The sequence below is a fragment of the Rhinolophus sinicus genome, linkage group LG01 (assembly GCF_036562045.2).
Source record: "Rhinolophus sinicus isolate RSC01 linkage group LG01, ASM3656204v1, whole genome shotgun sequence".
NCBI lineage: Eukaryota > Metazoa > Chordata > Mammalia > Chiroptera > Rhinolophidae > Rhinolophus > Rhinolophus sinicus.
The window spans coordinates 139777842-139849930 of NC_133751.1; the positions used below are offsets into that span (position 1 = coordinate 139777842).

The window sequence follows — 72089 nt, forward strand, 5'->3', positions numbered from 1 at the left end:
TAGTCAGGGGATTTTGTCGTTGTGGGGACATGATAGAGTGCACTTACCTAGATGGGGTAGCCTGCTACACACCTGGGGTATATGGCATAGCCTACTGCTCCTAGGCTGCAAACCTGTACACAATGTTACTGTACAAACAAGCAAACAAGCACGAGATTACATGAAGCACAAGAGAAAATGATGTAATCAAGAAATAAACAAGAGATGTATGCGGCTGCTGCCTCATGTAACACAGCATACTGTTTTACAGCAAACTGTTTTTTATAAGTAGAAAGCGTACACTCTAAGATGATGATAAAAAGTATGGTGTAGTAAATACGTAAATTAGTAACACGGTCATTTATTATCATTATCAAATATTATGTAGTGTACATAATTGTATGTGCTATACTTTTATACAACTGGTAATGCAGTAGGTTTGTTTACAGCAGCATTACATAAGTAATGTATTATGCTATGACATCACTAGGAGATAGGAATTTTTCACCTATGATTATGGGACCATCATCATATAAGCGATTGGTCCTTGACCAAAACATCATTATGCAAGCCGACTAGAAAGGAGGGAAATGCTCATAGGCCAGCCGTTTGACTCCTTCCTCTCAGAAATGTGGGTGGATGTAAAGATATATTATTGTAAATTATACAAAAGGAAAAGCAAACACAAAGAAAGGAAAAGAAAAATGGAAAATCAAGACAAGTAGAAACTCAAGAAGAAAGGTACATAAAAGGCAATGAAATCATACTGATCCACAGCTCTTCAGAGAACAATATGTAGTCATAAAAATGTAAGCACATTGATTATAGAAAAGAATGTAAATGTGTAAGTACATATGATATAATTTTGGAATTGAAACAGGTGAGCTGAAAGGAATAGTATGGATGATAAAATTTTTATCCTATAAAGTCAAAAACTACTCTTCATATTGATAGGATAAAGAATAAAGGAATTAATATGTCATTTTAAGTTGTAATGAACTGATTTTTGAACTAAAATTTGTGGTAAAACTCAACTGAGAGGACTGATTAGGTGGGAGACAGAAGGAAAAGTAGTAAAAATAAGTCAGATCTTCATATGTCATAATAGTATGTAAAAAGACAAATGCCACACTAGGAAAATAGTTCCAATATATATAGTATACAGAGAAATATAAGGGATATCCAGAAACTAATGAGAAAGAAGAAAATACCCACCAGATAGAGAAATGAGCAAAGAAAATGAACAAATAGTTTATCCAGAAGTTTTTTCAATAAATAACTAAAAATGGCCAAAGAAAGAGAAATCAAGCTCAATTTTATTCATAACTAAAGGCTTCAAAGGTAAGTCAATGAAATAACATTTTTAAAACCTGTCAAGTTGACAAAGACAAAAAGTAATGATAGTCAATGTTGCAGAAGATCTTGGGAAATAGAAAGTTTTCTAAATACTGGCAGGATTATAAATTCACATATACTTTCAAATAAACTTTTAATTTAATACAGTTTTAGATTTACAGAAGAATTGTGAAGATAGTGCAGAGTTCCTACACACCCCATACCTTTTCTCCTATTATTAAGTTATGTCAGTGTGGTTCATTTGTTACAATTTATAAGCATATTAACATTAGTATGATTATTACGTCCATCCTTTATTAAGATTTCCTTCATTTTTTACCTAATATCCTTTTTCTGTTAAGGATCTTACCCAGGAAATCACATTATATTTAGTCCTCATATCTCCTAGGATCCTTTTGGATGTGACTGTTTCTCAGACTTTCCTTGCTTTTGATGGCTTTAGGAGCTTTGATGAGCACTAATTAGGTGTTTTGTAGAATGTCCCTCAAATGGAATTTGATGTTTCTCTCATGATCAGACTGGCCATAGGAGGAAGACCACAGAAGTAAAATGCCATTTTCAACACATCATATATAGCAAGGGTATATACTAGGAACATAAGTTGTCACTATTTAAAAAATTTTTTTTGACATTTAATATTTTATACTAGTTTCACATGTACAGCATAGTGGTTAGACATTTATATAATTTATGCAGTGGTCCCCCAGATTAGTCTAGTACCCACCTGGCACTATACACAATTGTTGCAACATTATTAACTATATTCTCTATGCTGTACTTTACATCCTCTTGACTATTTTCTCACTACAAATTTGTACTGTCACTATTGATGCTGATGTGTCATGTTACTCCATTGTAAAATCACTCTCACCATTTCTATATTGTTCTCTTTGGAAAGAAGTCTCTATGTGCAGCTCATGCTTAAGGAATTGGGAGTTATGTTCCGCATCCTTGATAGAAAACCTACATATATTATTTCTAATTCTTTTGTCTTCTTTGTATTTTTGTATTCTTTTGAAGTTTTGCTTTTTTGAGAATGATGTATGCGTAGTTGGAAACATACAGTGTGTAGCCTTTTCAGATTGTCTTCTTTCACTTAATATGATGAATTTAAGATTCACCTATATCTTTTCGTGACTTGATAGCTCCTTTATTTTTTTATCTTTTGTACCACAGCTTGTTTATCCATCCACCTATTAAAAGACATCTTGGTTGTTTCCAGTTTTGGCCAATTAAAAATAAAATAAAGACACTATAAACATTCACATGCAGGTTTTTGTGTGGCCATAAATTCATGTTTTCAAATTAATTGGGTAAATGCAATTTTATCTCATGGTAAGACTATGTTTACTTTTGTAAGAAACTGACAAATTGTCTTCCAAAGTGGCTGTACCATTTTGTATTTCCACCAGCAATGAATGAGAGTTCCTGTGGTCTGCATCCTCACCAGCAGTTCGTTTTCCCAGCTGTTTTTTCCTTCCCCCTGGATTTCAGCCATTCTAATAGATATACAGTAGTATATAGAGGACAATTTGTTTCTGGTTCCCGAAATTCAAAATGTGAATACCATTTGACACATCTAGAGAAATGTATCCAGTAGATAAGCTTTGCAAGCATATATATTTAGAATTATGCTTATAAAGCAAGTCATAGCATTCTGTCCAGAGTAGGGTTCTATTTGCATAAAAAGATATATATGAATATGCATAGGACATCTCTGTAGGGGCATAAAAGAAACTATTACCAGTGATTTCCTCTGGAGCAAGAAATTGAAAGACTTTAAGTTGGAATTGCGATAAGGAGGGCAGCAGGAAAAAGAGGACAGTTACTTAGTACTTTATACTTTCCTACAGTATTTCAATTAAAAAATGATATGTTTTCTTTTTAGTTAACAAATTCAAGTACTTTGCATTGGCTCTAACTTCTAAAAATAAAAATTTCTTCCTATGACCTGAAAAATGTGGATTGAGATTATTTCAAACAAAATAACTCACCATTTACATTTTAAAAATTAAGTTGAATTGTGCTCAGAATTCAAATTCTGATTTTAATAAAATTCATGTTAAAATGATATATGAACAACATTCTTAAAACTTATAGCATCTTTCTAGCTTCTGAGACTCTCCCACCCTTTTCCAGGAGCTCCTTCCCGTATCTGTAGCAATCCCCAAGTCAGACTCCTCATTTTTAGAGTTTGGAAAGCATTTGCAAATTGTTGGATTAATGGCTTAACCTGAAGATAAGCTTAGATAAACCTGGCCCAGACTTCAGTATAAAGTACTTTATAAGAAAATAGTTTTGGGAAATCTCTTTAAAGAAACATAAAAAAAATGTGATCCATTAAGGAAACTTTACACCATCTCAATCAGTCCCCTATTTGGCAAACTGAAGTATTCATGTATTTTTAATGAAGGTTAAACGTACAAGGATTCACTGATTTCCGCTCTTCAGATGAGCTCAACATACTTAATTCTTGGTTTCCTGCACTAACTCTTCCATGCAGACCAATTATAAGAAAAACCAGCCAAAGAGGAGAGGTTAGGTCTCAGAAGAATTTCATTCGTTTCTTTAAAAAAAAAAAAAAAAAAAAATAGTATTTCTGTTAGTAGCAAAAATAGTAAAATAGAATAAGCATCTCGATATCTAACCCGCAGCCCTTACTGAGTGCTGGAAGTAGTTGACACATGTAGGGGGTTCAAATCATTCCAGCTAGAACCTGCTCACTGATTCCAACACAGCACACTCTGTATATGCTGCAGCACTCATAAAAAGTGGGACTTTGTAAGTGAAAGCAATGCTAAACATTGAAAAATAATACATACATTAATACACTTACATAAATAGCAACAACTAATTTTTCCTTCTTTTTGTCTTTTTTTTGTCACGAATTTTCTGAGAAATAATAGCTTTTCATGTGGCAAAAGCAACTAATAAAGCTGATGGAATGAAAATGTCACTGTTATAGGCTGAACTGTGTCCCCTCAAAATTCATATATTTTAACCCCACCTCCAGTACTTCAGAATGTGACTGTGTTGGGCAATAGGGCCTTTAAAAGGGTGATTAAGTTAAAATGAGGCCCTTAAGCTGGGCCTTAATCCTCTCTGACTAGTGCCCTTGTTTTTTCTTTTAGTGTTTTTTTTTAATTTATTTTTCAATTATAGTTGACATATAATATTAGTTTCAGGTGTACAGCATAGTAATTATTCATTTATATACCTTAGGAAATGATCACCCTGATAAATATAATCCTGTCTGACTAGCTCCCTTTTAGGAAGAGAAGATTGGGACATACAAATAGACATAAGAGGTATGTGCACACACACACATACAAAGGATTCCAAAAAAAATGTATACACATTTTAAGAAAGCAAAAAAGTGTATTAAAATTGTAATACCCAATATATTCTGATAACAAAAGATGAATACAAGTCACATTTGACTTCTGCAATTACAGGAGGTGCTCACAAGTGGTTACCATCAGCGTCCAGATACTTCTGATTACGGCGAACTACTGCTTGAGCAGCGTTGGCCAAAGTGTTAACATCTCTTAAAATGTGTATACAGTTTTTGGCACCCTCTGTATACATATAAAATTTTTTTTAAAACCATGTGAGGAGACAACATGAAGGTTCCATCTACGAGCCAAGGAGAGAGGCCAACCCTAATGGCACCTTGATCTTAGACTTCCAGCCTCCAGATCTGCGAGAAAATATTTTTCTTGTTTAAGCCCCTCAATCTGTGCTATTTTGTTATGGTAACTAGGGCAAACAAATGCATTCACACAGAGTTCAGGGTCCTTAGAAAGAATTCTAGATGAGGCTCAGAGGAGAGTATTTATTTGTTAAATACCTAAGAATGAAATGTATTTTAGAAGAGGATTTTCCAGGCAGTAACGGTGATAAGAAAGGGAGCCTGACTTGTCACCCAGGGCCATCTTGAGGAAAGAAGGAAGCAATTCATTGTGTATCGGGTGTGAGACCAGGGGCACCACAACTGGCAGACCCTTGTTTACTGGGCTTGCACCCTTGTGATCATGACAGCCATACACAGAGAAAGCTAAGCCCAGCCACCTCCACAGAGAATGCCAGAGCCAGTAATGGTAAGTTCCAAAACCAAGTTCCCAAACCCACAAATGTATAAATAACTCAGCAAAGGCCCCTTATCATGATACGTTCTAATTATAATTTCCAACATGAAGGCTCCACATAATTTCAATGTCTGAGGTTTATTACTCACAGAAAGCAACTGAGAGATAAGTAGCATGTTTTCCCATCCAGTCTGTTCCTAAGAAGCTTACAGTAGTTTTGGTATCTGACATTCTCAAGTTCAAAGTGAAAACCAGATAAAAATTTTCATTGTATTAAATAACCTCAATCATCACATAACCCTGGTAGATTTAAATATATCAATCCCTTTTGATTTTTTTTTCTTCCAACTACTAGAAACTTAATTGTCTATAGAATTAAACTAACAAGGGAACAAATTATTTAGAGATGAGGCTGTGGTAAAAAGGCTAAAAGAGGAGCCATGTGTGGGTTAAGCCATGAAGCAGGAGTACACACACAGCAGGATACACCGATTCTGTTAACTGCTGGGAAATGCAAGCACTGATGACTTGCCAATGTATCTGTAGTCCATCTCAGATGGGGGCCATGTCCCTCAGCCCCATCACAAAATACCTACAAATTTTGGTCAGTTTCAAAGATCTTGATAGAGTTTAGAGTAGAGAACCAGAGAAACATGGCGGTGAATTACTTTTGGAATAATAAGGGGTTTTACCTTAACTAAGGCACTTCTGTATTGCCATAAGTAGTGTGAATTGTCTGTATATAGACACACGTCCAGTGCCAGAGTAACCACAGACTAGAGTATCATTAGCGATTTGTGTAACATCAGAAAAGTTGTGGTTGTGGTGTGGGCTGGGAAACGATTCAGGAATCTCTGCCTGTCTGGGCAAAACCTGACTTTCTTAGGAATGCTACCTTAATAGAGCACTTACTACACAACCAAGGCCTCTGATAAGCACTTTCTGCACATTGTCTGATTTAATCATTGGATGGGAAAATACAGCTTTTCCAAGTTGCTCCGAGAACTTCGATAATTTTCCCAGAATGACCCATGTGGAATGCTGTGGATCCAGGCAAGGCACCAAGATCTATCTGCTCCAAATTGTTCTTTCTTCAGTATTTTGCTCTGTATAGTGTTGTCTTTCTACTGCAATCATTCGATGTGTGCAACAAAGAAACAAACAAAACCTCTGTTTTCCAGCATTGTTAAGAACACACATTCTAACTTAAATATATTTTGACAAGCATCTCCTAAATAGGATTTGCATACCTAAATTCAACCATCATTGGTTTATTCTCACTTATTCATTTTTATTTTTATGGTTAGTTTTCAGTTATTTATTTGGGAGATAAGAGCTTAGATAATGAAAAGTCGTAATTAACTCCCCCAACAAATGAAAAGTGTCTTCATTCAAGTAATATATGTCTTGATATGATCTAAATTTTCGCGAGAAGATGGCTTGGTTTGGAATTCTCCAGAACAAAACCTAAGATGAGGATTCAAGGGCAACTAATTAACTTGGAAAGTGTAGGAAGTACCAGCAAGGGAGTCAGGAACTGATAGCAAGAAAAGAAGGGGCCAGTCAAGGGTAAAGTGTTAAGTCATCTACCATGGTGAGTGAATGGAGTTTACTCGTTTAGAGAAATGCTCCAGTTTATCTCAATTTATCTCTACTGAAGGTCATGGGTGCTGGCATATTAATATAGCAACTCCTGAGAGTGGTAGATGGGAAGCTGCTCCTTAGGGAATGAATTCCATGGTGACTCCAGTCTGCCCTGTGCTTTCGTGCTGGAAGTGTCTTCTGCATTTCTGGGAGTGGGTGCACTGAGGCAGAGAGAAACAAAGGTTAGCAGTGGGAAGTTAGCTGGACGTTCTGAAGGATATGGGCAGGGCAGGGACAACTTCACTACTAAAGGAAATTACGTTTTCATGAGCTAATTATAGAGACCTATGTTTGACTCCCAGATAACTGTGAAAATAATAATCAGCTGAAATGTAGAAGGTTAAGTTAAAAATAAACTTTGGGTTTCTGAGGTGGGTGAAGGTAGGGGGAGGTACCATACCATTCCAGGGATATGGAGATAGAGGGGTTTTGCCGAACCAAAGCCATGGAAAATTAGTCTCTTCTTGACAAAGCCATAGAGCTTCCTCCAGAATGTAAATCCCCAAGCCCTTCACAAATACAAAAGGTCAGGTGCTTGAGTCTTAAGAGTTGAGAGGGAGGGAGGGAGGGAGGGAGGGAGGGAGGGAGGGAGGGAGGGAAGGAGAGAGAGAGGGAGACATATCAATGATAAAAGTATTAGAATTATTTATATGTGGGCTGTTAAAACACCAGACACACTGGTCAAGATGTCCACTAGCTAGTGGAACCAAGATTTAAAAAAAATTTAAAAAAATACATGTAAAAAAATATTAACTGTAATGCCAGCAGATAGACAAGAATAGCTTAGAGGAGTAGAAGGTTACTCACCTGTACTGAAGAGGTGCCAAAGAGAATGGAGTCAAGGACCGATGCATTGCAGTGTGAAAGGGAACTGATTGCCCTACTTCTTTCTGCACCCTCACTGTTTTCTCTGCTCATCGTCTCCAGCTGCTCTGCCTTCCTTGTTCTGGATCAAACATAGTAGTGATGCTCCCGCCTCAGGGCCTTGTCCTTGCTGTGCCCACTGCCTGGGTCTCTCTTCCCCTAGATCTTCCCAGTGCTCATTTTCTCACCTCCTGCAGATCTTTCATCAAATGGTAGCTTCTCCAGGGGCATTCCTTGACTTCCTTGTTTGACATTGTATCCTCTGGTAATCCCTGTTCCTCATCCCTGACTTACTTCCCTCAAAGCACTTAGTATCTTTTCATATATAATATGATATGATATATAATTAATATAACATGGTATGATATATAATATAATATAATATAATATAATATAATATAATATAATATAATATAATATAATGTAATGTAAGAATTTATTTTTAAGCGTCAATTTCCTCCTCACATAACTGAAGAATGTTTTGTTCAATGCAATATCCCCAGCAGTAAGCACATTGCCTGGCCTATAGCAGGCCCTCGGTAAATATTTGCTAAGTGAATGTTCTCATCAGCAAGGATTTGATTGTGAGCTTCTGAACAGTAGAGTGTTCTTAGTGAGAGGGAACTTGGGCCTAAATGGGATTCAGTTCATAAAACACAGGCAACAGGTTTTACGTCTTGGAGCAGACAGACTTTGATTTGAATTATATATAGCCTAAGGCAGAACAACCAATCTGAGCCTCTGTTTTCTCTTGTGTAGAATAGGTTTATTCATTTCACCCTTACTTTATAGGTTATTGTTATGGTTAACGAGATAACAAATGCACTGTCAATAATGGTCTGCTGGGGGGTCAAAAATTAGTGATCGTGATTCCGATTAATATTAATAATGGATCTGGCTGACAATCATTTGTTGATGTCACAATTTTGGTTTGTTGCAAACAAATCCTCTTGTTAGTTTTTGAAGTCCTGAGTTGCAGAGTTGATTGATTCCAGAAAGGCTGAGGGGTGCCAGTCATTGGGGAAAAGGCTCCTTACAGCATCCAACCAAGGACTACTATATAATGAATAAGCACCTTGATAGAGGCTTTAGACATAGGACCCTGGAGCAGGGTCTGTCCCTTATGCATGTTTTTGAATGTTTACAAAGCATGGTGCAGGGAAACCTTACCATTTCAGATCCGTTGTGAAGTTCCGATCATTGCACCACTCTGCTCCTTTCCCCACGCTGAGCAAGGGCGGCTTTCAGTCTCAGACCTAGGTGACTGCAGAAACATCGCCAGATGGAGGCTCAGTTTCCTAGCACTCTCTGACCTGGAAGTCATTCACTGGAGTGGCCAAATCTACTTCGGACTGAGGAGTAATTGTTTTGGTTTCTAAGCCCCGCTTGATTAGTGAACAAATAACCTGGCTTATTATCAATAACATCCTTAGGCAAGTAGGTGACGATGTCCGTAGGAATTTTAAAACTATGTTTGGTTGAAAACCCTGCCTTTGGAAAAGCAGTCGCAGTCCCACTGGTCTGAGTTACTTAGGCAGCCGAGGACACTGTGTACCACTGTACTAAAGTTGCCCTTTGACAAAATTGGCACTGGCAGCTGGCAGTCAAATTTGAAATGTTTCGGGCAGTTGAGCTACTTTGGAATCTGGCCCGCATACCAATACTTATCTTGATCTTGAGAAAACATTTCCCGATATTCAGGAACTTTTCCATTGTTCCTTGCAGTGTCCCCCAAAGGGCACATAAGGCTTTCCTTGACCTCTGACATCCATGTAACCTTCCCATAATAAGTGCTGGTGGTCAGAAGTAAGCTGCATTCACTGGGGACTGTGATTTGAACACTTGTTCCACAGACTTCTTGCTTTTCTAATATTTGGGGGTGTGGGGGGTGAAGAAAGGGCCTGAGAATTTCCCTGCACTGAGTGGAAGTTTTGTTCATGGAGTTCTGTCCTGCTCTGTCATCATAACGATGTCATCAACATAACGTTGTCTCTAATGCATTCCCGATGAAGAGCTAACTGCTACTGAAAGAGTTAAATTTTAGGTGAACCCAGGGTAATTGTGTAACCTGTGATACTTACCTTTCTCCTGCCAGCCAATTTATTCTTAAAGTTAAGCGTTCTTGAAGACACACACATGGTGTGATCTCATATAGTATTTAGCAGATTTGCCAGCTCTAAACAAGTCATTTTTCCCACAGTATGTTCTTGAACATTAAGTCTATGAGATGCCCCATGAAAAAGAAGGTTTGGTAAGGCCAAGTGACTTTAGAAATCTGTATAATCTCACCCCCTTTTGTAGGCTTGTCATATACATTGGAACATTAAATGACCTGAAAAGGGCTATCCAAAATAACCCTGTTTCACTTGGTTATATTGGCAGTTACTACATTTATTTCATCATGATTCTTTTTCTTTTGTTAAATCTAGTAACATTCTGCAGAACTAGAGGGTATTCGGGGAACCTCTGCTTAATTGATACTATTCAAAATACAAAAAACATAACTAAATGTTGTTCAGAGGTTAGAGTTCTCAAAACTACAGCCTTGTTTTTAGGTAATCTTCAGATGGAGTTGTTTTAAGCAGGGATCCGCAAAACTCTTCCGTACAAGGACATACAGTACATAGTTTAGGCTTTGTGGGACATGCAGTTTCTACTAAAACTACTCAACTATGGCTAAGTGTGAAATTAGCCCCAGACAATACCTAAATAAACGGGCGTGGTTATGTCCCAATAAAACTTTACAAAAACAGGTAGCAGCCTCAATCTGGGCCAGAGACTGCAGTTTCCAAACCCCTATTTTAGAGTGAGGCAACTACCTCTCATTCACAATTCAGATATCTGATACCCTGAGAGTACATGTAAAATAAAAAAGGGTGTGGGATTTTGTTGTACAGCCAAGCCTGGTTTATTTACCTTTTGGGAGACTGGAGTTTAGTTCACTTAGGTTGGCATCTAAAATTTTTCTCATGGTGTCACAACCAAGAGGAACTAGTATCCTCAGAGAAGGTCCAGAACTTACCTGCTCTTTGCAACTAAGAGAATGATATTTTGCTTTGATATTTTGCTTTAATTCTTCTCAAATTGGCAACTTGCCATTTTCTGGTAAAAAGGGAGATTTACCATCAGGGCTCCAAACTTCCTTTTGGAGATTAAGTAAAACAGGGAGGTGTTTAGGAAAGGAAATCTGCAACAAGTACTAGAAAATACCAAACCTGTGGTTATTTTAAGTCAAGCCCTACTGCAGAATCAACAGTCTCCATTATGCATAAGGGACCACCCACCCAAGGAGGATCCAAAGATAATAATCTCTGAGAAGGGGGACCACAAAAATGCCAAAGCTGAATTTCTGGCAGGACCTTGTTGTTCATGTTTAAAGAAGTGATTGTCCCTTAGATACCAAGGGCATTTCCCTAGCTTTATGCTGGCACGCTTTCTGTTTATTGATGCTTTATCTTGGTGTGACTCTGTTTTTAACCCCTCCCAGTGCAAGCATTTTGATTCTCCTGCACTATCAAGGGAAAGCTGTTAAAAGGGGGGGAAATGCTTTATGAAAAGCCTCTAGATGAACAGACTGATAGAATTTTAGTATTGGGAGGAACCTAAAAACACCGAATCTAACTACATTAAAATGATCAACGAGGCATTTTGCTCAAGACACCAAATGGTCAGAGGCGGTAGGAGACCCAGGTTTCCTGAGTCAGACGAAGGTGCTCAGAGCACAGAGTTTTCATACTTGGCATCCTAGACCTTGTGAAGGTTCTAGTAATCAGGTGTCTGGATGGGCTTCTTTTCTAGGCATGGATGCCGTACATATGTCCCAAGGCGGGGAGTATCATAGGCTGCAAGCACATTTGTTTGTACTCTGTTGTAAATTGTGTGCATCCTTTGAAAATAGTTAAGGCTTAGGTCCTCTGATGTACACATTTTCCAGAAACAGGGGCATTTTAGCTAAACCTAAACTGGGAAAGGAAATCTGGTTGTGACTGCAAAGCTGTAAGCCTCCAGCATCAGTCGATGTACATGATGGGGAGATGGTGCTGTCGGAAATTTGTAAAGAGTAAGATTTGAAAGCAGGTCCCTGGGGTAGAAACAGGAAATAGAGAGGTTTGTATTTGTCTTCTGCTTAGATCACAGAGAATAATGTTTGGGCTCTCTGTGGGAAGAGGCCAAGAGGATATTTTCACAAAAACTTTGATGAAACTTAGACTCCAGACCGTGCTAACTCAAGGTCTAGCATTGGGGAGACTGGCTTTCTTTCTTTTTACCTTTAGCATTATGAAAGTTCAAGGGAACCCTGTGCAATCTGGCGCCTTGATGGTTTTACAGGCCTCAGCGCCCCAAGGAAATGGCATGTAGACAGGAAAGCGTTTCCATGGAGACATTGGCATGTTTGAAGTGACCACTCAAGTAAGCTCAAGGCAGCAAGCATCTACAGCATAGGTCTGTCCCTGTGACATTACAAGAGACACCTTGGGGATGGAGATTTGGGAGGAGGCGAGCTCTAAGGCCGGACCTCAAATGGGGGTGATAAGCCAACCACACAGGGACATTAACATCCGTGGGTCCCAGTTTTTAGCTGAAGGTTATGGAAGTCTGGGAAAGTTTGTTTATACTTGGCAATATTAAGATTCAATTTCCCCTTAGGAATTTTAAAGTAGTTTTCCAAAATAGCAACTTTAACTTTCTTCAAGTCATGATTCATATACTGTTGTTCAGCAGCCACCAAGAAACACACTAAAACTAGAAAAATATCTCCATTTGACCAGTCTCAGGGAGGTATGTCTGCTCCCATGTGATTGTTTGCTCAGCATAACAAATATTCTGCGGTTGATGTTCCTGTCTTCATTTCCATTCTAAGTCCTTTTCCTCCCCAGACTTTGTTTTAAAAGCAACACTGTCGGTATGTGGGACTTATAGCACAGGAAGTTGATTCCAATGTAGAGAAATATTGTCTCGTCCGATCAGAGTAAGAACATTAAGTTCCTCAACTCCAACCATTCAGAACAACGTTCACTCTTAGTAGTACATGCAAATAGATGATATTGTATATTTTCCTCTTAATTGCAAATAGCAGGAGAATCTTGTTGAAAGATTCAACTTTGAAATGGACCTGCCGTTTAACAGTCAGGAAAATTTCTTTGCCAACTGAGTAATCATGCTTTGCCTGAGTGGTGAATCTGCTCCCACTAGATGTTTTGAGCTCCCACCCCCCTTCTTTTTCTTATCTAGCTCACTCTCCTTCCTACTAGGAATGACCCTTCCTCCAATACTTCATGAAGCCCTGTGGTGTATGCAAAGGGTATTATGGCTGCCCTTGGCCTTCCCTCCCAGATGGAGAATCTTCCCAGCTAAATCTCTCGTTCCATATTTACACCTATATGTCATATTTGTTATTTCATGCACATTCTGCCCTCAAGGTCATGTCAAGCTCCCAGAGCTGCATGCCATCGTGTGGCTGATTATGTTTCTATCATGTGACAAACCTGGGCGATGCAGCCCCAGTGACAGCATTCCAGCAGCTGGGATGAACTTTACATTTGAAGATCATTTTCAAAGATGGGGAGCGTAGGTGTGTCTGCAATGCTGCCACAGTTCTCATGCTCATAGACACCTGGGCTTTTCTCGGCCCTGAACCTTGACAGTAATAAAAATGCCACACATTCCAAGGCCTGTCATCTTTCCTTGGCTTTGGATTAAGGAATTGCTGCTCAAGATTAAGCAATTGGCCTCAACCTTTGGCTCCAGCCAAATGACGCAGGCACCCTTACCTCCCTGCTTTTGGTCACATTGCCACCCTAGCTGAAATGTGCTCCCCAACTTCTACATACTTACCCACACTCCCTCCTCCCTTCAAGCTCCAATTCCAGTTTGATTTCCTTTGTAAGTCCTTTCTCATACATGCCACCCACAGGGCTCTCACCTTCCTGAAACCTCACCGAACTTGCTATCTGTCTCGTGGAATTCTCCTTTTGCTTGATTACTTATTTATTTTCTACTCTTGTACTTCCATTTCGCCTTTCTGGTGGCTATTGTTTGTTTTCACAGCTAAGCTGTAAAAAAGTTGGTTTGTGTAACTCTTCTGGGTTTGGAACGTGCCTTAAGATCGCCTTCTGTCGATGAGAAGATTCAGTGTGACCTAAGACACAGAGTAGATGGTTAGAGAATCTGATGTGAACAGCAGCCACAGAATTTTATACCACTTGGCTGGAAGAGAAAGACTCCAGATGTTCCTTTTGTAAAAATTGTCCTGATTTCTTAGAATTAACTGCTACTTTAATATCATGTGATACAAATGAAATCAGTCATTTGATCATAATTCACAAATTAATTCTTCTAGCAAACAGTGTGCCAAGTATTATGTCATTACTGCCTTGCAAAGTTTTGATGACAGGTCCTAATAGATTTAACTTCCCAGTTTTCACTTCTTTTAATGATAGGCAAGTTGCTTGACTTTGCTAAAGCCCAGCTTCTGTCTCTCTCTCTCTCTCTCTCTCTCTCTGTGTGTGTGTATATATATATATATATATATATATATATATATATATATATATATATATACACATTAGATAATTTAAATAATATAATATAAATCACGGGGTTTTTTAAAAAGCATTTTACAAACAGCAAATATTTCTTGATTCCGTTTTCTCTACGAGGCTTTATGGAGATACAAAAATGAGAATTTCACAATCTGCAAATTTAAGGAAATCCCGCTTATGAAGTAAGACTTTTTCATCTTTGCTTCATTACATCATATTCTTATGTTTGCTTGTCAGTGCCTTCATTATAATCCACGTGAAATAATGCTATACCCTAATGCCACTCGTTCTTTACTTCGGGGAAAGCAGATAAATTCATTGATAACTGTTATCATTAAGCTTTGTGTTTTAAGAATGCATGGGCCTGGGGGGAATAGAAATTTGTATTCCTGTTTGTCTGGAAAACATAGCTATAGCCTAATAATTCCATTTTTAGGAGGTAGACACTAAGCAGATATAGTCACCAAAAGACACATACTAGAATGTTCATGGCAGCTTTATTTATAATATTCTAAACTGAAAATTATCCAAATGTCCATCAAGAGTAGAATGGATAAATAAATTGTGGCATACTGACACAGCAAAATATCACACAAAATTAAAGATAAAACAACTACATGAATACAAACAACATGGGTAAATCTCACAAACATAATGTTGAACAAAAGGAGGCAGACACAAATAGTCCATACTCTATGATTCCACTTCTTTAAAATTCAAATAAAGGCCAATCCACCGTGCTGTATATAAGACGTTAGTTATCCTTAGTGGGACAGGAGGTAGTGATTGAACGGGAAACAGAAAGGGCTTTCAGGGTGCTGGTTATATTCTGTTTCTTGGTTTAGGTACTGGATACAGAAGTGTGCTCAGTTGTACAAATTCACTGAGCAATCAATTTATAATGTAGGCACTTGCCTGTATGTATATCGTATTCCAATAATTTTATTTTTTAATCTTCAAGTATGTCCTGATTAGCGTTTGTTTTGGAAGCACCTGGCACTCATTGGCAGGACATTCTGCTCTCCCTCTCCTGCTGTCCTTCCCATGTTGGTGTCTCAGTCACAGCAATGACGCTTGCCTCACCTATGCTTACCTAAGACTCCTGACATGAGGAGATGGCCTGTCTGTCTCTCTCTGATTGCCACAGTGGATTATTTTGAATTCACTCCTTGGCCACTATTAGCATATGCTTCAGGATTGCTTGCTCTGTGCTTTGTCTTTTTTTTTTTTTCTCTTCTCCATCTGTTCATTTTAAAAAATGACCTCTTCTTCAATTGTTCCCATTTGTTTTTCATCCTTGACTATCATCAAGATGCCTCTTTTCCTTGGTTCTACTTGGGATTTTCTTTTCTTTAGATTGTAACCTTTTCATTCTCACTCACTTCTCTGTCACTCAAGAATGTTCTAGATATCTGCTTCCTGAATGACACCACCAGGTGCCAGATAAGGTCCATCCAGCAACTGAAAACTCTTGGCTGAAAGAGCATGTTACTTCTTCATCTAACTGTGTACACGAGGTGCTACTTTTTCATTTCTGTGCTTGGGTTTCTCTTTACCACACCTGGAGCCATTAGGTGTGGTCTGACCCATATCGAAATCCTGCTTAGAGCTGTATCCATATCGGGCATATGACAGCCCAACAGGCAGAGCTTCCTTCCCCCTGAAAAAGGGAAACAGGCAGACGGATACTTCTAGTGCCCCCTACATCAATCTGCTCCATCATTTATGCCCCTGCTCACACCCCAGATCTGTCTTGTTTTAGTCAGTTAATTAAAAACATGACAATTTCTCCATAATCCATCTAGTTGTTGTACCTCAACAAACAATTATATTTTCATATAACACATTAAAAAACCTCTTCCCATAATAATAGTAAGGATTATAACCCATTGAGTGAAGTAAGAAAATATGAAGCCACAGAGATTTTATATCTATATATAGATATAAAATTATATATTTATGTGTATAGATATATCTATATATATAGAGAGATCTATATACAAAGGGTGCCAAAATAATGTATACACATTGCAAGAAAGGAAAAAATTATTAAAATTGTGATAATATATACCAATAACAAAAGATGGATACAAGGTCACGTTTGACTACTGCAATTACAAGAGGTGCTCAAAGTGGTTACCATCAGCGTCCAGACACTTCTGATTACGGGAAACTACTGCTTGAGCAACATTGATCAAAATGTCCACTTGTGTACATTTTTTTGGCATCCCTGGTATATAAATATATATAGATATCTATGTCTGTCTGTCTGTCTGTCTCTCCATCCATCTTTCCTTTTTTGTTCCACATTTAGCCCTCCTTCTCAACTCCTGCTCATGCCTTTTCTACATTAGGAAGTTCTTAATCTCTGTCCATGACAGGTAGGACCATATTGACTACTTTTCTGTCTATAAAGTAGAAAAAATAAAACCTTAATGCCATCCAACTAACAAACTTTATATACTCATATATAATGTATAAATAAAGTATACATAATTATACATATATAACTGCCTTCAACTGGCTTTCTAAGTATACTTGTTCTTAACAACATAGATGGTACCCAATACATACTTTTTCTTTCTTTCATATTAAAGCAGGTTGGGCTCAGCAATGTACTATGAAATTTAGATGCATTTTCTAATTTTGAAACAATCTTACAAAAATGATGTAGTGTGGGTATATTTCAGAAATCCTTGTGTGATTCTTGTTGCAAGGCTGGGCTAGTTACCCTCTGAGGTAACTGAGAAGAACAGACATCTCTTCCCCAGAAGCTGATCTGAGACATGTGATCTAAGTATAACCAAACAAATGCTTCTGGCAGGAATTTGGCTTCTAAACCGTGAATCCCCCAAAGTACCAAGGACTGGTGGGAATTCATTGTAGTGACAGCATTTCATGTCCAGAGTTTGGGGGTAGCGGTGACCCTGGCAGGGCTCCTCCCAGGCAGTATCCTTGTCTGGATGTGTGTTCTCACATACCCAGTCTTTCTTACTTTCTTTTGTTTCCCAACATGGCTCCCAAGACTCTCATCTGATTCTGTGAACTATCTTCCTTCTAGTAAGTCAGGTTTTGGCCTCAGTTCCTGAATTTGGTGTGTGTTGATTGACAGGTCCACTAGATATTAATATTTCAGTGAGGGATCTTATTCTCACAGATATAAATTACCCAATATTCTGTATCAGGTACATGTCTAAGCCAGAATTTAAATTCCAGTTTACTGGTTTTAAAATCAGTTCTTTGATTTTATTATACAAAATCTTTTTTAAAAACATGTTTTATTTTATTAATATTGTCCCATCTGTGAGTCACTCATCAATATACTCAGCGGAGGAAGATCAGTGTTCTACAGCCAAAACCAAACAGCCCGTTTCTTTATTACCTCTCAGTAAACTGAACTGACTGCTTTTTGGACATATGTCATTGTGATTTCTTTTGCCCTGGTAGAAAAAAGTCATTCTCTTTGCTTTTCCTCCAAGTGACCTTGAAGTATGTTGCATGTTATGCTGGAGCCACACATGCTTCTGCAAGAGGATAAAAATGCTTCATGGTGGAAATTCTCTATTTTGCACGCCTACCTTATATTCTGACACTAACTTTTATGAGGATGGATTTTTTTTTTTCCCAATGTAGAAAATGAGTCATCCATATCAGACAAAAAGGAAAAGTGCCTGAAAATATGTTTGATCGAGAAACTGTGCTGTGTGTGTTTTTCTTTTTGTGTGAAATTTTGCGTAGGTGTTTCTGGCCCAAACATTTTTGACATTCTGATAACCTGTAGGATTGGAAATGCTGCTTCTGAAAGACATGCATTGTGGAACTGTGAAGAATGCCCTATTCAGGTCTTAAGTGGCACCATCTGCGTGTCTCTTAAAATGTGGGCTCCTTGAAAAGCTTTGTCCCTGAGACAAAACTTGGCTTCCCACAGGCTGCCTCACAGAGGTTATGTTGTGCGAGGTGTTTTCTTTTGTGCCCTCCCATGTAAACCTTTGAGAGGCTGACTTACAGAGGAGGCAAGTTCCATCTAGTTGCCAAAATCTTGGGAATAAGAATATACTGCCTGATAAAGCAGGCAAAATCCCAGCTGTGCAAGCAAGATTTCCAAATTAAAGTGGACAGGGCCCTTCGTTGTTTGCATATAAATAGGTCACAATAATCACCAACAGTCAGGGAGTGAGCCTACGTGGCCATCGATGAGAATTTTTAAAAAATCTATCTTGTCTTCCTTAGTTCTTTCAAGTAGGATGAGGGTAAGAGGAGATAAATGGAAAAGTTGAATGTCATTCTAGCAACTGTCCCAAATCATCCAAGGATGCTTCCACTAGTGTATTACTCAAAATAGTTTTCATTGGTAATTTAAGGCTTTTCAATAACAAGTATTTAAACCCATGTATCACAGCCAAATCTCCCAAAGGAATATAGTTAACTTTTATTTTAACAATAACTTCTGCATAGATATTAATAAAACTTAATTATAATTAATGCTCCTTTTTCTATTCTGTCTTAAAAACTACAATTTCTAATTAAAATAGTTTAGCAGCCCCTAAAACCTAAAGGGAACAGATAATACATTATATTTATTGTACCAATTCCAATTTGTTAATTTGAAAACTTGTAGGTATTCCCAGAACATACTTAATACCACCAACTTTCCTGAATGTAAACTCAGTAAACAGAGTCTAACCACCCTGAAGGAAGAGAGCAAGTCACTTTCAGCTTCTGACAATGAGATCCTCGTTAGAATTTACAAAATTATAAATCTTGGTTTTGTTATTGAGATAATCAATTTTCTCCTTTTGTCTTTGTTTTGGATTAAAAACACCTAGAATGACTCTTCCTTGATCAATCCCAAGAGCCTCAGGCCTCTCTGTTTACACACTGGGTTGGAAACCCCTCAGCGAGGCCTGCTCTCTCTCCAAGTTGGCCTGCCCTCCCAATTAGAGCCCTGAGCTCCCCAGACACATGGTGTCTGTTATTGTGCATGTCTTTTGAACCATTGCGCAGTGTTTAGTGTGGCACTTAGCATGCAGCAGGCTTGCCATGTGCCAATGACCAGCATTTCCACACTTCTCACACTGACTGACAAGTTGGAGAGTTGTCCTATCGCCTTTTTTGGCTCTTCTTGCTCAGTCTGGATATTTGCTTGACCAGTCAACCTTGAATTCACACTCCTTAAATCTCTATCAATAGATTTCCTAGATTATAAGCTTTGTCATTTTGGGCAAGGCACTAACAAGTACTCTAGATCTCAGTTTTCCTCTATATAATGAAAGAGTTGCACAGAATGATTTCTAAGCACTCTCCTGGATTAAAATTCTAGGATTTCATGACATCCATGGCTTACCAGTTAGCTATCTCAACCTGGATGTTTCATTGGCAGATTTCACTCAGTAAGTCCAAATGCCTTTTTCCTCCACATCTTATTCTTGTCCTCATTTCCTTGGATGGAGTTGAAATCTTTTTCCTCTTTGAATCCTCCCTCTTCTGTGTGTTCATTTCCGGTCAGATACACTCTCTTTCCTATTCCCATTCACACTGAGACTGATTTCAAGACTGTATGACTTCTTTCAATAGACTATTAATTTTCCAGTCTATGTTTCCATCTGAACCTACTATCTGAATTGCTGGGGGACTGTATCTCCCAGTGATTACAGTGTTTCCTTCTATGGGTTTCTATTATCTACATAGTGAAGGCGATAAATATTTGTGTCCATTATCCTTTGGAACAATATCCCAAACTACTTTACAGGTGTTTGCCTCCTTTTCCCAATATGTTTCCTGTGTCTCAGGTAAATGATAATACTCTGTGCTGTTCCGTAACACACATAAAACCTCCTTAGTCCAGGCCTTTACCTATGTCACCCACTCTAACTGAAGCCTCTGTCATCTCTGCTTCTTAACTTTTGTCTATCCTTTAACTCAATATCTCAATTGACATCTTTTCCACAAAAATGTCCTGGTTCTTGAACTCAGAGGTGATTGTGATTTCCTTTGCGCTGCCGCAGTGTTTTATACATTTCTGTCATTATCTTCCTTATGGGAATTTGTGAACTTATCTTTCTTACAAGTTTTAAATACCCTAAATTCTGTTATTGTGTCTTATTTATCTTTGTATCCTTTGAGAATTCTTTCTTAGTATTGTATGCATGGAAATTGAAGAAGAATTTGTTGAAGGAAATTGAATTTAAGTTTGAAAGATTGAAAGATTATTTGGTTGCAAGTTACAGATACACCCTTAAAATAGCTCAGGCAAATAAGAACTTTCTGAATAGGAATATGTCTAGACCCTAGGGACAGACATATCTCTCTGTTTCCAACCGTGTGTATGTTTCATTATTTGTTTCTCTCTCTTCTCTTTCCAGACCATCAGCTTCTGTGTTCAGTATAATGCAGCCAGAATGATGGCCTCCTTTTTCAAACCTCCCACAGAGACTAACTTCTCTAAGTTCCAAACTGAAGTCTCAGACAGAAATTTGATTAGCTTCCCAGTTCAGGTATCTAACCCGTAAACTGTGAACAGGGGAGATAGTCTTATTCGGCCAGCTGCCCCCTCCTTAAGGGTATCTGAAGAAAACTGTGAGACAGAGACAAGGCAGTGGATCAATGTGAGTTATCCAAGGGAGGGACAAGAGTAGCACACACCAGTCCAGTACTAAGAAATCTAAATTTGACCCTGTACATATATAGGCTTTCAGAAGTATTCTAACCTTCACGTAACCTGCAAAGAGACTACAGCACCTGTATCTTCTCTATGACTCATGGACCTTTCTGTCTTATTCTGCATGGTACCTTGTATCATTCTCCTCAGTTATTTGCTGTCTTTAAGTCTGATGAGAGAAGTACGTCTTCAAGAGACTTATGTGGCTATTTGTACATGGTACTGTCTGGAATCAAATAAAGAAATAGCAATTATGTTTTAGGGAGAACTATACTATCACAAGAACTGCCAACCTGAATTGTAAGAGACTGTGACTATTTGAGATTTCAAACAACTTTGCTGTCTGTCCCAACCTTCCGCAGGAAGCAGGCTGAGATAGCTACAGAGCCCCTGCTCCCCCTGCAAGACAGACTTTCCAATGCTGTCTTCCTATGTGGCCAAGAGTCATGAAAAAGTAAGACGCTCTCAGAGAATGGGGCCAAGGCCCCATGGCACCAACAGTCTGGCGAGCTCTTCCCGGGGACCGGACCCAGGGCTTAATTGTGGAACACTCCCTATGCCCCAGAGGAGAGCACTTGCAACGTTTGACCAGCACAGTTTCAGAACTGCTATAGGCCTGTGACTGCTGTGTTCCTCACATCACATGTGTCCCCTTTTTTCCTGGGATGATCTATTGTGGGGACCTTGTGGTTGATTCAACTAGTGTGGATGTGTGACAGGGGGCAGGTAACTGGTTTTACCTTCATAATCTCTGGCTCAAAAGGACTCCCGTCAGGCCCTGACATGGGGACTATTATAAAATTTTGGACATTGTGCCTGGGGCCACGACTGGATTAGAGTGGAGTAGATTTGCGAGTATTTTTCTTGGAGAAGCGGGGAGTGTATTTTATTCAAGAAAGGGACAGAAGCGCACACAACATTGTGACTAGAGGGCAGAATGTCTAAGTCACGTGAGGAACATTATTGTTCCTAATTGTTTGCTACCACTCCATATAAGAAGATCATTTCTCCCCATGTTTAGCTGTCAGGCTTGGCCATGTGACTTAAGTCATTGAAAGGAGAGTGGGATCAACATAATTCACTGCTGCACAAAAGTTTTAAATAGTATCTCATGGATCTACCATTGCTCTTTTTGCTCTGCCCTGGATCGGAACTTCTTCAATTTGGGTCCTGAAATGAAGACATCAAGAGTACAGCCGCTGTCAATCTGTGTATGACAAGTAACATGAGTGAAAAGTAGATGTTAGTTACTGTTAGCTATAGAGATTTGGGAATTTTTGTTATTTCAGCATAAAAGTTGATGGGTGCCACCTGGTTTATGAAGTAGCTTATAAAGTGGTTTATAAATGTAAAATCTCCTCTAGATTTGCCACTTTAAAGAATGGTAAGCAGTGATCGCTTCATAAGGTATATAAATATCTAATCACTATGTTGTGTTTCTGAAACTAGTATAATACTGTATGACAACTGTAATTGAAAAATAAATTTTAAATAATGAGTACTTAAGCTCTAAAAATCCTAAGAGATGAAGCAATAAAGTCACTCAGTTTTCAATTTCTTCCTCTTTCCTTCTTTGTTGCTTTCTTTCTCCCTCCCTTCTTCTTTTTTTCAAGCATTTGTACCATTGTTTTTTTCATTAAACGGATCTCATTAAGAAGTTCAGTATATCAATATCTAACAGTTGAACTGCTCTGGAAGTAGAGGAGAGTGGGGAAGTGAGGACTGAACATTTCTCCTTTGCTTCCTCCTGGACCCTTCCCACACTTGATGTGCTTGAGGTCCACCTTTTAAGTCCCTTCAGGGTAGAGTGTAAAGGGGGTTTAAGGTACAAGGAAGGAAAGTAATGGGCACACAGCGTCACAACATTTTTGTGAGCCAGACGGGAGGACATGAAGAGCAGTGGACTTCAGAAGAAGACAGACATGGGTTGGAATCTCTGCTCTGCTACCTATTAAATGTGACTTTGTATTGTCTGCACACCTCCACGTCTCTGTTTCTTCACCTGTAAAAAGGGGACACTGACACTGGCCTCAGACAGCTGTTGAGGATTCAGTGCAGCAGTGTATCTGCATGAAAGGTATTATTGTTATTTGTTCCTTGTTCTCCATCCTGTTTTCTTTCCAACATACAATGCTTTGCCAGAGTCTTGGAAATTTTATCAGAAAAATATGTTTCTGGGGGCTTATTCTTCATCTTTACTTCATAAGGGTGAACACTGCCTTGTCCACGGTCACATTCCTGGAACTGGAACCTGGCTCTCCTGTCCTCTATATGGATCCAACTGCTACCAAGTCTCCAAAGGTCTCTGGGCTTAGAGCTGGAGGAAACCTCACGGTAGTTACTGACAGCTCCTCCTTATGTTGGAGTGAGTAACTGATAGGTTTCATTTTTCGTCATTTCTCTGACATTCCAGGACTGAAATGTTTCCACTTAGCTCAGCAGAACGCAGCAAAGCATATAAGAAACTGAAGAAACTGTACTTTGGGGTTCAATCTGTAATTGACTTCGAAGTCCCATAAAATGCTAGTGTGAAAGAGCCAGTTCCCCGTTTTTCTGAAGATTTTTCCTGCCTAAATGACAGACAGTTGGTGCTATCAAATGAAGGAACTGATCCCAACCACTTAAATAACAGCCACCACATCTCTTCTCTAGGGAAAGAGAAACGGATGTGACTTTAATATCAAAGATTCCTCTAGAAGCAACAGGAGGGCCTGAGAAAGAAACCTGCCAAGAATAAGGCTTCTTACGATAATCATGTAACAGCAAGATTTGACTTCCAAGACAGGAAGCAACAACGTTTGGGTGTGACCAATTAGGTCTTACTTCGGCGTTTTCCAATTTGCTATTTTAGTCAAGCCCTTTTGGGTTGGGTTGAGATGTTTGCTCAGAATAACACCACTTAAATCATAAACTCTTCACAGGATACAGCCTCTGCCTGCTAGGTCTTAGGACTTTTCTCTCCATAGAATTTAGAGCAATACCTACTAAATCAGGAAAGCGCTGGGCTAAATACTCTCTTGAAGACCTTCCATGTCCAAGTTTGTTTGTTGTTGTAGAGAAGAAGATATCTAGGTCTTTCCTTCCGGTTTCATTTTAGCCCATTCAAATACTGAAGTGGGACTGAGACTGTGGCATGCAAGGGCTTGTTTCATTTTGAAAACTGGCTGAAGGCCTGATAACTGGTCAGTGATCTTCCCCTAGAACCAGAGATACTTCCCTGGCAGACACTGCCTTGGCACACCTGGGCTGGAGTGATGCATTTCACCTGTGACTCTTAGAGCAGAGAGCTAACAGTGGGCCTGGAGGTAAGCTGGTGCAGGGTGGGGTGCCCGTACTAGCTTAGGTCATGCAAGGAACCTGGGGGAGTAGCACGGTGAACCTCTCTTTTGCGGCCTTACTCGCATCTCCAGTGATGAATGGCTGCCTCCAGGTTATCTGTCTGCTCACATTTGACCTCTGTGGATAAGGAGACTTTGTTTAGCATTCCAAGCTGTGGCAAAGAGATGTGAATGGACAACCCCAAAGGAGAAGGGTTGCCAAGTTCCCCATTACAAGCAGGTGTCAGTGCTTCCAGAGAAAGTAATTATAAGTTTGGAAGTGTTCTGATATTCTTTTGTTTAACTTTGCTATTTAACTTACCCCAATAAGCCTTTGTCTTCTCTTTGGAAAAGAACAGGAAGATATTCATACCTCATTACTGGTTCAATGTGATAGTGTGCGTTAACTATTAGTTTCAATGATTGAAATGATCAGGGAAGGCTCAGCTTAACAGATTTTGGAAGGTACACCATAACAATTTATTTTTAGGTTTCCTTTCTCTATTTTGTAGTCTTTGCCTTTTTTCACTTTAGCACTATTTTATAATATATTGTATATGCTTTAAAAATATCCTTCTATGTAGCATAATTTGCTTTTATAAAATACTATAGTTCCACTGTCACAGTTCTAGTCTGAGTTGCATTAATACCCACAGTCCAGAGGATGTGCGAATTTTGGCTCCTTTACCTGAGGGTCCCTTTGTGTTGTTTCAAATGTTTTAGGAATGTATGTGCATTTTTTTTTTTTAAATGTCAGTTGTATGATACGTTAAATTAAAATAGTCTTCCTGGATAAATCCTGGGTTTCTGATTTTCCTTTTTAACAGCTAATGTGATTCTTGGGAATAAAGTTCATGAAAGAGTAGCTACATATATTGACATAAGAAATTAAGGTCTATTTATTAATTTCCTAAATTACTGGGTAGCCTGCCTTTGGCTAACAAAGGTAGTATAGTAGTGGAGTCTCCAAGTAAATTGGGGTTATGACAGAGAAGAACAAAGATTCACCTGGCAAATATGGTATATTTTCCTGGTGTTTCAAATGTATCCAAGGATATTTGGGGGCTACGTGAAGGAATTTACAACAGTATTTTATGTTTTTAAAAACGAGTATATTATGGAGCACAATATTTGATTGGTATGACTTAAATAAAAATGACTTCAAATGAATCTGAAACTTTGGCAGGCTTTTTGAAACTTCTGGTGTAGCCACTCACCCTCTTCCCACTGGGACACTTTGAAGATAAAGAGTAAAATCCACCATTGTGGGGGATTTCAATGACAGCATCAGGAGACATAACAGCAGCTGATCTTTTGAAATGTACAGTAAAACAGGTATTAATAGAAACAGTCAAATATTTTTTTTTCTATTACCCCTCATTTATTAGAAAAGCAAGTATCAGGTACCTAAATCAATAACACATTTTTTAAATGTAATTTTTAAAGTAAGCCTGGGTTCTGGTGAGATTCAATCCAGGGTCATCTGCCTTCGACACCTATAAGATTTCCCAAAGGTAACAGACTCCTACGGATGACTGCAGACGTGCAGAGGTTTCATTGAAACCAGAAGCCTCCCCTCTCCCTTCAACTGGTAGTCCTTCACCAAGTTTGCAGAGTCTACAAAGTAACTTGAAGTGAACCCCCTCTGTTTGGAAGAGATCGTTTTAAATGAAAATCTGCTGTCATTCCACTTTCTTTCACAGTTTCAGTCACCCACATAGAGCAAGTCAGCATATGTGCTATGGCTCTGTCTTTACCTTTCTAGCTCCCTTCCATCAGTGTCCCACATGTCCCCTTTATTCTAACTGTGCCGAGCCACTTGTAGAGTCTCGAATGTGCCCTGTACTTTCATGCCTCTGGGCCATTGCCTGTACTGTTCCCCACCCGGTGTATGTAACTTTCTCACTGATAAACTCACCTGAAATTGTCTTTTCTCTGAAGTTCTTTTTGATGCCATCCTCCCACCTCTAGCTACTAGTAGTAGGTCCTGCTAGCTCATCCCCATCATACCATGAAAATGACTATTTCACAAAAATAAATACTGTATTCTAAATACTTATTACCAAATAATGCCTATTCTGCTGAAAGTTTCTTAGGCATTGTTACATAGAGTTTACCTTTCTAACTTTAACAGTGAGCTCAGAGATTAGCATTGAACAAATATTGTTTTGATAAAAATTAAAATATGCTAATTATTTTAAATCTACACATATAAGGAAACAGAATTTCTTATTGTTAAAATATTAGGCAGACATCGTCTTTTGGAAGTAGACTAACGTAGGTTTTAATTTTACATTTTCTGAACACTAACTTTGTGACTTGAACAATTTACGTAACCTTTCTGAGTCCATTTTCTCACCTATAACATATTTTAAAATAATACACATTTCATAGACTTATAGTGAAGACAAATAACATTCTTAAAATCTAGCATAATATTTGCTGCGATGGTCGATAAGTATTAGTTTCTTTCCTTTTCCTCTCCAAAGGCTTGAATAAAATAAGTGTTTTTTTGTTTGTTTAATCCCTTGTCAACCAGAAAATTAAGTTAAATGGAAACCTGAACCCCCAATTCTCTGAACCTTGTGGTTAATTTTTATTGCTGTGTGTGTTCTGATAAACATTGGTATCTATGCCGATGTGGAGTTAGAGCTGCGAAGTCTCAGGCCAAGATTTTCCTTATGATGCACAGGAACATCCACTGTCCAGCAAACTTCCCATGTTTTTCCTAATCTGGCTCAGATCCAAGAGCTCACAAAATAGATACCATAATTAAGCCTGTCAGAAAATCTGTAATATTTCTGTATCTGTGTAGAAATGACTTTGTACAGCTGGCTTGGTTATTGTGATACACTGGGAAATTTCTTCACCCAACATGTTTCTGAGCCCACTTCCACCCATGGGGACAGGACAAGCCAGTCAGAGTGCAATCATATTAATCTTGACTATGTGGGAACACCAAGTCGTTCAGAAGTTGGAAATTCTCCACACCCCAGTACTTTATTTTCCTTATGGGTTAGCATAGGTTGTGTTTTGCTCTGTTTGATTTTTAAATAGAAAGATTTTATTTTTTGAAAGGGTATATGAACTTCCAAGGGTTCTGTGACCACGTTAGTTTTTTTGATGGGTTTGGAAACTTGTGGGAGAATTGCAAAGAACTAGGACCATTCAAATTGGGAGTTTTGGGCTCTGTCTTAGTTGGAAAACTTAACCCTTAGGTCATTGGGCATCCAAAAAACGTAACTTGGTGAGATTGTTTGGAGGTAATGGGTTTTTATTTGGAAAAAACACACTGGGAATATTTTTGCAAATGAGGCTTATGAACAACTAGATAAACTATAAACTATCCAAGAACTTGCAAAGCTAAGTTTTAACTAAAGGAAGTGAAGGCAATGGGAATAGGATGATGAGCAAAAAAACATGTATTGACTTGTTATTTTAGCCCAAATATTTTGACCCTGATGTCTGGGCGTCATGGCAATTCTGGATCAAAAACGATTGCTCACACTTTTCTTATAGATTAGTTATGAAGTGACTATTAACTGTCACCATTTTGCATCAAGGTGAGCTATTGTAAGGTTCTAGGTAGTGACAGAGGCGTGGTCCAAATGCCAGAAGCTTCAGTGTGCACTGAGGACTGAGTCAGAATGCAGGCTAAGCTGGGACTGCATTTCAAAAAGGTTTTTTTATGGAGAATACAAAATACAAGGGGACTTTTCCCCAGTTTGTGCATTTCTCAGCCAGAAATCAGAGAAGTGCAGCCCACTTGAATTATTCCTTAATGTAAAACCAAAGTGACATCTTGACCATATAATCTTGTTAGGCATAGTGAGTTTTATGTATTTACTTTTTTTTACAACAGTGATTTTTTTTTTTTTTTTTCTATAAGAAACTGAGGAGCACTTCCCATTGAGATAGCTTGGGAAAGTTTGTCTTTCCAATGATTATTTTTGAGTTAAATTCTATAATTAAATATTGGAAAGAGAAAGAAAGGGGTTTAAACCAGCCTGAAAACTTCTTGCGATTTGACAGCTGACTCTAGGAAAGATAACTTAGATCTGGTGCGTCTGGTAATACATGCTGTTGGTTTCACTTTATCAGACAATAGCATTTAGCTATTCAGTTTACATTTGTAGCTGCTTAATGTTCATAACATCATTGTAACTAAGCACTGAGTTGAGGCAAAAGAGGGCTGCTTCTATTACTTCCCTCCCTGTACCCTCTCCACTGACAGGGAAATTTCCTCTGTATTTATTTGTTTTGATTATAAAATTATAATACCTGCCCAGAATTAAACATTTAAATGCATTAAAAAATACAAAAGAAAAAAAAGCATTAAAATACAAAAACAAAATACCCTCCTTCCATCATCCATAGCCTTACTCACAAGAGGGAATAAATTTTACTCTTTCTGATCTTGTCGGTTTTACATATTCACAATACTGAATTACGTATTTGTAACTTGATTTCTTAATTTTTACATTTTAGACTTTATTTACTCCTGAATATGAACAATGAGGAATCTAGCCCTATTTCCATCTCCTCTTTCATTCTTCATGTGTTGTTAATTTTTAAAATTCTTCTAGGGGTTAACTTTACAACTGTTAAATGAAACACATAAATATGTTTCTTGACTCATCAATTTTAGACAGAATCCATTGACTTCACATTGTCTTAGATGAGGAAATAAATGCATGAGCGTTTTTTTCCTACTTCTCTTTGTCCACCTCTCCCTCCCAGCCTTGGTGGCTGCACCTTTGCTTTTCCGTTGCCAAAACTTATTTCATGCATTCTGCTCTGATACTGTAATGACGTTTTCTACTTTAATTGAAAATCAATAAGCAGTATTTACAATATGTTTGTATTGCAAGAACCAAATAGTGTGATTATGCTTCTAGAGAAAGAAATGTAATCCTGTGTTACTAAGCTCTTTACTTGATTGACAATATTTCAAGTTTCAAAGTCATTGCAGAGTTTCTTGCTCTATACTCCATAACTGGTGTAAAGTCATGCCAAATTTTATTTCACTTCATATTTGGGCCACACCTTTCTTGCACAATTCTTTTTATTTTTTCATGCAGGAGCTGGGAAAGAACAATTTGCTCTAGATATTCCACAGCTACTCCGTTCCCAAGTGTCCTATTTATAGCCGATTTCTGCTTCCTGGCTTCGGCTGCATCTGCTGGGCACCAGCAGGAGTGGTAGCTGCCCCTCTTGGTGTGACTGACTCTTGTGGATTTTGGGGGATACAGTCTTCTCTTTGGGGGTTTATTCATCAATGTGACACCATCTGCACTCTTTCTTCTAGGAACTTACCAAAATGTTTTATTTATTGATGAATCTTGTATTTGTTTGGATTCTCCAGAGAAACAAAACCAAGAGGATCTATCTATCTATCTATCTATCTATCTATCTATCTATCTATCTATCTATCTATCTATCTTTCTATCTATCTCTCTATCACTTTAATCTATCTTTATTTATTTATTATAGGATTGGCTCACATAATTATGGAGACTGAGAAGTCCCAAGATCTCCAGTTGGCAAGCTGGAGACCCAGAACAACCAATAATGACAACGCAAAACGTCAGGGAAAGAATTGAAAGTATATTCAATTAAGCATTAAATTCAGTGAGTACCTTTTGATGGACATATTGTGGGTAAATCTTAAGAATACGTTTTTTTATGGTAGTGCTAAGAAAAGTATGACGTAGTTTTTGTCATGTATTCCTCACATGCACTAAGGATGGCCATGGTAAAGGCCTGATCACCAGGAGAGCAGATGGGGTAAGTTCCCTTCTGAGTCCAAATGCAGGAGAAGACCTGTGTCCCAGCTCAAAGCCAGTCAGGCAGAGAGAGTGAGTTCTCCCTTCCTTAGCCTTCTGTTCTAGTCAGGCCTTCAGCACATTGGATGAGGACCACCCACTTTAGGAAGGACAATCTTCTTTACTCAGTCTAACAATTCGAATGTTAATCTCATCCAAAAACACACCCATAGACACACCCAGAATAATGTTTAGTCAATATCTGGGCACTGTGTGTCCCAGTCAAGTTGACATATAAAATTAACTATCACAGATCTCCTTCTCATTTTCAATTCCATTATATATATGAAATGGGAATATATATATATATATATATATATATATATATATATATATATATATATATGACATGGGAATATATATATATGACATGGGATTTTGGAGGAGAGATAAACACAGATCATTTTTTTGAGCCAGAATTATTGCTGGCTTTCTGGTGCTGGGATGGTAACTACCGAGATTATTTATTCTTCTAGGTAATGTCTGTCGGTGCTCATCCCACTTTCTCCTCTGTATTGAAGGAAGTTTCTAGAAATTGCATTCCCCAAACTGTCTTGCTGACTGGCTCCTATTAAGCTCTGCTGGTAGGAAACATTTCAGTGGACAGGAAATATTTCAGTGGGATTGCAAGGACAATGAAGGGGGAAATCTTTCTGCTTCTGATTCCAGACAGAAGGGTAGCCAAAAGGTGAAGGTGGCTGAGTGACTGTGACCTCCAGCTGTGTCTAGGGATCACAGCATAGTGGGAGGCAGTAGTGAGAATGACAGATAACTCTGCACTCCAGCGGCGTTGGCAGCGACCTTAGCAGCAAATCCATATCTCTGTATCGTGCTCCTTCCCCACCCCCTTTACTCCTCCACCCAACTAAAATTTTTCTAACTAGTATCTTGGACTAGATTCACTTCTATATGGAATTTTCAGAGTATTTCTGTTTTCCTGATTGGACTGCGACTGACATACTCACTAACATTATATTTCTTTTTTATTTTTTTAGAGGATGTGATATATCTTTGAACTACAGCATCAGCTCAAAGGGAAAATTAAAGGTAAGAGATGGCCACTAATTTTTATTTCATATTTACTGTTTTCTACTCGCATTAACTCTGAGGTAAATGCTATTATACCTGTTTTGTTTTAGCTGATAATACAGGCTTGCGTGTATTTATTTGACAAAAAATGCACAGTACACACTGACTCTAAATCAGATTCCACTCTTTTCATCTGAGAAAATCATATCGATGTTTGATACAAATCCTAATGAGTTCACGTGGCGTTTGAGTAGCTGGAAGTTCCCTTCATACTTAAACTTCCTTTATCAAATGAGAGGCAGTATAATCACTTTTTATTCTTAGACTGAAAAGATTGTTGGGCTTTGATTAAAATAGTCCAAAAGAGTACAGAGTTCAGCAGAGGTCTCCAATGCAGACAATTCAGGTGGTACATATGCTGGTTATTCTAATAGTTTTTAGACATTAATGTATGTTTATAGCATGGTTTCTATTTGGATGGTCAAAACACTAGACTGAAAAAAAGAAAACACCTTCTCAGAGGATTTTTCTCTTTCCATTAAAGGAAAGTATTAATGAAAAGGAGAAAGGGGATCCTCTGTCACTTTATCATACAGTAGTTCCACTATATGCAACTAAATTAGCGATGGAGGTTTCACCTGCTTGTAGGTTTCAGATAATAAAGATGAGCCTGACACCATTCTCATGTTGAGTTAAGATAACATGTCCTAACTAAATATCCTCTCACCAACAAGGGAGGAAGAGGATCAGCTTAGGAAAGGTTTATCCCTTGGAAAGATTTTTTTGGAAAAGTCTTTCCAGAAAATTACCAAGCATGTTACCCAGTTCCAGCATTTAACATGTGATTTATAGACTGCCACATTCCCTTTGGACTGTCATGTTCCAGCAAGGTTGTTCTTATGTTTTCTTACAAATGTGCAAAAGAATAACACATTTTAGACATTTGCGTTCATATCTATGCCTCTGTTTCCTTCTGCACAAAGCCACATAACCCAGATCTAAGACAAACTGACCTCAGCTCAGGGAAAGAATGGTTTTCTTAGGCACTGCCTGCTTACCTTTGCCATTTCTCTGCTCTTTGACAATTTTTGCCTCACAGGACTGCGAGAGCCGAAGGTAAGTAATTAGAAGTGTGCGTGAACACACGCTGATGTGTTCTGAGAGGAACACTAAGTCCTTGAGTCGTCACTCTTGGGGCTGACTGTGGAGCAACAGGACCTGCCATTTCCAAACACACAGGTTAGGTGTATACCAGCTACCATTCTGTGTGAGTTTTAATATGTCACCGTATGTGTCACTTAGAAGTAAAAGGAAAATTCTTCTCAGGTAAGGAATAAATTGCTGATGATGTGTTTGCATTATATGTGTGTGAGCAATAGCCACTCACCACTTAAGAGTTGTTTCCTATTGCCAAAAGCCTGCTTTCAAATCGTCACAGGCACCACGTGTGTCCTGCTGCATGCACTGATGGTTTACGTCTTGACAAAATAATATAGCAAGAGATTGTCAGTGTGACTTTAATTTTGCTTTCAATTATCCTTAGCAGATTCATAGAGGTACTAGTGTTAGAAATGGGAGTGTTTCTAAAAGTAAGTTTTGTTACTTTGGTAATATTAACCAAAAAAAATAGAAAAAAAAGGAGGAAATGTAAAGGCTATGTGAAGTAATGGAGCATTTGCCGGGTGTGTTTCTCCATCCTTTTAAATTGAATCAGGGACACTGAAGTTTGATACATCTGGATCAATGCACTTACCTGGTTCTTGTTGAGTTTTCTCTAAGATCAGAGTAATTGTTTGTTTGTTTGTTTTTAACTAAAGTTTATTGGGGTGACAATTGTTAGAAAAGTTACATAGATTTCAGGTGTAAAATTCTGTAATACATCATCTATATATTGTGTTCACTATCCAGAGTTAGTTCTCTTTCTATCACCTTATATTGAATCCCCTTTACCCTTATCTACCACCCTGCTCCCCACTTAACCTCTGGTAACCACTAAACTATGGTCTGTGTCTATGAGTTTTTGTTTCTTCATTTGTTTCTCTTGTTGTTTTGTTGTTTTCAGTTTTATATACCACATATCAGTGAAATCACATGGTTCTCAACTTTTACTGTCTGACTTATTTCGCTTAGCATAATTATCTCAAGATTCATCCATGCTGTTACAAATGGTACTATTTTATCTTTTGTTATCGCCGAATAGTATTCCATTGTGTGTATATACCACAACTTCTTTATCCATTCATCTATCAAAGGACACTTTGGTTGTTTCCATGTCTTGGCCATTGTAAATAAAGCTGCAATGAACATTGGAGCACATATATTTTTATGAATAAATGTTTTCAGATTTTGGGGGTAGATTCTGTGTTATCAAAGATGCCCCAATTGGATTCATGATAAACAATGAAACAACCAATCACAGGCTCCTGTTGTCTGCTGTCATTGCCATGTGCCTTTTGGCCTCGTGGTCACAAGATAGTGGCTGTGTCTCCAGCATCAGAAGGTAGAAAAGGAATTTTTAAAAAATCTTTTTCATGTAAGATTTTGCATTGTTTTTTGTGGTGGTTGTGGTTTTTTAGGAAGGGGAGACTTTCCCAGCAGATACCACTTATAGCCAATTGGACACAATTGTCTTAAATGGCTGCTGCCAGCTCAAACCTAGATGTGAAAATTGGATGTTGGCTTCCCTGCCTCTATAAAGAAGGCAGACAAGGAGGAAGATAAATAAGAATGGGCATTGAGTGAGTCACCCTACAGTATGCCCTACCAATGCTTGTTTAAAGTTTTCATCTGAAAAGTTTCTTGTTAAAAAAAAACAAAAACAAAAACATGGTATTGAGACACTAACATGGGGACAGAGCCAGGAGTGCAGTTTCCATGCTCTTGGCCTCACGTGGAAAGGTGCTGGCTCAGGTAATAAATGGCCATCAACTGTGATTGGATGGCCATCAGCTGTGGCTAATTGGCTGTGAGCTGTAACCAGTGAGCCAGGGAGGGATTTCTGGGTCATATAGTAATTACATTCTTAATTTGTGGAGGAACCTCTACACTGCCTTCCATAGTAGCTACACCAATTTGCATTCTCACCAACAGTGTATGAAGATTCCTTTTTCTCCACAGCCTCTCCAACACTTGTTACTATTTGTCTTGTTGATGATAGCCATTCTAACTGGGGTGAGGTGATATCTCATTATAGTTTTTATTTGCATTTCTCTGGTGATTAGTGATGTTGAGCATTTTTTCATATGTCTATTGTCCATTTGTATGTCCTCTTTGGAGAAATGTCTCTTCAGGTCCTCTGCCCATTTTTTAATTGGATTGTTTTTGTTATTCTTGTTGAATTGTATGAGTTCCTTATATATTTTGGATACTAGCCGCTTATCAGAGGCGTTGTTTGCAAAAATTTTCTCCCATTCAACTGGTTGCCTCTTTATTTTGTTGATGGTTTCTTTTGCTGTACAGAAGCTTTTTAGTTTGATATAGTCCCATTCATTTATTTTAGCTCTTACTTCCCTTGCCTTTGGAATCAAATTCACAAAATGCTCTTTGAACCCAAGGTCCGTAAGTTTAGTACCTATGTTTTCTTCTATGCAGTTTATTGTTTCAGGTCTTATGTTTAGGTCTTTGATCCATTTTGAGTTAATTTTGGTACACAGTGACAGATATAGCAGTCTAAGTTTAATTCTTTTGCATGTGGCTTTCCAATTCTCCCAGCATCATTCATTGAAGAGGCTGTCTTTTCTCCATTGTATGTTTTTGGCTTCTTTGTGAAAAATTGTCCATATTTATGTGGGTTTATTTCTGGGTCCTCAGTTCTATTCCATTGGTCTGTGTGTGTGTGTGTGTGTGTGTGTTTCTGCCAATACCATGCAGTTTTGATTATTGTTGCCCTGTAGTATAAGCTAAAAGTCAGGGAGTGTGATACCGCCAGCATTGTTCTTTTTTCTTAGGATTGCTCTGGCTATTTGGGGTCTTCTGTGGTTCCAAACAAATCTGATGATTTTTTGTTCTATTTCTTTAAAAAATGTCATCGAGATTTTGATGGGAGGCATAATAGTTTTGTTGTTGTTGTTGTTGTTTTACTTAACGGAAATCTTAATTTGCTAGGCAAAACTCTTATTTGAAAACATAATGTGCTTAGTTAATAGCCGTGTTTCACAGAACTCGCCCAGTTATGTTTAGTTAGACCTGTGTAAAATGTATTCCTTGAGAAGTATAGAATTCTTGCAAAAAATAGTGGGCATAGACAGCCATAAATAGCTGAAATACCTGAGAGATGGCATATGACAAGCAAAATGGTAGAGCTGGACAGTTCCTGAAAAATCACATTTTACAACACTTTCTTTTTGCAGATACAACAATTGAGGCCCAGCAAGGTTTGGTGGCAATTCAGTATCACCCAACTACTAGTAGCAGAGCTGCATCTAAAAGCTGTTTTTCAAAATTAGTGCCTTATTTAGCGTTAGTGTTTCTAAAGTTCTTGTTTGGCTGGAGGAAAAGTCTTTGAAACATGAGATGGAGAGGTGTAGGAACTGTGTGTGGAGGAATGTCAAGTGCAGAGTGATTGCTGGATACGGTCCAAGAATCATTCACGTTCCTGACCTTCCCCGGTTGCCCAAGGGAAAATACATATTTAGTTTCTGAAGATTTAAGGTAGTAAACAATATGTCTTAACATTCTTTGTATGATAAATAGAAGCTGTGAGGATGGCAAACAATTTCCTAACCCAGAATTAAGACATATGTTGTGATGTATGTGAGGATATTTAAGGGTATAATAGATGATACAACTGAAATCAGAACTTTCACTTTTCTATTGCTTAAATTACCCCAAAACAATTAATTATCCTCAGAGTAATAAAGGCATGTATGGGAATTTCCATCTAATACACACGCACGTCTTAGCATATTTCTCCTTTAATCTCATGACAATAGCCTCTTTAGCTACAGCTCATAGAAGCTGTCAGCTAGATGGTGTGAGAAAGCTGAAAGCATGAAGCAAACTCAAATAAGAGTCTGTGAAAGTAATGCCCAGTTAGGAAAGAGAGCACGTAAGAAAGTCGGAAGTTCAGAGGGACAGAAGGGCCCTGCATCAGGATGGGGCTCTGCGCCATTTGTGTGTGTGCTCGCGTGCATGTGTATGTTTGAATGGGCAGACTCTTCTCCATTTCAGTTGTGTGCTTATTTTCTTCAGTCACCATCAACAGAAGAGACATGCAGATCTTCAAACCTGTGGACTAGAGCTGAAATATTTCCACTCAAGTCTTTGAATTACTCAGATGAAATGCCTGGTTCTCAGATCTGCTTTCCATATGGACGGCAGGACAGGGAGATAGAAATGGATGCACTGGGGGGAAAAAACACACAGAAAGCAACCCTCTGTGTTTCCCTAAAGGTCATGGGAGTCGAGTTCATTGTAAATTAAGTGCCTGTAAGATGGGGGGAAACAGAAGCCCACAGTGTGGATTAAAGTCCAGAAGTCAACTTTTTCCTTTGTGTTGACTTGAGCTGGGGCGGGGGGGGGGGGGGGGGGAAGAGGAGTATGGGGAGGAGTACTTTCTAAACTTAAAGGTGTATTCCTCCTCCCTGTCACATTCCAAGCCATGCAAAATTATCCAGGGTGTGATTTCCACAAAGCAAGGCCAAAGGTCTTTGACAATCACAAAGAAGGGGGTTTTCTCTCTTCATTGATGTTAACAGGACCTTTTCTTGTCTCTGGACAACTTCTGTGAAAATATGGCATTTGGAAGCTATAGGGCATAGTTCTTTCTTTTCCATCTCATCCCCCTTTTCTTTCCTTTGCAAGTTAATTATTCCTTATAGGTAAGAGACAAAGTAGTTTGAAGGATTGGGCCTGGCATTAATTGATGGGAGGAGTGGAAATGCTAGAAAACTGGACAGAGAGGATAAGAGCCCTTTGGGAAGCCCCATGCAAAAACCTCTGCAGGAAATAGCATTTTAGCAAGCAATAAGTTTAGATGTGTTCTTTCTGTCACTTCATTTGCCTATTTGGGCTCAAGCAAGAAAGCATATATAATGCCATTTCTGCTTCTTTTTGTCACATGTAAGTGCAAGGAATGAGTTTTGACTTAAATTGGCAAGTGTTTAGGATGGGAGGGGGTGGGGGAAAGTCAATCAATCAATTTTTGTAGCTAGCTATTCATTGCCAAGTCAGAGATGAAAACCAACTGAATTTCTAAGAACCCTAACATGCAAGCTAATTTTTCTAAAATTATATTTGGGAGCAAGTGTGAACAGAGATTAATATGATGAGATGCAATTTTCATTTTCCTCCAGTTATGACTGTTGCGATGGCTGGGAGCAAAGGTAGTTAAAGTTATGCGCTAGCTGCACAGCAGAACAATTCCTCCTGCTCCCAGAGTGTCTGTCTGAAGGTATAAGGTTGCTTGTTAAACTTAGGAGCATATCTAGGGATCTAATTAAAGTGTATCAGGCTCCTAGCATGTTGATATGGAATTTTACACTGGTGGAAGAGAAACCATGAAAATTTATGAAATCGTGTTTAACTCTCATTTGCAATTTGAAAGTGATGTTCTCTCTTTCTCCTCACTTTATTAATAGACACATGCATTTTTGTCCTTTTCCTATTTCTTTTTTTATTAAACCCTTTATGTAAGTGGTTTTGTTTTTTTGTCATAGTGTTCTTATTCTCCTGAAGCTGTTTTTATGTCAGCAAGATGTTAAGGCTCTTTGATGGAAGACACGTTAGAGAAGAAGTACTTGGCTAACTCATTCCTTATTACTCCTGGAATGCGGCAAGCTTCAGTTTCATTCGACAGAGTTTACACAGCTGTGCATAAGGACACTGAATGAGGCCTTGGAGTTCACTCACTCAGCAAAATAAATCAATCAACAAATATTTATTGGACATCGCTGTTGATAGAACAAGGTATCTAGAGTTGGAACATATTACTAAGCCACAGAGAAAGAATTTAAGCTCAAAAACTAATAGTCACCAAATATTGTGGATAATTATTTAGGAGGTGCTCAGAGGAGTTGGGTATGTCATGAAAAGATCTCTGTAAAATTGTGCATGTTTTGTAGCGTGATAGATGCAATCGAGTAGCTGCAATCGAGCACCAGGAGTCCTATTGGATCCCCCAAATAGAACAAACTGAACAAAGAAACAAACAAAAACATCAAAAGACCTTCTTTAGAGATACAGGGTTGATGTCTTTGAGTGAATTTAACTTCTTCAGCTATACACGGTACAGATAAGCTTTGACTAAAAAGTGGAACAGATAAAAAAAACAGCTGCCTTATAGGAGGTTGGCTCTGTGGATCAACATAGACACATAGGACTGAGCCAAGCTACAAACTCCCTAAGTGTTTATCAAGGGTTTCCAAGAAGTGTTGGCCCTGCCTATGGTCTGGGGGACACGTTTTGGCACTCCGCCAGGCAGCCTGAGGAAAATGCTGATTCCTGCATGTCCTAACAGCTGCCTTCTGAAGTAGTACTGTCAGGCACAGCTCTAGACAGCTTAGGCATGTTTTCTTATTGAATTTTCACAATAGTTGGGCTTAACTCTATTTTTATAGATAAGAAAATTAAGGCTTAAATAGGTTTAGTAAGTTTCTCAGTGTCAAACAGCTAGTAAGTGGCAGTCAGGATTCCAATCTCGGTTTTACTGGAAATCCATGCTTATACCCCCAACACATACTTTCATCAACTTGTAAAAGCTTATCCTACTTGACATCATGTCTGATTTTATGAACAGGCTCTTTAGATTTATGTATGGGTAAAGTATGGTAGAAGCATTTAGAAATATAATGCATCTTTACATAAAGTTGCTGTCATTTCTCTCCCTTCTCTGTGCTCCCCTATCATGGATTTTATTTCTATATAGTTATTTACTTTATGTGTTTTTATCACCCATGATCCTATTTCCTCCTCTAGGATATATCTTGATAAACAAGTGTTTATTGAATGAAAGGATAAATGACTATTTCCCAAAACAGTAATAGCTAGATCCTTACCCATCATCATCAATATCATTTTTTTTTTCCATTTAATATTTGGCCACAAGACAAGATCGATAATGTTGAGGTTCATTGTGATGTCTAATCTAACTTCTGGCTAATGGAAAAGGTTCTCAAACGGGGCAGAGAACTATATCTTACTTTATTTCTATGTTCTAAGCATCATCGTTTATAGTTTTTGACAAATAGTATGCCCGATAATTATTTCTTGAATGATTTAATCATCATTACCTTAAAAAATAATAATAAGCATTTATTCCATAACAACTACATGTAAGGCACTAAGTTAGGGGGTGAATAGAATGCAAGAAAACACAATAATAATGGTGGTCAGTGTTCACCATGTGTTGTGCCCCGTGCTGAGTACTTTCTTTCCATGCAGTGTTGCACTGAATCCTCCAGAAAACCTCAATGTTGGGGAAACTGACTTCTAGAGAAGTTAAGCAAATTATTTTCCCACGATCACATAGCTAATAAGTGGCCAAGCCTGGATTCAAAGCCAGGCCAAGGACTCTAAAACCCAATAGTTCCAATTGTGGTAGAAATCCTTTTACCTGATGTTGAAAATGTTACTTGTTCATAAAACCATCAAAAAAGATGCATAATAATTAAAGATGTTTTCTCTTAACTTAAAACATATAAATCCACATAAATCGACCAAACTTTCACTGTAAAGCCAAGCTTTGCTATTGCTTATGGATCATTCTCTTGGAATTCTATGTTGTCTTTCTTGCACAAACCACACCCACAAAGCCTTTTCTACAATTTCCAGTTTCAGTTTCTATTAAGTGGATCCAGAACTTAAAGACTTTTGAAAACAGTTTTCAGCACAAAATCATTCCAGATTTCTATGATGTTTTCCCCCTCAGTCTGTTCAGTTGCTTCATAAACACTGAATCCAAGAGTATTTTTTAAAACAACCTCTCTTTATCAAGTGTCTTCAAAGCCTTCAATCTAGTTCTCACACACAACAGTTCTCCATTGAATGCCTATTTAATAGGCTTAGTCATAAGATTCAATTGCATAATTAAAAAAACAAAAATTATAGATAGATCTGGGAATAAATAGATCTGGGAATAAGGCAACCAAGTTTAATAAGCAAACAATTCCACTGGTGGCAGCAGGGGATCAACAAGAGACTGGCTGGTAACCATGAATATTCAGAGTTTTAAGGCTTCAATGAATGTTTTAGAGGCGATAGATACTGATTTAGTTGAGTTTACCTAAGGAAACTTCTACTGTTTTACTCACATGTATTTTTCTTTAACAAGCATTGATATAACACTATGTGCCAGTCTTAGAGCTTTACAAACATTAACTCATTTAATCCTTAAAACTACTCTTTGGGTACATACTATTATAGTCCCATTTTACAGAAGAGGAAGCTGAACCTCTGCTACCTACGGTGCTCAAGGTCATGCGCCTAGTAAGTGATAGAGCCAGGATTTGACCTCAAGTACATGCTTGTAACCCCTTCCCTTTCAAACAAAAGTCATTGTACCTTTTCTCCAAAAGCCTACAATTCAGAGAGAAAGGTCACATACAGAGGGTGCCAAACAAATGTATACACATTTTAAGAAAAGAAAACTGTATTAAAATTGTAATACTCAATAAAAGATGAATACAGCTCACGTTTGACGTCTGCAATTACAAGAGGTGCTCAAAGTGGTTACCATCAGCGTCCAGACACTTCTGATTACGGCGAACTACTGCTTGAGCAAAGTTGACCAAAGTGTCCACTTGTATACATTTTTCTGGCACCCCCAGTATACTCCCTGTACAAACTTGCATGTGATAATTACCTAAATGAGGGTTCAGGAGTTCACTAACATCCTCTCTGCTAGCGTTCAGTAACAACACACGTGAATTTTCAGTTAGCATTTGGTAAGCGTCTCTTTTATAAAAGCCAGTTTTCATTTCTCTTTCATTTTTCCTTCCCTAAATGATAATAATTAACAAGGACCTTCCATGTTCTTTGGTTAAGCCACTTTCTCTTATCTCTTTACAACCATTTCCTGTATATGTTACTATTCTTTATGGCTTTCAGGCCCTGGAGTGATAAACTGACCACGTGGGGAGAGGGCTGAGGAGCACACTGAAAACTCTCTGGAATGTTGTCCTGGCAGAGCACCGCAATCCTTTTATCTATCTCTCAAGGATTATGCACAGTAAGCCCCACAACTTCCTGAGATTCGGGGTTCAAGGTCACAGACTAATTTTCATTTCCCAATCAAAGTACAAAGTTTAATCTGAAGCAAACATTTTTTTCTTTTGATGCCACACAAACTACTGCTATGGTCTTTATTTATGGGCCTGTAAAATGGAATTGGATCTGAATTCTTAACAACTTTTGACTGATTATGACCTCTTACACTCAGAAAGTGGTTCTGAGCTGTCAAAACACATGTGCAATTTGTATCAAAGAAAATGTTTCTGTTGCATTTTAAAAAAACCCCACTTAATATTTATTTTACGTAGATAATATTCACATGGATCAAATATCAGAAGTACCAAAGTTCCACAGGAAGTCTTCCTCCTAACTCTGTCTCCAAGCTACCTAGCCCATCTCGGGGAAGCACACACCATACCCCATTGCAAGGAACATTTTTAAAATAAATATTTAAATAGTGTGAAATGTACTAATCAATAAGATGAATGGCTAAAAATAGATAAGAAGATGAATATTTAAATGTCACATTAGAATTAAACTATTGCTTCAAAATATCAATTTTCTGGAAACTTCTTGGCATCTTAACATGTCTGACAGTACAAGAATAAACATTCTAACATAAAAGTACAAAGACATGATCCAACATTTGGAGTCTAAAAGATGACTTTTCTAACCAGAACACATATTAGGGTGCATTTTTTTTTTCGTTATAATGAATTAAAGTTAGATGATGGTAGTTGTATAGTGGAAGATAATTAAATTGTATTATTTAATGCTACCTCTAATAAATCAATTTTGAATCTTATATTTTGACTCAATTACAAATGTAATCAGGGGTCTTTTGAAATATAATAAAGATGCTTAGAACTCTTCATGGAGATGTGTTAGGATAAGAAAGGAACAAAGCAGCATTGGTGTTCATAATCACATAATTCTCGGTGAGAACATGCTGTAAGATGTTTATGAATCTTCAGTGTGAAAAAGAATGTGACAGATAGCAATCACTTATATTTTATTTTTCAGAGAGGACAGTGGATTTCATAAGCAAAACCCTCAAACGATGTGTGTATATTTGGTTTGTGAGTCAGGGCTGCCTCTGCATAAAAGGAAATGTAACCTATAATTTAATTATGATTAGTCATGCTTATGGGGGTAAGAAGAGCATCACCGAGTTCCACAGAGTCTCCCAAACTCATTTATCAGTTACATTATCCTTGCCCACCCCCAACTTGATAATTTTTAAAATAGTAAAATTGCTTGAAGCAAGATTAGAAGGTATGAATTTCATTTCCTTTCATTTCTCCTGCTTTTTTCTAGCTGTTGGTCACTGAGACAAGCAGCAGAGAAAGAAATCAGGGGTTGAATGTGCTTAAAGGAATCCACAAACTTGAGTTTAAAAACGCCTCTGAATATTTGATTCGATTTGAATAATGAGTCTCTTGTTATAAACACTACATTCAAAACTCATATATACTGAGTGTTGCCAATTGCCAGGTTTAAAATAACAACTTGTGTCTGGGGTTTGGTGTTATGATGACATTTATTTTGCTGTGGCCATCATTGTCATCACCATCATCAACGTCATTATATAAAATCTTTTTGCTATGTTGTATATGACCGCATTGTAGGCCTTGCCCAGGCCGTATGGCCCGTCTATTAACAGTTATGTCTATGTCTGTGTGTTCCAGCTCTCAAAGGATGGTTTTCATGACTCCAACAAACTGATCTTATAATCAGGGGTCAATGACCCCTGGTGATCAGTGTAGCATCCATCATGCTTTATGCAAAAGCACAGTTTATTTGAGATGAAACACATGAAAAAAGTGAAGCAAATGATATGAGATGAGAACAAAATTTCAGTAGTTACTTAACACCTTCTATATGTCAGGCATCATTCTGGGTGTGAAATATGAGGGTGAATGAGGTCTACACTGTCCCTGTCCTCATGGTAATTGTGCACCATTGAGAGAAAAGGAAAGTACAAGAAGGACTCTTACAGGGAACCTACAAAGGTCTGTGCAAAATACTTAGTGGGAGGTCTTACTCAGGCTTGGCAGGTGGGGCATGGGGAAGGCTTCACCAAGGAAGTGCTGCTGATTTGAGGCATGAAGAGTCTGTAAGACTTAGGCAAACTCCAGAGGCTGGGGAATGCCACGGGAGTGCTAGGAGAGAAACCATTCTATTAAAGGTACGGAGCCTCAAGGGAGCAGTAGTGTCCCGGAAATGAAAGACATTCAGTGTAGTAAGCAAAAGGGCAGGGAAGGGGAAAGTGGTGAGAGGTATGGCTGGAAAGGCAGGCAGCAGCCAAAGAAGATCATGCAGGACTTATTCTTGTAGTGAACTTGGTAGTGAATTTGGACATTAGTCTAAGATCAATGAGAAGGCACTGACGAGTTTCAAGAAAGACAATAATATTATTTTGTTCGTATTTTTAAAATTTCAGAATGACTGGAGTAGGGAAAACAGATCTGTGGTAGGTCAATTAGTTAGGAAACAATTAAAGCAATCCAAGTGAGAGATGATGGAGGCAATGATGACAGAAAGGAGTAAATGATTTTTAGGAATATATAGTAAATATCTAGATTTATCAATTCCTTTGGCGAATAAGAGTTGTGGTGGGTATGAAACCTAAGAATCAAGTCTGAGTTCCTGGAAGATGACTCAGACCATGGTATGTTTTAATTCAGGTGTTGGCCAGAAATCCAAGTGGAAATATCCAGAGGACTGTTGGATATAAGGATCTCAAATTTAGGAGGTAAATCTGTGAAAAGCTGTAGAATTGGGAATCATCAGCACATAGCCTTGATAATAGATGAGGGTTTCAAGACAGTGTGTGATAAGAGAGAAAGGCAATTCTGAACAGACTTTTAAGGAATGAACAGAAGAAGGGTTCTAGACCAGAAAGCCAAACCAAACCTCTGTAGTGATCGATTGTCACTACATGGAGATACAACTCCCATGTGAAAAGTACACTTCCTGTACCAGGAGGAAAGAGGACACTCTTATGAGCCCAGAGATGGCACTAGGGAAATCTGCAAACAAACCTTATTTTGTTATTTTCCTCCCACATATTTACCTTCACTCCATTTGCTGACCCTGGAAGTCTAAAGCTGCTTTCCTTTGTCCTGTCATTTCTCCACAACTTAGTTCTCCTTTGTTGAGATGCTATAGAAGCTGAAATTCTGATATGTTATTTTGAGTTATTTCTGTTTTTGGTTTCTCGCCTGTGACATGCACTGTACTGATTAATAAACTTTATTTTTAATCTTAAGAAAAAAAGAGGCTGGAAAGGATGGATCAGAAGAGGAAGAAAAATCTAAAGAGGTGAAGAAGATGGACCATGAGTGCTTAGAGATGGGAGCGTTTCAAGGACAGGCATTCAGTGATGCAGGAAAGTCTGAGTGACTGAAACAGTCCATTGCTTGTGAAAACAAATCGGTCACTGTTGACGTTGGCAGTTGCAGTCTCAGTGAAGCAGTGGTAGCAAAACTCCAGTGGCAGGGGGATAAGATGTAGGAGGTAACGTAACGGTGACAGTAAGTATAGGTGGCACTTTGCTTGTGAAAGGGAGAAATGAAACAAATTCTTTTATGAAAGTTAAACTCCTTATAAGTTAAATTTAAATAGTGTTCAGTATTGCACAATATTATGTTTAAAATATAAATGCTTCTAGAAAACATTTCAAAGGAAATGCCTTACTCTCCAATTCTTAAATATTTTGAATTTGTGCCCATGCTTAGTACTCAGAATTCCTGTTTAGCAGATTCCTTTTCAACTTAATTCATTTCTCTTAACTGGAAAAGTCAAATGTTTCTTCTAAGGGCATATTTGTTTTCACAAACATGGGGCTTTCAGCCATTTTCATCATCAAAAACCTTTTAGATTGCTGATTTACATAGCCAACAAAGAAAGAGTACTTGCACTGCTCAACACTAATGAGAGGAAAGGTTTTGATATGCCTTTATACCTTCCCTAATATTTTGTCTCTTTTTCCACTGGAAATATTGAGCTACCTTAAAGCCTGATTAATTGAACCTTCTTGGTTTACAAATGAGGAAATATGCTTAGAGAGCTAGTGTGTATCCAAAACCAGAATATATAAGTGAAAGAATGGGTGCCAGAACCCAAGTCTCAATGATTTGGCTGCATAGCCAACCTTTTCCCATTGACTACATGCCTAATGTTGATTGAGTCCCTTTCTAACCAGAAAGGTAAAGTTGAAAAAAAAAAAAAAAGATTCCTCTCCTTTATGATACTTATTAGATAATTATTAGTGATCATTCCTTTATGATATTTATTAGATAATTATTAGTGATCACTTGAATTTTACATGCAATGCCAGATGCTTCTATAACATCTGCTCATGTTAACAATCTCTACATGGGATCAAATACAAATTACTTCAGCAGGAGTGCTCCTTAGAATTAATTTTGACCAGAGTTTGTTTCTTTACCAAACTAAAAGCCATGTTATCACTTCTATTGGATGAGTTAACCAAGCATTTAAATAAAGATCTAAAAGAGTCCTATGACTGAAAGTATTAGGCAGTTCTCCTAAAAGTGTTGGGCAAAAACTTTGCCAAACACTGTAGATATTGGAACAATTCTGCTTCATAATAAGAAGCCACTCTAGAAATGAAGCAGGAAATGTGCTCAAAATCCATCTGTTGTGGTGGTTTAAAATAAGAGAGGAAATACTTTCAGAAGGAAAACTGGTGAAGAAATGGTTGGAAAAAAAATAATACTAGAACCAAAATGATAGTCTTGGCTATTGCAATGAGTAGATTTGGAAGAATTATGCAAATATAAATATAAACACACACATACACACACACAAACACACACACACTCAAGACTCACACACTCCTGTTTAGCTGCAAGAATCAGTGATATCCTGAAATTAATATGAGGATCCCTTAAAAAAACAAACAAACAAAACTGGAAACAAAGAAAGTAAGAATGTTTTCTGTATATCTCCTTCAAAAGAACTGGGTCCCAATTTCCCACACACCGTTGACTGAGCCCACAAATTATATATTCTATAAAATCAACAATGGCTTTTTATAGTTTAGTAGCAGCTTCATACCTACTTTAAAATTTAGAGACTGACAAAACTTTGATGTATTTTATGTCTCTCTGTTTTAACTTTGGTTATATAATTTAAACTGCATATACCTATTTTCTTAGCAAATCTTTCTATTAGATGTAATGTTCTAATAAAAAAAAATTCACAGAGAAAAAATAATATTCATTTGAATAGACTGACAGGAAAAAAAAATTCATATGAATAAACTCCAAAAAATCCAAATACTGCAGGGAAAATGAAGTCATTTTTCTAGATCAAAATATTAAATAAAAATGGCAAAAATTTAATCACATAAGAATTCTAAAGAAATGACTTATTTTGGAGAAATAATCATGATTGAATCTGTATCACTCGACTTGAACTCTAGAAGACAAAACTGAAAATGGAGAGGAACTGAGAGTGTTCTTGTTTGTGTTGTTTTCTTGGTTCAGTAAATGATAGGATACTAAACAGAATATGTAGACAATGAGGATTTTTGTTCGTTTGTTTTACTTTGTTTTAGAATAAGAATAGAGTAGCCTTAGAAACAGATATAGTGTGAGAATTGAGGAAACAGTATAAAATTGAACCATCTCACAGAAAGTGCTGGTAACATTTTAATATGAATGAATGTCCTTTTGAAAGAGTTAGTATACCTTTGTTCAGTTTTATAAAATATTGGCTTATGTTGCACACGTTTATAGTGTTCAAAGTGTGTTCGCTTGCTACATCTTTTTTAATTTCAAAACCTTTTTGTGAAGTAGTCAAAAAGTTATAACTATCAATTTTTAGGTGAAAAACCTGAGGCTCAAAGATTAAGTGTTTAAAGAGGCCATCTGAATCTTCATACAATATACTTTGTATGTACCATTCTGGCATTATTCTGAAAAGATTCATAATGCTTTTGACTTAACTCATTTATCCTCATCGTATTTGTTAGAACAGGATACATCCTCATGGAATGCAACAACAACAACAACAAAAATAAAATAAAAATATGACTTTATTATTAATATTGATTAATTATGTTTTAATACATTCTATCCTTTATTTGTAAAATATCAAAATTATGCCATAAAATAACAACTGTAGTCTTCATATTTTTGTTTACCCATTCATTAGTATTTAGTCTGGATTTGGGCCATTTATCCCAGGACTGGGGGAAATGGTCCCTTCTGAGTTAAGGAAGAATAGTATCTATGGCATGCTTAAAAACAAGATTGCAATAAGAAGTTAAACTACAAATCAATCTTCTTTTTGTTAGTATACTCCAGAAACTCTAAATAACGTCAGTACTAAATACTCCCTTCTGCGCTGGTGACCTGTCCCACCACCTACACTCCACGGTCCTATCCCATGCATCATGTATGACATTTGAATGTCTTCAGCAGAGTCCACCTCAAGATAATGTATGTCATATAGTTTAAAGAGGCAAGGACTATTTTTCCTTTAATTTGCCTTAACAGTGAGAAGCTACAACTCAGGTTAAACACTCAATGATAATACTTTCCCACAGATATGCCTTTATAAAACATATATGTAGTGTAATTTCATGCAAGTTCATAATACCATTAATATGACCACTGAAGTTTACATGTGCTTTTTCTGCCTGAATGTGGCTCACCCACGCAGCTGCCTCCTTGCTCCTTCTGGACCTCTATTCTACGGAGGAGTCCTTGTGACTACTACCTGAAGATGAGCCCTTGGGGCCATTTTAGCTCCCAGGGCAACCTCAAAGGGTGGTTCATCCTGGGGCGAACTATCAGGGCATCCTGGAGTTCAAGAAGCAGTTCCCCAGGTGAGGATGATTCACGAGGGTCCTGTGGTGGCCCTAAATTCCACTGAGAGAAAGAATCCTATCTGGTCTCTCAGTGGCTCAGAAGCCCTTGACCCAAATGACAGGACTAATAATAAGGGGAGCCTGAAACAGAAGGAAAACAAAACAAAACAGTAATACCAACCCTGGCTTTGTATTTAAATGTTTGATTTTTTGTTGTGCAGCATGCATTTGCTTGCATTCAATTATATATTTTTTAATGCTGCATTAAAATCATGTTCATCTTAAGGCTGCCTTAAATGTGGCTCCTTTGAAGGGGATCTTCATTCCCATCCTGTCCGGGGTGAAGCTCATTCTGGGAGGAAAAAAAGTTTACACGAGACAGAAAAAGTATAGCTAACGAATCATGTAGAATCCTAGTTGATGGCCCTTGTAGGCTTGGCTAATTTCTGCTGTGAAAACCACTACCTGAAGGGAAAATTGGCTTTAAACAGTTAAGTGTGAAATACGATGAATAAAGATGTAAAAGTCTGTGAAAGAACACCAAGACCACACACACACACGCACACACACACACACACACACACACACACACACACACACACACAATGTTGTAATCATTGAAACTTGAATAAAATTAAGTTTCAAAATTAAGCAAAAAATAATGTAAAGCCAAGTCAATTTAGTTCTTCTAAATTGGTAAATTTAATTACATATTGATATTATAGAAAATCATTAACAAAGAATCTTGATTTCAGGATGCTGTTGACAATGTCTCTAGTTATACCTATGGATAAGAGGAAAACATATAGATTGGAAGACTTCTATATCTGTTAATAATAGGATAGGTGATTCAACCAACACTCCTGCTAAAGACTCCTTGCAAAGCTGAACAAAATATTTTTAAAATACCTTTGATGACATTAGGGAGTTAACAAAATAGTAAAGAATTACTGAGATACGATTTTGCAGAGTATTGAGGCCCATGGGAATAAAGCCAGTATTTTGGAATTGTTTTTCTCCTAGGTGCACTTGCTGATTTCAGTGGAAGTATCTGAGAGATTAAAAAACTTCATGGTCCATTTGTGACAACGTGGATGGACCTTGAGGTCATTATGCTAAGTGAAATGAGTCAGACAGAGAAAGAAAAAATATATTGTAATATCACTTATGGGGAATTAAACATGTTGAACTCAGAAACAGAGACTAGAATAGTGGTTATCAGGGGCTGGAGGTGGGGAAAAGTCTCCAGTTGTGCGAAGAGTAAAACTTGCAGTTGTAAATGAATAAGTTCTTGGGATCTAATGTACAGCATAGTAATTATAGTTAATAATACCGTGTTTTCCCGAAAATAAGACCTAGCCAGATAATGAACTCTCATGCATCTTTTGGAGAAAAAATTGATATAATACCCGGTCTTGTATTAGATTATGTGAGATAAGACCCAGTCTTATATTATAGTAAAATAAGACTGGGTCTTATATTACTTTTTACTCCAAAAGACGCATTAAAGCTGATTATCTGGCTAGATCTTATTTTTGGGGAAACACGGTACTGTATTATTTGCTTGAAAGTTGCTAAGACAGTGAACCTTAAATGTTCTCAGCACAAAAAAGAAATAGTAACTATGATCAGATGGAAGTGGTACCTAATGTCATGGTAGCAGTCAGTTTGCAACGCAGAAGTATATCAAACCAACATGTTGTACACCTTAAACTTACACAATATTCTGTGTCAATTATATCTCTGTAGCTAGGGGAGAAAAGACTTATGGTGCTTCTGAATGTCTCACTAAGTTAGTGAGCTAGAAATAAAAATTCCCATGTTTGGGAACCCTAGTGAAAGCCTTTTACATGCAGTTGGAATCATGAATGTTGAGACCTTAGGAATAATGGTTAAGTTGCATGTAGACAGATGACACTGGGGACCACAACACAATTTTGAATTACTTCATTTCTGAAATTTGATTGATAGACTCAGAGAGACCTAGCCGGATGGATTATAATGTCATTCAGGCCTCAAATTATTTCTACGAACAATTTTTGCTAATAAAATGAATAGAAACAAACCAAAGTAACAAGGCATAAAAGTAGACAAGCCAAGGTGAGTGGACATGAATAGAAACAACAAACAAAAACAGAACCACAGAGCCACAGGGGCTCCAAATGCCAGAGTCATCAGATACAGACTTTAAAGCAATTATTCTACTATGTTAAGAGATATAAAAGACAAATTTAAATTTTAACAGAGATCTGGAAACTATAAAAGAGAACCTAATTATAATTGTAATACTGAAAAATATAGTAACTAAAAAGGAAATCTAAGTGAATGGGCTTAATAACAGATTACACTCAGCTGGAGAATTATTGAACTGGAAATGAGAGAAAAAAAATCCAGAATGAAGCATAGAGTGGTAAAAGGTTGGAAAATAGAATAGTGAATAGTGGGTATGAGACATAGAGGTATAGAAAGAAGATGTAATATGTGTGCATTGACGTCTCCCAGAGAGAGAAGAGAGAGAATAGCAGAGAAGCAGCAACTGATGAAATAATGGCTGTGAATTTTCCAAAACTGATGGGAGACATCAATACCTATAAAACTTCAAAGCAAGAGATAAAACAGAAATCGACATCTAGACAGATTAAAGAAAAGCTACTGCAACCCTAAAATACTAAAGCCTTACAAGCAGCAAAAACAAACAAAAGCAGATTACTTTTAAAGATCAAAAATTCAACTGACAGTTAAATTGCTCAAGAAATGTTGTAAACTTGAAAAACATGGAATAACATTTTAAAACTCTGATATAAAAACTGCTGACGTATAATTTTATAGCTAGTAAAAATATCCTTCAAAAATGAAGGTAAAATTAAAATATTTTTCAGACAAGCAAAAAAATTTTTACATAATCACCTGTAGATCTATATTAAAATAAATACTGAAGGATTTCTTTTTGGCAGAGGGAAATGATCTCAAACCTGAGAGATGCTTAAAAGAATGTAAATGATAAATGTATAGATATATCAGAGTAAATCAATTTTAAAATTAACTCAAAAATCTTGTTTTGTGGAAATCAAGAAACGTAATTAATTCATGGGTCAAATAAGAAAGTAACTTGTAAATTAGAAAGTATTTTAAAATATAAAACAGATATGACTGCCAACAAAAAATAGAAAAATAAGAAAATTGTTATAAATTTAATGTCAATAACTTTGAGGATTTAGATCAAATTGGCATATTCCTAGAAATACAAAACACACTAAAATGAAATAGAAAGAAATAGAAAACCTACATCATCCTATAATATTTAAGAGACTGATTTTTCTAATTAAATATACTTTCATAAAGGAAACACAGTCAAAGATTGCTTCTTAATTGAATCTGGCATTGTTTACAAAGGATAATAAACCACCACCTGGATTTACCCCAGGAATTAAAGGTTGGTTTTACATTACAAAAAAAAAAAAAAATCAGTGTTTTGACCATATAGGCAAAATAAAAGAGAAAAATTATATAATCATCTTAATAGATGCAAAAAGAACATTTGATAAGATATAAAGGTGCATTCATGATTAAAGAATAGACACTCAGCAAAGTATATATATAGATGAAAACTTACTTATTTTTATCAGAGCTATCTGCAAAAATCTATAGAATGCATCATGTCTACTGCCAAAGTATTGGATTTTGTTTGTTTGTTTGTTTGTTTGAGATTGGGAAAAATTCAGTGTTGCTTGCTATCACCACTTCTATTCAACATTGTAATAGAAGACCTACACAGTGAGTCAAGAAAAAAAAGAAAGGCATATGAGTTAGAAATAAAGAATTAAAAATATCTTATCTTCAAAAAGAACTGCAAAAAAAAAAAAAAATCATTAGAATTCATGAGTAAACTTTGCAAACCTGCCAAATGGAAGTGCCAAAAACCAAGTTCATTATTATATACAAGAAAGAAACAGAAAATACAATTTAGAAAAAAGAAAAACCTTAAAATAGCATCCAAAGAAAGTTTCAAATAGCTAGAAATAAATTTAACAACCTATGTACATAAAACTTTCAACATAAAGAACCATAAAATATTAATAAGTAGAATCAAAGATGATCTAAATAGAGTGATATACAACATTCATTATTTGGAAGATATCAGTACTCCTTATGTTGATTCAATAAAATACTAAAAATGTTCCAATATGATTTTCTTGTTTTTTTCACATGAAAATATTTTAATTTTTTAATTTACTTTTTATTGAGATGTAATTGACATATAACATATTAGCTTCAGGTGTACAACATAATGATTTGATATGTTATTGATTTTGAAACACTGGGGTTTTGAAAAACTGATTCTGAAATTTGCATGGCAACACAAAGGACCAAGAGAAGGCAAGTCACTCTTGAAGAAAAAGAGAAAGGTGTGAGGTTTTGTTCTCTCAAGTATCAAGTCTTATTTTAAAGCTACAGAAACTAAGACATTGTTATCTTGGCACAAAGTTGACAAGTAGAATAGATTAAAGAAGTCCCTCTCATACATGGATTGTTGATTTATAACAAAGCAACTACAGAGCAGTGAGAAAACATGGCTTCTCAATAAATAGTCCTGGGGATAGTGGATAAATGGATAGTATAGGTATGTGGATCATGACTCACTTACCTCATACCATACAAAAAAATAATAATTTTAGATTCATTGGAGATCGATATGTGAAAGGAAAACATGGTAAAATTTCTTTTTTTTAAACTTTAGTAATATATTTTTATTTAATCCAATATATCAAAATATTATCATTTCAACATATAATCGTAATAAAAGTTATGAATGGGATATTTTACATTATTTTTTCACACTAACTTTTTTTTTTAGATTTGATTTCCACAGGAAATTTATTTTATTTTTATTTATTTTTATTTTTCATTAGTTTCAGTGTACAAAGCAACATAATAGTTAGACACTTACACCCTCACAAAGTTATAAACCCCCTATCTATCTATCTATCTATCTATCTATCTATCTATCTATCTATATATAATCTCTCTCTTTCTGTGTGTGTATGTATATATATGTGTGTGTGTATATGTATATATACACACATATATCTATTTATATTTATATATAATTATAGTTGACATTCAATATTATTCTACTTCAGCTTCAGGTGTATAGCACAGTGGTCAGGCATCTACACAGTCTATGAAGTGATCCCCCTGATAAGTCCAGTACCTATACCATATTCTCCATATCATATTTCATATCCCCATGACTATATTGTGATTACCAATTTGTAATTTCTAATCCTTTCACCTTATCACACCCAACCCCCTCCCATCCAGCAACCGTCAGTTTTTTCTCTATATCTCTGAGTCTATTTCTGTTTTATTTGCTCGTTTATTCTGTTCTTTAGATTCCACATGCAAGTGAGATCATATGGTATTTTTGTTTCTCAGTCTGACTTATTTCACTTAGCATAATACTCTCTAGGTTCATCCATGTTGTTGCAAATGATACTATTTCATTCTTTTTTATGGCCGAGCAAGACTCCATTTTATAAATGTGTCATAGTTTCTTTATTCAGTTTTCTATAGATGGGCATTTTCATTGTTTCCACATCATAGTGGCTGTGAATAGCGCTGCAATAAATATAGGGGTACATATATTTTTTGAATTAGTGTTCTGGATTTCTTTGGGTAAATACCCAGGAGTGGAATTGCTGGGTCATACAGTAGTTCTATTTTCAATTTTGAGGAACCTCCATACTGTTCTCCACAGTGGCTGCACCAATTTGCAATCCTACCAACAGTGCACAATGGTTTCCTTTTCTACACTTCCTTGCCAACACTTGTTTGTTGACAAGGTAAAATTTCTATACAGTAAAATAGAACATTATCTTCATGATCTGGTTAGGGAGAGAATACTAACAATAAGAAAAAAAATTGATAAACTTTATTAAAATTAAGACCTCCTATTTATCAAAGACACCACAAGTAGTATAAAAACACAAGCTAGACATAAAAGAAGAGATGCTTTATGATTCCATTTATATAAACTTCAAAAAAACAAGCAAAACTAAACACTGGTGCTTCGGGGTATATACTTATGTGATAAAACTATACAGCAAAGTAGAGACTTCCATAAAAATCAGGACAGTGCTTAACTCTGCGGATGGGAGAAGAGGGTAATGATTGGGTAGTGCCTGAAAGAGAAGTTTCTTTTCTTGATGTTGGAAGAGACGACACAGTTGTTTACTTTGTAATAATTAAGCTGCATTTTTTGTGGGGGGGGGCAACTTTTCAGTATGTATTTTGTATTTTACACTATAAAATGTTCAAAACAACAAAAACATATAGACTGGCTGACGGCCAAAAGAAAATAGAACAAATTAGTAGATCAATATCCACTTAGAGGTGTCTTGTTGCATTCTCAGTTTTCTGTTCTTAATTTGAAAATGCCAGTCTTTTGGTTCAGGATTTATATGACATTGAAGGAGCCATGATTATGAAATTTTCAGAAGCATTAAACCAAGATGGGTAACAGAATCAGGATTCAAAATGGTCTTGACAGACTTGTCATTCTAGCCCCAAACCAACAAGAGGAAATGTATCAGGGATAATGTATGTAGCACATCAAACGTTGGCCGTAGGGGGTTAGACAGAGAAAGCTCCAGGGCTCCTACTACCAAGAGTATTTCACAAGGTCTCCGTGGAAATGTCAGTCAGGCTTCATGAATCGATCTGGCTTGGGGACTCCGATGAACAAGTGGCTCTTGCGTTCAAAGGGAATTAACAAGCCCCCTCGATTGCAGGACCATGTAGGATAGTTAACTCTCAGAGAGGACCAGCAAAGTGTGTGCGCGCGCGCACACACACACACACACACACACACACACACACAGCATTCAGGAGCAAAAACCACAGAGCAGCAACAATAGCCCACGTTGTTTCTAACACCAGGCAAAGCAGACAACCAGAGTTGGGGAGGAGAGCAAAACTCGGCACTACAAAATGGTTCTTTACACAGTTGCAAAAGTATGGCTCACGGAGAATAGTAATGTATCCTGAATTGCAGCCCAGACTCCTCATTACAATCATCAGGGGACAAAGAAAAGGGGATTCAGAGGAACCAGAACAGAGATGGTTTCCTCCACCAGCCTGGCAGTCATGATTGGAGAATATAATACTCCGTAATAAAATGTTTATAGTTCTTACTACATGACTTGAGTTCCCTCACTCTCGTCAAATCCTCTGGCTGTACCCATAAAGTTTTGACTCTAAGAACCCTTCCAGGTGTTGTTAAATACAGATACCGGAACCTACCCGACTAGTGCAGGCAAGATTCTGGCATTGCACATGAGCAAGATAAGTTAAGCTGCAGTCCTTCAAGAATTCTCTCAACAGCCCTAAATCCTTTCTGGCTCAAGTTAGAGATATTCATAAATCAGTTATATCAGCACAACATCGGTGAGAATTAGCCTAAAGACATAATTGCTGCTTTGCTTGTCTGAATCCCAACTCTAGCAAGGCAGGGACTGTGTCTGTTTTAATTCCTTCCTGAACCCCAAGGCCAAACCCCAAGTAACACTCAGTAATTACTGGTGAAGGAGAGGAGGAATACTGGCAGGCAGACAGGCAGAAAGGAAAGAAAAATCAGGTAAAAAGTCCTGGAATTTTTGCCACACCTTCAGGATAAAATAACAGTACAATACAACTAAAACAAACATATCGTTAGACTGCATCAATAGAAGCCTGGAATCTAGACAAAGGGAGGGAAAAATTCGATTCGATTCTAATGAGACCAGTGTACCAGTGTATATGCAGCCTTAAGTTCAATACTCAGTTGCCACACCAAAAAGCTCATTTAAAAAGTTAAGATCAGGGATGGCGATCTAAATGATGAGAGATGTGCGAATGAAAAGCTGAAGAAACGAGAGCTATGTGGCTTGGAAGAAGACACAAAATGCCCATATTGGAAGGGCAGGGCTGTCATGTAGAAAGTGTAGGCATGTGTCTCAAACTTAAGTGTGCTTTTGCATCACCTGTCAGAACTGTGCAAAAACACGACGCCTCAGCCCGCTCCAAACCAACTAAATCAGAACTGCCCAGGATGGGGCCTGGGCATCTGTCTTGCACAAAGCTCCCTAGATTACAACGATGCAAAGCTGATGTTGAGAACCACCAGTGTAGACCTATTCTGCTTATCTAATTGAAAGTCTTAGGACCAATGCATAAAAATTATAGGGAGATACATATGAGCTTTAAAAAAGAGAGAATAAAGAATCTTATTAACAATAAATATTCTGCAATAGAAAATCTAGTTTAGCTGTGAAGTTGGTTTTGAAAATCCTTGGAAGTATTCAGAGAGTCTAAAAAATAACAAAATCTTCTGAGGATTCAGCGAAAATAATCCCTGTCCATGTGGAAGGCCACTGTAGAAATCTGAGGTCATTTGTGAGGTTAAGGTTTTTTGAGGTGAGGTGCAGAACTGCCTCACTTATCTACAGATTTCCAGCAACCTTGAGCTTTCAGAATGTAGGCATTCAGATCTCTACTGCTAAATTTGGCAGGAACAGATAGTCAAGCTTATGAAGTCATTGATAAGCTTGATTATCTGTTTCTTTTCCAGCCTGCAACAGATTAGGAGTAAATAAGAAGTAAGGATGAGATGACTCGTGGAAGTCACATGATGACGGTCACAGAGTGAGCATAGAGGGAGAAAGCAGAAAAAAGTAAACAGCAAATAGAAATCTATTACTGTACGCAAGCACATCCATAAATGTTCAAAATTATGTCCGAGTCACCTAAAAGTGACTTATGGTGGGTATCCCATAATAAGGGCAATTGTCACAGAATAGGAACATTTTGGAAAAAGAACCATTAGAAAAATTTACTTCAACTTCCTTTTTTTTCTTTTCCTTTTCAGTGAACTAGAATAATCATGCAGAAAGTGTCATATCAAAAGTATACAGCTCACTACATTTAAAAACTAAACACAATCTGTGTAACCAACATCAAGATGAAAAATAATAATAATAAACAAAAAAGTACGCAAAGAAATAAAGATCATTTCCAGCATCAAAAAGCCACCCCCCACCCACCCCCCAGTCTACCTCCTTCCAATCACCCTCCCAGAGAGAGCTGCTGTCCGACTTCAAACAGCAGTCTTTGTACCTCACATATACAGGCTCAAATAGCATGTGCTCTTGTAGTATTTTGTGTCTGAATTCTTTTGTTAAACTTTGTTTTTTCAAATAATGATTATCAGGATGTGACAATGATTTGTCACACAAATCATGACAAAGCAAAGAATACAAACAGCCACAGCTCTTGATCTCTGGATCAAAGCTACTTTCACTTTCTCTTTTAGAAAGATTTTTCCTTCACTAGAAAGTCTTCAAAACATGTTTTTATCTTAAATGATGTTTCAACCATATGAATAATGAAAGACACAAAAACAACAAAATTGAACACTGAAATAAATAATTTATTATTATATATGAAACAAGTGGCCTGAATGACAAATTTTGTCTGTTTACTCTCACATAAAATTCAGATGTAGATAAATTATTGTTTGAAAAATAATTTCCTTTTGATTGTCTCCATGTTTTCATAAAGTTGATTTTACCTAATTTGTCAATTTTCAGAAGGCTGTTATCTTTATGAATGTATGACCTGAATAATTAAATCCCATCTTTGCAGAGACTAGTATTATGTCCAATGTAGTGGTAAAAATGGCCAAGAAAATACACAAAAAATAGTAGATTGACTCCAGAATGCTAAGGCCATGGTTTTTGCCTCAAAAATTTAGTATGCCTTCACTAAAAGTGAGGGGACTTTCCCTGTACTCTTTTTGTCACTTTCCAGTTAAATGGATCTCTTGGTCTTGGACTGAAAGTTGTCAAATTTACGTTAGGGCTCCCATTGCTCAAAATCCAAGGGTTAATAATGTGTTATTTTGGAGACAACCTAAAGTCAGTTGCAGAAGTATCACTCAAAGGTATAAATTAGAACCTACTTATTTACAAAAAGAAAATAGTCCCTAAATGACATGTATATTTAGAAATTCTTAAAATTCTTAAAGAGAACTGTTTGAATGAATAATGTTCTATTTTACCTGGTGTTTCTATGTCCTGTTTGAGGAATATTGGTGAATGCGATGTCCTACAATGTTCTTTTTCAGGTTTGTGATTATCATTTTAATGCGATTTCTTTTCAACTGGCTTAATGCTACACTTAACACAAACTACAAATTTTGTTATTTATTGGCTTAAATTAATTTGACAAACATTATATTGACAATAAAAAACAACTAAAATTGCACTCTTTCTAAATCTAATAACACAAGTTTAGAATAATAACTTTGGGTAAGGCCTATAAAAAAATTATATGCCTTTTCCTGAAGAAAAGTTTGAACATGAGAAGAAATACATTTTATCATATGTATGAAGTGTAGAATAGTGACTTTAGTAGCACACAATTGGCAATTGAATAATATTGAGGAAAAGAGCCAATTTCATTATATAAATAAGCGAATGAAAAGCACACCCATAGAAACATCTTCCTTCTCAGGTCAGAGGTCACATGTGAATACAATTTTTTAAAAAAAGTTATTTGTTAGTTGGAGTTAACCTTTCCCGATACTGAGTCTGTGTAATGTCTAAATTCATACTTCATAATTACATAAGAGGTATATTTAACCATGAAGTTTGTAGATGTATATTTTTATGAATCACTTTTCTGTATGAAACATTCACTTGAAAGGCATTTAAGGTGACACTTTTCAAATCTATTTTTAAAAACAGTTAACCTTTAGCCAAAGATTTAAAATTAATTTCACTTGGCTATTTGTCTTTCAAGCCCCTGTAACCCCAGGATGCCCTAACTTTCTACTGCAACATGACAGGGGAATCTAAAATTATCTTAAGGGTTTCACCAAATTTTTAAATATGAAAAAAAAAAGTCAATCTTTTGACTATGGAAAGCTTTTATAGGCTAAACAATGGTGCCTGAGTTAAACAGTGTATTTAAAATGTGGAACAGGCCGGCCCGGTGGCTCAGGCGATTGGAGCTCCGTGCTCCTAACTCCGAAGGCTGCCGGTTCGATTCCCACATGGGCTGGTGGGCTCTCAACCACAGGGTTGCCAGTACAATTCCTTGAGTCCCGCAAGGGATGGTGGGCTCTGCCCCCTGCAACTAAGATTGAATGTGGCACCTTGAGCTGAACTGCCTCCCGGATGGCTCAGTTGTTGGTTGGAGCACGGGCTCTCAACCACAAAGTTGCCAGTTCAATTCCTCGACTCCCGCAAGGGATGGTGGGCGGTGCCCCATGCAACTAAAATTGAACACGGCACCTTGAGCTGAGCTGCCGCTGAGCTCCTGGATGGCTCAGTTGGTTGGAGCATGCCCTCTCAACCACAGGGTTGCCAGTTCGACTCCCGCAAGGGATTGTGGGCTGTGCCCCCTGCAACTAGCAGCGGCAACTGGACCTGGAGCTGAGCTGCGCCCTCCACAACTAAGACTGAAAGGAGAACAACTTGAAGCTGAACAGAACCCTCCACAACTAAGATCGGAAAGACAACAACTTGACTTGGAAAAAAAAAAAATGTCCTGAAGTACACACTGTTCCCCAATAAAGTCCTGTTCCCCTTCCCCAATAAAATCTTAAAAAAAAAAAAAAATGTGGAACAATAACTAAGGATATAAAGAAGCCACATCCAACCTGGTAGGAGGGGCAGAGACATGAAACAGGCTGGCCTCACACCAGTGTGTGGTGGTTGAGAATTGGGAGGGATATCTTGACAGCACAAGTCCCTCCCCAATTCCCAGTAGCAAAGGACCCAAGCCCCCCACCAAGCTCCCCAGCCTGGAGTAACACTGCTGGGAAGAGGAGCCCCCACAACATGTGGTTGTGAAAACACAGTGGGGATCCTGACCATCTGAGTGGGAAGAAGGCTGCAGGAAACCGAGACATCCTCTTACATGGCCCTCACATAGACTTACTCGCAGGAACTCACCCTGGGCTCCAGTAGGGGGACAGTGACTCAGGCAGAATCAAAAACATACGGGGAAACACTAAGTGGTGTGGCTTTGGGCTAAGGACTGAAGGGACAGTCATCATTTTCCTTGTGTAGAGTTCTCCTTTCATGCAGCCAGCAGGCAGGTACCATTTTGCCTCTGTTGAGCCCTTCCCCCGTGCAGCCAAATCTGGATCTAATTGGCCTGGTGAGGTCCGCTCGTTCCAGCTTGGTGACTCCCTGGGACCCTGCATTACCCAACTCACATACCACAGGAGACTTTATCAGTGGCTAAGCCTTAGAGCCAGCAGGCAGTAGCAGGCCTGGGGTAGCTTTTGTGGAGCTACCAGGCCTGGTACTACTGGTGGCAGCCATCTTCAGTTCTCAGCATGGCATCTCCCATGCATATCTGGGTCCAGCACAAGTAGTGACCAACCAAGGATTGTTTTGTAGCTCCTCCAGATAGTTCCCAGACAGTCACACGCAGTGGCTGACCTACGCCTCTCCCAAGAGGCCCCAGAACCAACATACATAGAGATCAGCTTCAGACTGCAGCAGAGCACCACCCAATTAGAACCACAAGTGGCACACCCAAAGAGAAATCTCAACAGGCACCAGAGCTCACTGGGGTGAATCCCACTCTGTTGTGTAAGCCCCTTACATAGCAGGTGGTAAGCTGTAAACATGGCCAAACCCAACAACCAGTCAGCCTGAGGGTCAACCCCACCCACTGATGTGCCAATAGTAATCAAGGCTCAACTATAACAGGAAGGCACACACAAGCCACACAAGAACACTCCTGGAGCACATGTACTACATAAGGCCATCCGGTCAAGACTGGGAGACATAGCAGATCTACCTAATACATAGAAACAAAAACAGAGAGGCAGCCAAAAGGAGGAAACAAAGAAATACATCCCAAGTGAAAGAACAGGAGAAAACTCCAGGTAAAGAACTAAACAAATTTGAGGCAAGCAACCTCCCAGTTACAGAGTCAAAACAATGGTTATAAGGATGCCGAAGGAATTCAGTGAGAACTTCAATAAAGAGAGAGCAAACATAAAAAAAGGACAGAAAAACCATAAAAAATAACCAGTCAGAAGTGAAGAATATAGTCACTGATGTTAAGAATTCACTAGAAGGAATCACCAGCAGACTAGATGAAGCAGAGGATCAAAAGAGCAATTTGGAAGACAAGGTAGCAGAAAACACCAAATCAGAATAGTAAAAAGAAAAAAGAATTAAAAAAAAAAAAAGAGAATAGTTTAAGAGACTGCTGCAACAACATCAAGCACAACAACATTCACATCATAGGGGTACCAGAAGAAGAGACAAAGCAAGGGATTGAGAACCTGTTTGAAGAAATAATGACTGAAAACTTTCCTAACCTGGTGAAGGAAATAAACATACAAGCCCAAGAAATGCAGAGTCCCAAACAAGATGAACCCAACGAGGCCCACACAACATACATAATAATTAAAATGCCAAAGTTTAAAGACAAAGAATGAATCTTAAAAGAAGCAAGAGAAAAGCAGTTAGTTACTTACAAGGGATCTCCAATAGATTGTCAGCTGACTTCTTAGTGAAAACTTTCCAGGCAGGAAGGGCATGAAATTCAAAGTGAGGAAAAGCTATGGTCTGCAACCAAGACTACTGTACCCAGAAAGGCTATCATTTAAAATTGAAGGAGAGATAAAGAACTTCCAGACAGGAAAAAGTTAAATGAGTTCATCACCACCAAACCAGTATTACAAGAAATGTTATAGGGATTTCTTTAAGAAGAAGAAGGGGGGAAAAGAACATAAAGATGAATAATAAAGTGGCAATAATAATGTAGCTATCAATAATCACTTTAAATGTAAATGGATTAAATACTTCAATCAAAAAAACATAGGGTAACTGAATAGATAAGAAAACAAGACCCATACATAGGCTGTCTACAAGAGAGCCCCTTCAGATCGAAAGACACACATAGACTGCAAGTTAAGGAAGGAATGGCAAAAGATATTTCACTCAAAGGCAGAGAAAAAAGCTGGGGTAGCAATGATTATATCATACAAAACAGACCTTAAAACAAAGGCTAGAATAAGACACAAAGAGGGGCATTGAATAATAATAAAAATATCAATTCCACTTGTAGACATTTATGTACCCAAGATAGCACATAAATATTGGGGGTGACAAAAAATGTATACAGGTGTACACTTTGGTCATTGTTGCTCAAGCATTAGTTTGCCATAATCAGAAGTGTCTGGATGCTGATGGTAACCACTCTGAGCACCTCTTGTAATTGTAGAAGTCAAACATGACTTGTATTCATCTTTTGTTATTGGTATATATCGAGTATTACAATTTTAATACAGTTTTCCTTTCTTAAGTTGTGTATACATTTTTTTTTTTTTTGGCACTCTCTGTATAGAAAACAAATATTGACTGACACAAAGGCAGAGATCAACAGTAACACAATCATAGTAGGGCAATTTAACACCCCGCTGACAACAATGAACAGATTTCACAGACAGAAAATCAAAATGGAAACAGCATCCTTAAATGACACACTAAACCAGATGGATTTAATTGATGTTTTAGAGCATTTCACCCCAAAGCAGCAGAATATACATTCTTTTCAAGTGTACGTGGAGCATTTTCCAAGACAGAGCACATGTTAGGTTACAAAATAGATCTCAATAAACTTAAGAAGATTGAAATCATATCAAGAGTCATCTCTGATCACAATGGTATCAAACTAGAAATCAATTACAAGAAAAAAACTGAAAAACACACAAACACTTGGAGGCTAAATAACATGCTACTAAATAATGAATGGATAAAGAATGAGATCAAAGAAGAAATCAAAAGATACCTTGAGAAATATGAAAATGAAAACAAAATGACTTCAAATCTATGGAACACAGCGAAAGCATCCTAAGAGGGAAATTCATAGCAATAAGGCCTATCTCAAGAAAGAAGAAAAATAATAAAGATCAAATAAATGATCTAACTTTACACTTGAAGGAAATAGAAAAAGAACACCAAATAAATCCCAAAGTGAGTAGAAGGAAGGGAATAATAAAGATCAGAGTGGAAATAAATGAAATAGAGTCTAAAAAAACAATACAAAGATCAATGAAACCAAGAGCTGGTTCTTTGAAAAGATAAACAAAATTGACAAACCTTTAACCAGATTTATCAGGAAAAAAGAGATGATTTTACTCTTAGTGATATATTTTTAGATCTGTCTCCTCAGGCAAGGACAACAAAAGATAAAATAAACAAATGGGACTACATCAAACTAAAAAGGTTTTGTTCAGCAAAGGAAACTATCAACAAAACATAAAGACAGCCTACTGAATGGGAGAAGATATTTGCCAATGATACATGTGATGTGGGGATAATATCCAAAATTTATAAAGAACACATACATCTCAACACCAAAAAAACCCCCCAAACAATCCAATTAACCAATGGGCAGAGGACCAGAGTAGACATTTATCCAAAGAGGAAAAGATGTTCAATGTTTAATCATCAGAAAAATGCAAATTAAAACCACAGTGAGTTATCACCTCACACATGTCAGAATAGCCATCATTAATAAATCAACCACAAGTGTTGGTGAAGATGCTGAGAAAAGGAAAGTCTTGTGCACTGTTGGTGGAATTGTAAATTGGTGTAGCCGCTACAGAAAACAGTTTGTAGGTTCCTCAAAAAATTAAAAATAGAACTACCTTGTGACCCAGTACTTCCACTTCTAGGGATTTACTTGAAGAAATCTAAAACACTAACTCAAAAAGATATATGCACCCCTTTGTTCATTTCAGCAGTATTTACAATAGCCAAGATATGGAAGCAACCCAAGTGCCCAGCAATAGATGATTGGATAAAGAAGAGATGGGGGGCCGGCCCGGTGGCTCAGGCGGTTAGAGCTCCATGCTCCTAACTCCGAAGGCTGTCGGTTCGATTCCCACATGGGCCAATGGGCTCTCAACACAAGGTTGCCAGTTCAACTCCTTGAGTCCCACAAGGGATGGTGGGCTTTGCCCCCTGCAACTAAGATTGAACACGGCACCTTGAGCTGAGCTGCCTCCCAGATGGCTCAGTTGGTTGGAGTGCGTCCTCTCAACCACAAGGTTGCCGGTTCAACTCCCGGAAGGGATGGTGGGCTGTGCCCCCTGCAACTAGAAAATGGCAACTGGACCTGGAGCTAAGCTGCACCCTCCACAACTAAGACTGAAAGAACAACAACTTGAAGCTGAACGGCACCCTCCACAACTAAGATTGAAAGGACAACAACTTGACTTGGAAAAAAGGCCTGGAAATACACTCTGTTCCCCAATAAAGTCCTGTTCCCCTTCCCCAATAAAATCTTAAAAAAAAAAAAAAAAAAAGAAGAGATGGTACTTATATACAATGGAATATTACTCAGCCATAAAAGAGAATTAAATCTTACCATTTGTGACAATATGGATGCACCTAGAGGGTATTACGCTAAGTGAAATAAGTCAGACTGAGAAAGACAAATACCATATCATCTCACTTATATGTGGAATCTAAAGAACAACCACAAAAACCAACCAAACAAAACAGAAACAGGCTCTTAGATACAGAGAACAAACTGATGGTTGCCAGAGGGGAGGAGAGTCGGGGAGCTGGATGAAAAAGTTTAAGGGATTAAGAAGTACAAATTGGTAGTTACAAAATAGTCACAGGGATGTAAAATACAGCATAGAGAATATAGTCAATGATGTGATAATAACGATGTATAGTGCCAGGTGGGTACTAGACTAATCAGGGGGATCGTGTATAAATTATATAAGTCTCTAATCACTATGTTGTACACCTATCAAAATAAAATACACATATCAAATATTTAAGGATCAATATAAAATAATATTGAATGTCAATTGTAACTGAATAAAAGAAAGAAGTAATAAAAACTACATTAAAAAACATAAAATGTGCAACAAAGTTTTTTTCTTTTTGTTGCATGTGCATTTTGTGGTTTGAAAAGTGGCATGTGCTTGAGTCAGCAGAACCTGTATTGGCACAACAGGAAGAGTGGCATCAAGAAACAGAGCTTAGGAGCTCCCCAGTGACAGTCTTGGGGATGATGCTATTTCCAGTGCATTGTACACTTGTTTCCTACCAAAAAGGTTATTTGCTTGTGAGTAGGGATGTCTCTGTGTATTTGTGCACAATGCACATTATTTCATTTCCCCATCTGTAAAGTAGAGACAGAGCTTGCCATCAGTATTCTTCATACTCAAAAACCTAGGCTTTTGAAAATCAGCTAAGGATTCAAAGGTGGGCAGCAGGCCTTAGAAAAATGGGAGGGAAAGAAACAGAGCAATGATTCCTCTTTTTCCATTTTCCCAAAGCTGGCCACCCTCATTCCCAATCCTGACCAGACCCCCTTTTCCACTATCGCTACTTCTGATGTTGGATCATGACTGCAGAAATCAAAAGGGGGTCCTGAATAAATAATTGAAACATCTTAGGAAAAGCAGAAGAGTGAATTTAAATTTTCTTTAACAAAGAAACAAAAAAGTGGGATATAATTTCCCCTAGTTCCCTGTTTGTCTGTTTCTGAATCACTGGTAAGAACACAGAGAAGTGCCAAAAATTAGCATCACCTCCTAATTCTTCCTTAGCAAACAGATGGAAAATCAGGGTGGGATAACGGAAGAGGAGAACAGAGAAAAGATATAGCAACACAGTCGAATTCCAGATGGGAAAAGATGAAGAAAGGCAAAGGGCATTCTGGCTTTCCTTCTCAGCTAGTCACGCTGTTTCCTATGGGAGGAAAAGCAAGTGGCTCTTGGATGCTCCAAGTCGGGGCAGACAATAAAACACCACCACAGTGACAGCCCGCTGATTACTTTCCAGCTTGTGACCAAAATGAGACCCCCGTGTAGCAGAATTAAAATTCACAGTCTCATCCATGAAAGGATTTTCTGTACCAGATGTTTTGTTCGAGGTCTTAAAAAAAATAACCCACTGTGTTAATATTGAAAATAGATGCATGTAATTTGAGAGTGAGTGAAAAATACCATGTATATTAAATTAATAATGTTGCGTTACTCACCCATCACAGAGTCATTATTTTAAATAACCATATTTCATTTCAGTGGACAGAGTGTAAATGAGTATGTATTTTTATGTAAAGTGGACCTGCATCATTATTTATTCATGAGTTTTAAAAGGATCATTATTTTTGACAGACAGCTCCTGTCAAAAGATTTATGCATAAGAGCTCATGTTTCCCCACAATAATCATCAATCAATAAACTTTAGAACCTGGTGCTTAAGATTCAGTGTTATAGAGATGCACATTTTGCTCTAATTAAACACATGTTTGCATTTGGAAAATAAACTGCAACCTCAGTTCAATTATATATAATCTGAAATATCAATATTGCATGTGTAGGGTGAGTCATGGTTTCAGTTTGGGAATGTGCCTTGTTACATTTTAAGTGGTTGCTTTGTTTTCACACACAAAACTCTATAATCCCTGTAGGGCAGGAGGGGAAGCTTACAAGATTTTGCTTTTAACACTGTAATTGGTTATCAGTGGCAATAGTTTTCTGAGCAGGGATGCCATCCCTCCCTGCTTTAGACCTTGATTTTAAAGAACCTGGGAGGTCATAAACCAGGCATTTTAGTGGCACAGAAAATAGCATGTGCCTTTCAGTATGGGGCTTGGACATCGGTTGGGAAGATTGGATGAGATGATGTATAGATAATGACATATAATTACAAGACAGCAAAACTGTAACTGAGACTGATGATAAAGCGGATGGAAGATAGTTTATGACTCTCCAAGAAGGCTCAAAAGGCAATGAGTTACCAGGGTGATGCAAAGACTCACTGCTCAAAGAATTCATATTGGTGATACAGCCTTAACCCCAGGGGGGAAAAGTGAAAGGCTTGAAAGTCTTCTGGGACCAGCTGTCCCTACAGGATTTCCATAGACATTCCATTAATGTGTTTTTCCCAAATCAGTCTGAGTCCTGATGAGCTGATACTGCTCAAGGCCGTTATTATCTGAAATGCTCTTCTGAATAATCTGAATCTGAGTGACTATGTGGCAAAGTCCATTTTCATATCTAAATTTCTGGAATGTAGATTATCCATTATTGTGATATGTCACTTTACTATAATATACTCAATACGTAGTCTCCATTCTATCAGGATTTGGAATTTGAAACGGGTGCTTTATCTCTTCTGCCTTCCCCACACATAGGCACAAGAGTTGTGGTGAAGCTGAACACAGAGGACTGGGGCAGGAGAGCACTTCGCACCTTTGTCTGGGAGATACGCAAATCCTAGTTTCAGGGCCAGTTGTTGTTTTTTATTTTATTTTTTTCCAGCTACTAAACAGCTATGCTAATGAACAAAATGTCAGGCCTTTTCTTGATGGGGAGAGGATGGAGAGAGGGTAAGGAAGAGGGAGGAGAGAGAAGAGGAAGGTCAGCTGAGACAGGGGACCTCTTTGGAGCTGCTGGAGGAAAGAAGTGAGTCCTGAGAATGGCTAGGGCTGATGCATCAAGAAGACACCTGATAAAGCAAGTCTATAGAACAATTCAGAAATAATGGTGCCCTTAGTTTTCATTACTTTAAAAGTGTAACTTTAACAGCTATTCACAGAATTTCCCTCCAGGATATGGTATCAGATTAAGAATAGATTAAAGGGTGGATTCAGTTACTTGCATAAAGCTTTGTGGGTAGAGCTGAAGTGATTTGGGGGAACGAGATGGAGAAAGAAAAAGTAAAACCATTCAAATTTGGGAAATGAACAATTTTGGAGCAATGTCAGAAGTACAGACATGAAGTCAACTTGAGGAGATGAAGGAGGAATCCCATTGTTGGAGAATGAGAGACTACGGAAAAATCAACCAGTGAGAAATAGTCTGAGTTGGGAATGTCTGACAGGCCAAGAGCTGAGGGTTTATTATTATAGACAACAGACTTTTCAAAGTGTTTTGGGGAAAATGAGGAAAGGGATCTCTGCCACATATTGTATGACACAGGAAAGGATAGCTGCACAAGAGAAAGTTGAGAGTATGAGGGAAGCGGAAAGGATTAGAGCTGTAGATGGGGTGGCAAGGAGAAAAGCCAATTTTATTTATGGTCCTTTTTTTCAATTAAAAAAACAAAACAAAACATTTACCCAACGATAGTGTAGATAAAACATGTATTTTGAGTATTGATTGTGGCACAAAATTAAACTTATTTTTATTTTTGCAAACTTATTTTCAGTTTTGCATTTTGATGATTTGGCACTTTTTACATGAAACATGACATTGGAAATTTTATTGTAGATCATGCTTATCAATAAAGTTTTAAATCATTATTAACTTGCTGGGTAAATTTCCAGGGGACAGACTACCATTTAAAAACTATTATGAAGACATATGAAGGAAAATTGTCTCAACATAGCTGTTTACATAACTAAATCTCAAAAAAGTTTGAATCCAAGTGCCAGAAGATAACGTTATGTATTTGTATTAAATTTGTGAAAAAGGAAAGTCAGTACTTCTGATTAAACTAAATGAAATGTATAAAGAACATGTAATATTTTATATAATAATACTGGTAATATTAATAGTATAATAATGATTAATGATGATAAAAAATACATTGGTAATAGATTACATTGTTGCTGATGGATATATTTATTAAGCGATAAGTATAACAGATTGGAAATGCAGAACCAATGACCAGGGACAGCATTATCACTGTAACCCTGGACCCAGTATTTCATTTATATCATGAAGCTTTCAGTATTGAAACAAATGTTAATTTTTTTTTTTTTTTAATTTATTGGGGTGACAATTGTTAGTACAATTACATAGATTTCAGGTGTACAATTCTGTATTACATCATCTATAAATCCCATTGTGTGTTCACTACCCAGAGGAAACAATGTTAATCTTTAAGCTCTTGGCACAAAGAAAGCAAATCAATGCCCAGAGTACTGTGAGGTGTGTAAGTCTTCAGTAGACCCAACAGGACATGTCATGAGATCTGCGTTTACATGTCTCCTGAAGAACAAAATGGCACTTGAGCATAATTTCCCTTGGTTTACCTACAACTAAGATCAATAGAAAAACGTATATGGGCTTCCTTTCTTTTCTTTATGACAATTTTTATGCTGCATCTAAAATCATAAAGTTACTCTCCTCTTAGAGGAGAAAGTTTGTTTGCAATTTAGAATTACTTTTGTCTCATTCAAACCAATAAAAACATTTAATAAATAACAATGCAATTGTCTTCCAGAACATGCCTAAAGGAGAGCATGCAATCTCATTTGGGAGAGAAGATAGCTATCAGAAATCCATGTCTGATTATACACCTTCCAGCCACACTGATGCATTTCTACACTCCCTGCAATACTTAGAGCTGCAGGAAAGATGGGCCGTGAATAGCTTCCTCAGCAGCATGTGTGATTTCAGGGGGCAATGAATTTGCCAGGTCATTTTCACTAATGGCCTTTGGGAAGAAGATTCTTGAACATGGCATGTTGAAAGCAAATTTGATCCAAACATGCTGTGGCTCTCAGAATGTCAAGCCCTTTGGAAGTTCAAGGCACTCAAGACAGCCTCACGTTATCAAAAATGGCAGCAGCATCAATTAATGCCAACACCCGCAATTAGGAAACCACAAATGAGTAGGGACATGAAAGGCTCTAATTTCTCCTTGCCTGGGATCTCTGTTCTTGGTGACACCTGTCATGTTTCATTGACATGAATACATTTGGAGGCTGGTCACCATCTTCTTGAAAATTGCATTTCTGACCAGAGCTCCCCAGGCACGTTGTCAATTTATCTTCATTTGCAATGGGTCCCTAGAGCTCCCAGAGATGGTGCTTTTACGTTGGGAGAAGGGTGCAGAGCAATAACTAGCTGCAGCCATGTAGTTTAATATAGACTTGTGGGGAAAATACAATTAGTTGGTACATAGGGAAATCAGTGTCATAGGCGCCAAGAAAAAAAATATGGCAGTGATGCTTGGATTTGCCTTTCAGGAAATAAGGATCAAGGGGAGCAGTCTTACACTTTGGAACTGCAATCTAAGAGATTTTGAAACCATCCATATAACTTCATACCCATGCTAAGAATGTTATGTGGAAAATTTGAGCGAGTATGATCAAAGCAGAGCATCTCCTATTATCTGTCTCTTAATTTTTTAAAGTGTAAATCCTGTTTGTGATTGCAAACATGTCAATTTTTAGAGGGCATCATGATGAGAATTAGAGCTGGACTAAGCCAGAATAAAAAGTGTATATTAACACACACACACACACACACACACACTTACTTCACATTAAATGACATTTTATAGGTAAACCATTAAGTGGAGGAAAGCATCTTTAGATCATTAGCACTTAACAAAACCCAGAAACTAATTGTTTCCATCCTCTGCTTTCTCATAATGAAATAGAGATGCTGAAGACTGAGGTACACTTTCTGGGTAACAGCTTTCTCTGTAAAAGAGCATGGAAGCCCTAGCAGTCAATACACAGATGCAAATTCAAGTTTGCTCTTGGTTAGCAACTTCAGATAGATACAGAACTATGTAATGCGTTAAGGAGATGTTGTTGTCTTTTTTTGTTGCTATTGCAGGCCTTTGAGAAGGCATTCCTGAGATCTTCTGGTTCAGGATAGAGCACTCATCAAATATTGTACTACAAGGATGCATATTAAAAGCATAACTTTACAGGCTGGCCTGGTGGCTCAGGCCATTAGAGCTCCATGCTCCTAACTCCGAAGGCTGCCGGTTCGATTCCCACATGCACCAGTGGGCTCTCAACCACAAGGTTGCTGGTTCAATTCCTCGAGTCTCGCAAGGGATGGTGGGCAGCGCCCCCTGCAACTAAGATTGAACACGGCGCCTTGAGCTGAGCTGCTGCTGAGCTCCCGGATGGCTCAGTTGGTTGGAGTGTGACTAGAAACGGCAACTGGACTTGGAGCTGAGCTGCACCCTCCACAACTAAGACTGAAAGGACAACAACTTGAAGCTGAATGGCACCCTCCACAACTAAGATTGAAAGGACAACAACTTGACTTAGAAAAAAGGCCTGGAAGTACACACTGTTCCCCAATAAAGTCCTATAAAAACAAACAAACAAAAAAAACCAACTGTACTCTCTCTAAAAAAAAAAAAAAAAGCATAACTTTGCACTGGTTGATTTTTTTCCCCTTCCCTAATAGAATCTAGTTTAACACAATGAAATCTTGATGGATGATCTTAAGTAATTAATCAAATCTCATCTTTCCATTAATCTAATTTTACTGTCATAGATGTGGTCTCAGCAGTTTATCTTTAGTAGTAATCAAATTTCATTTTTAATTCAAATAAGTTCAATTGGGTTTTAACTTCTACACGTTTTTCTTATTTTGCCAACATTGATCTAGGGAAGATTAGGATTCTACAAGGGCCTTTTTCAGGCCTCTCATGTATTGACATTTGTCTAATTGCTTCTCTTTATGTGTGATACATTTGTCCTATCACTTAGATGAATATGTAACAGAAGTGGAGACAATGACAAGTCTGACAGGGTAGAGGGGTGGCAAGTGTTTAGGGCCCTGAGGTGAACCAGACACATTCCTCTTTTGTAAAACAGGGGCTATATTAATATTTACCTCATAGGGCTGTACTGATGATTAAATGAGATGGATGCTTGACTCAGAGTAGACATTGAGAAATTGTTGTTACTTCCATTGTCCAGTTCTAAAGGCTGGGGGGTGATGGTCAGCTGGTGTTAACAGATAACATTTCAT

At 37.6% G+C, this 72089-nt stretch overlaps 1 long non-coding RNA gene across 2 annotated transcripts; it reads left to right on the top strand.

Annotated features, from left to right (window-relative positions):
* The first annotated feature begins 24253 nt into the window (after nucleotides 1-24253).
* Nucleotides 24254-47623, top strand: LOC141572243 (uncharacterized). 2 transcript variants are annotated; one of them, XR_012497536.1, is made up of 6 exons: nucleotides 24254-24436; nucleotides 29942-30079; nucleotides 31269-31320; nucleotides 37959-38208; nucleotides 41347-41467; nucleotides 44742-47623. It is a non-coding gene; the product is annotated as an uncharacterized LOC141572243 (long non-coding RNA). The 2 variants fall into 2 exon arrangements; XR_012497535.1 differs by lacking the exon at nucleotides 44742-47623 and having other exon boundaries at nucleotides 24255-24436; nucleotides 41347-42274.
* The last annotated feature ends 24466 nt before the right edge of the window (nucleotides 47624-72089 follow it).